Here is a 72089-nt window from a genome sequence, read left to right as displayed (position 1 = left end):
TTAAATAAGGATCAGGATAAACAAATAGGCCGAATAGATGTTTATTCAGGGAGAAATAACTTACAGCCTAGACAGATGAACACCAGCAATTTCCACCGGATGCTCTCCTGTCCGAGTCCCGCCAGCAAGAGAGCTTTTCCCGGCTCTTCCTCCAACCTCCTTCCATAGGTCACTTCCGCCCATGGCTCCACCCCAATGGGCGTGGTCAGTGCCACAGAAAGACTATCTCACTACAATTCCCCTTTTAGTCTAAAGAAAAGATTTAGGCTTAATACAAAACTATATATAAAACAGTGAATAACAAGTGTGCTCTAAGAAAAGGAAAATTGAGAACAAAATGACCTACATATCTAGTCCTAGGGTGAAGGCATAACGGAGTTTACAATAGAGTTGTCCTAAGCTGGAAAATGTAAGTCTAGTACCTAATATATCTAACTAGGAAGAGAGAATAATAGTTGTGATAGTTTAATCTTCAACCTCATCAAGACCTGAGAAGGAAAATAACGATACTAGAGTAGACAGGAAGTGTGGATGGACAACTTCCAAAAGGTGCAGCAAGGACAGAAACAGCAAGTTACCTGGACAGTCACCCTAAGTCTCACAGCAACGTAGGTACACCCAGTTTTGGCTAAGGCCAAGAGAACTTGACAGACCACAACAACAGCAGGGAGGTAGAATGGCTGTCTTACCCTGACTTGGCAAGGTCCTGCAGTCTTCTATATTTGTCTCCTGCGAGCACATACAACTGCATGTCCAAATCAGTGGTCAAGGTGGAGCAGTTCTTTGCCCAACAGGCCATTAGCTGAGGCGAGAATGAACTCCAGCAGGAGCAACAACAGTGTCCAACATATTTTCGGGAAAGTGCACGGTGCTGTCAGGAGCAACAGTGTCTCATGTCAACGGAGTACTAATATTAAAATATTTAAATGCCATGTCCTGCATGTCTATGAAGTGATTGAAGATTAAGCATAGGTACAGGAAACATGAGTGAAGATAATCTGTAATACTCAGGAACTTAGCTAAAAAACTGATTAAAACTTCCCTGAGTAAAGCAGGAACAAATGCTTAAACAATATAATTATATACATATACATATATATATAAATCCCTAAAATAGAGGTAGAGTAGAAATGTCAAGACAAGAGGTAGAACTATAAAGGGCAGCATGATAAATATCCCAAATTGTATCAATATACAAAATGTCTTGGATACAAGAGAAGTATACATACATAGAATATGATAAAAAATAATGTGCATCAAACATCGTAAGCGGAAAGATTTCACACAATATAACAAAATATAAACTTAATTTTACATAGCTTACCACATATAAGAATATATAACAATATAAGCTTCAAATTCACAAGAAAATAGGCTAATCTACCTATATCCCACCTAAACCATACCTTTCCCAACCATTCCCTATTACTGTCTAAAAGATAAACCCAAGTGTAAGTATCACCTTCCATACACAACCCTAAATAACTAAAACCAACTCAAAGACGATGACTATTATCCCAAAATTCCAAGGGTAGGAAAAGGGGGCCTCGTTATCTTAAGGTTACTTCCTGCCGAAATGGGATGATGATTGCTCCAATGGATCCTGTAGGAAGAAAATTTTTAGCAACCAAATTTCTCAACAGAACTGGCTGTGACATATGTAGCTAGTCATTGTGTGGCAGAAAATGCTTGACTGTAGTTCTATTTGAAACTCTGGCCAGGGTGTAATAAAAAGGTGCACCATTACAGCTAGCTAGTCATGAGTTTCTCGAGCGAAACAGTCTCAAACCAGTTTTAGGGTGATGTTTGTAGTTCAGATGCATCAGGTTAAGTCAAGTGGAAACGATGATGTGGGGCCCCATCTTCTTTCTGGAGAGTTCAAAGATTTTGTATCTGTCTTGTATAGTACTTTATAATATTTTTTCCAATCATGAGGTCGTTTATGGTTCCTATCTAATACTGGAGGAATGTTAATCTGTGTATTCCATTGCTGTAATAGATCACGACCCCATAAATTTATCACTACATCAGCCACATATGGTCTCAACCTTCCTCTCTGTCCTTCTGGTCCTATACATTCAATCCATCTCATGCTTTGTTTTACCTGAGACAGGGTTCTAATCCCTAAGAATGGAACATTTACCTCATGCAGGGACTATCTTTGAGGCCAAGACTTATTAGATATGATAGTTACATCTGCCCCTGTGTCCAGTAAATGGTTAAACAGTCTATTATTCATCTTAACTATCAATCTAGGCCTATGACTATTTATAGCGGTTTGCCAAAATATACGTTTTTTATTTCCTTCTGTCATGTTTGATTCAACTTCCGTCACTAGTTTGTCATCCAGAGTGGTATGAGTTTTTATAATAGGCCTGTGGGAGATTATCTTCCACTGTGACTGGGAATGTTTGGACCACGTGTGACATGGGGGCCTTCGAGAGGCCCCCAAGGAGTTTTCTGATGATAAAGGGTTTCCTTGCTTGTCTCTGGTCGATCTACACTCATTTGTCCAGTGTCTGCCTTTGCCACACCTTCTACATAACCCAGGAGGCTGAGGCCTTCTGTTTGATTCATTCCTGGGAGTGTTATTTTTAGGGAAGCTTTGCCTACAATTTCTTTTTAGATGTCCTATCTTACCACAGTTATAACATCTGACATGTTGATATCTCTTCAAACCTTTGGGGATGGCTTCACCTACCCAAGCTTCTAAGTCACCATAGTAAGGAACTCTGTTATCTTGATGTCTTCTCTGACCTTTAGATATGGCTTCTCCTACCCATGCTTCAGTCTTATTGTCATTATACTCAATGTTGCCTGTATATAGGACCCATTCATCCAAGGGTGTGCTGATCACATTTTCAAAGGCCAAAGCACCTGTTTGCATTGAGGATTCGCATTCTCATAAGCTAAAGATTCTATGAGTATTCGCCTAGCATCTATGTCTGCTACCTCTAATTGTACTGCCCTAGATAATCTTTCTAGAAAGATACTAAAACGTTCTCTAGGTCCTTGCTTTATCTTGGTATAGGGTTCTATCCTCTCTCCTAATTCATGAACCTTATCCCAAGCATTCAGAGCTGCTGTACTGCATAGAGACAAGATATGTTCATCATAGGCAGCTTGGGTTTTTGGGTCAGCATAAAGACCCTCACCAAGAATTTTATCAACCTTTCTTTAAGCCCTGAAGTTCAAGAGCTTTGGCTTCCTCTCTCCATAAAGCCCTCAATTCTAATTGAGAGGAGTTTTCAAGGACAGCTGATATTAATTGATCCCAATCCCTTAGGGGTTACCTTGTTATTCCTTGCCCATGACTCTACTAATTGCTTCACATAAGGTGAGTGCATGCCATAAAAGACTACTGCTTCCTTTATGCCTTTTAAATCTTTCATACGTATTGGTTCCCACTGATATGCAACAACACCTTTTGGATATTTTTTCATTGCTGGTTTTTCATTAATAGATACAGGGAAAGCTCCCCTGACCCTTAAATGGTGTGGAAAATTTTAAGTCTTTTTCATGCCCTGTTACCCATAGTTCTTCTTCTGATGTATCAGATTGAAGGTCTTCTAAAGCCTGAAATCTATTCACCATTGTTTCTTTGAGTGTCTGAACTTCTTGAATCAAATAACTTTCTAGAGACTTCATTGCATCAGTCAGTTTCTTACTTTCTCCAACTACAAATGATTCCATGTTTTTAATCTTCTCATCCTTAGATATTATCTGAATGGCATGTAAACTGCCTTCCAGAAACAATGTTCTATCTGCTAACTTGCAATTATCCTCAGACATGGAAGAGATTCTGTCATCTAGTCTTTCCAGTTTTTTAAACTTATTAGTAGCTTCCTCCGACCAGGAACGAGCTGTTTCTGCTAGCGTGTTAATGCATTGCATTGTTTCTGTTCTGGTTATTGAGGTATCTGACATGAAACAAATTCTGTTTTTTACTTGGACATTTTCATGTTCCACAGTTTGTATTCTACCTGTCAGCTCTCCAACGCCATCTTCAATATTCTGAACCTTTCTTTCTATACTTTCTATGCTTTGAATTCTATCATTTTCAATGTTTCGAATCCTTGTTACTAATTCTCCTATGGTTTGTACAAGTTCCTTATTGTTTGCTGTAATCTCAAACCATTTCTTTAAGAATATCATGTTAATGATGAAACCCATTGCTATTACAAAATAAAAGTACATATTGGTCCAGTCATAAGTTTCTTCTGCTAAAATCCCTTCTATATATGAAGTAAAATAATTCCTAAAGTCCTGCATTGTAAAATTATCTGCCATAGTTCTGGAATAATTGATCTCAGATATTGTATCAGCTTAAATTGCAAAGGATGTTACAATTACCTTAGGTGTAATTCTGCTGTCCTGGAACTTTGATGCTTTTAGTTGTAGATCTCAGCTTGTAGTAGTAATGCCTGGAGGTGTACCACCAAATAGAGTCCAGCCACAGAGGACCCGTCTGATCCCGGTTCTGCCCGGAAGTGTACCGCCAAATATCATCCAGCAGCAGACGATCCTTCTGATCCCGGTCCCTGTAGAATAGTTCTTAACAAACTATGGCAAGCAAAATTTTGTTAAAAGGAGACTTGTGGAATTGCTGGGACCGCAGGACTAACAGCGGGAAAATGCACAAGCAGGACCGGTGCTGAGCGGCTCTGCGCGAATGCAAAGTGCAGTGGGGAAATGGGGAAAAAATGAGAAGCACTGAGTGCCTTCTTAGGCCCGCTTTGGTGGCAAATCTCCTTTGCTGTAAGGAAGAGGCAAATGCCCCAAAGCTGTGGTGAGTCCACCTGGTTAGGCAAGGGACTCTGGGGAGCGGCGCCTGCCGCCTGGGTGAAACCCAGGTCCCGTGAAAATCCTAATCCCGCTTCTGACACCAGATATTGTGGTTAAATAAGGATCATGATAAACAAATAGGCCGAATAGATGTTTATTCAGGGAGAAATAACTTACAGCCTAGACAGATGAACACCAGCAATTTCCACGGGATGCTCTCCTGTCCGAGTCCCACCAGCAAGAGAGCTTTTCCCGGCTTTTCCTCCGACCTCCTTCCACAGGTCACTTCCGCCATGGCTCCACAATGGGCGTGGTCAGTGCCACAGAAGGACCATCTCACTACAGACTCTTGTCCTCCTCTTTTCTCTGGACACTTCTTGTATCTTTCTTTGTCTCCATTACTTTCCTTATGTTTGTTTTCCCAAATGGCTACATCTTAAAAACAGGTAACTTCTGCCATTGTCCCGGGTCATGGCCTGGATCTACTATGGTTGTGCAATGGGCACATTGAGCTTATTCTTGCTTCAGCTGCATTTGAAACCACAGAAGTAAAGCACAGATGCTCCATCCCCCTAAAGGAAGAAGAATGCTGGACTCAAAAGGAGGAAGGCATGCAAGGTTGCTGTTCCATACCTGCAGATACAGTGATGATGAAAAGAAGCCATTTAAGGCAACTTCCCCTTTCCTGCACACCTTCTGACTCCTTCTACACTCTGGAAAAGTTGTTTGGGGGCAAAGTGTCCTATGGGGATCAGTGCCGCCCTGCTATCTGTTGAGCCCAGGAGGAGAGTGCACAGGGCTAATTGCTTTAGCAAATCCATCACTTCATTGGTGTTTCTGCACCTAATCTGCCCGCTGTGCTGCTTATGTCTTTTTATAAGTGGAGAAAAATTGTGCTAACACAGGAGAAATAAACACAGGAGTAATTCTTTGATGCGCATACAAAGGGGTTTTAAGTTTGTTGTCCTCCCCTTTGCGGTCCTTCTTTCTGAATGATTCATTTATCATGTGCTCATTGTCCAAATCAATTACAGATGTTTTATTGGTGGGTTAATTTAATTAGCTCTTTGGTCATCCTTCATATTTATTTAATAATAATGGGATGCATTATTGTAAGTCATGAGACTGTTAAATTCTAATCAATGATCTAAAAAAAAATTTAAGGAGGAGCACCCTCTCCTTCCGTGCTCCTTAGAATCTCCTCTGATTTCTATCTGCATATCACCTTCCTTACATCTACCCTTCCAGCTGTTCATCCACCTCTCTACCAGTCAGCCTTCCTGCATACACACCTACATGTCTACCAACCAACAAAGACTTTTCAACTCAGGGCCTTGACCAAATAGATTCCTCTAGTCGCAGCCCTGCAAAGGCCTGTCATGAATTAAGCATTCCATAGCAACCATATCAGTGGTTCTGTAATACTATGTGGGAAAATTTGAAGGACCTGTGCTCACTGACTCCACTCCAGTTTGCAAAGGCTGATGGATTGACTTGAAGAATCATTCCTTATAAGTCATTGAAATGAAGGCCATGATTGCAACTGCTTTCTCTGTCCAGATAGTCAATCCCAAGCACCGAGGACTCCCTCACCCACCAAAACAGCTGTAAGCAGCTGCAGCAGCACCACTGGCTCTCACAAAGTCCTCTGATTCTTGGTTTTGTATTCCTTTCCCAATTACACCTCTAGAATTGGGTAATGTCTAAGGCAAACAGTTACTAGAGAGGATTGTATTAGGGACCCTAGTGAATAATCTTTCAAGGAAGTATATTTTATAGTTAAACTTGACCCACAGAGGCAAGTACTGAGTCATCATCTCTCCTCTGTCAGTATTTCCCTTGTAGCCAGCTCTCCGAGGACTCAGGGCCATGATTTTGAATGCTGCTTTAATACTGTTTCTTCATGGATAGTCAGAACAGGAAGAACTCAGAGCTGTGCTTTATAACCCATGTAACTCATTTCATGTGTTTTTGACAGTTCTAATTATTGCTGACAGCATTACCCAGCCCCATAAAATATGACAATCTGATATCCAAAGGTGTCTATCTTTAGAATACGGTCTTTAATTCAAGTGTCTGAACATAATTTCTTTGGCTAGAATATGTGGAAGTCGATATTCAGCAGCTGATGTTCTAGAGTTACCAGTTGTGTGTCAGGATCTGATCTTTAAGTGTTGAGAATAGTCACACATCGGAAAATTCAAGTCTGTTATCATGAAGCACAACAAGGGGTGAGTCAGGGTGCTGCATGCAGAAAGCAGACTTAAGAATGTCGAGAGACTTTTAAAAGGAGGTGAGTGCGCTCTGAAGTTCTAAGAATGAGCAGCAGTCAAGGGCATGGCAGTACAGGGTGGCAGAGAGAAGAGAGAGGAGAAATGTGGGAAGTGGTATAGGAAAGATGCTATGCTTCTAAGAAGAAAATCAGACTGCCATTTAAAACTGATGGCAAGAGAAGGAAGGAAGTAAGAACTGAGGTAAAGATGGCACAAGACTAAAAAGGGGGTCCTGGAAGGAACATGGTGAGAGGCACAGTGAGGAAATTTCTGGAGGCATGTTTAAGGTTTGGTCTTTCAACAACCCTGTGAAATACTTTCTGGGGAGAGGGCTCAGTTAATAAAGTCTTTGTTTCATGGGTATGAGGATCTGATATCAGATCTTCAGCATCTGCCTAAAGAGGCAGACACAGGAATCTGCCTGTCATCACAGTGGTGGGGAGGTAGAGGCAACAGGGTCCTTGGAGCTTGCTGGCTAGCCAACCTACTCAGATAGGTGAGCTCTAGGTTTAATGAGAAACACTGTCTCAAAAAAAAAAAAATGCAGAGAGTGATTGAAGAAGACACCCTGGATTCTACATGCATATGGACATACATGTGTGCACACATGAACATGTAAACACACTTACACTCACAAAATCCTTTCCTAGTGGGCTAGGTTTTCTCTGGGTACCTATGGAAAGTAGATTGGAATATGCAAAGGAAAAGGGTGAACCTGGAGATAGAGCAGTATTATACTGACACAGCATGAGTAAAAGCAGAGGCAGGGGATGGGAGAACTACAGCACTTGGTGACAGGCTGCAATTGGTAAAGGGAAGAGAGAGCCTAGGGAGAGGAGGAGATGGAGGAAGGAGCTAAGACTGGGAGGAGTCGTCACTAGAAGCATAGACTGCAAGGACTGTCAAAAGTCCCCTGAATCACTCATACATCTTGTACCATAGGCAAAGGAGGCGACAGGAGTCAAGCATGCATCTGAGGATGGTGTGTCTACACATATGTGTAAGTGTATGGAGTCCCCAATAGTTAGGTCCTCGGGAGGGGCCTAATCAAGCTGAGGCAGTACTCTGTAACCCCACAAAAGAGGTGGCTCATGCTGCATGGCATTACCAGCTGGCTACAGTTCTAGCCCAGATCTTCACTCTCAGATCCAGCATGACAAAGCAGCCTATTATGATAGTACTCTAAAGTATATCCCTACTGGCTCATATAAGAGGCTTGGTCAACATCTGGAGGAGTAATTGGATCATGAGGATGATTTTAATGGGTCCACTCATTGATGAGTTTATATTAAATATGATACTTGGAGTTGGAGCTTGGGTAGAATTGTGTCATTTGCCTCCTCCCTCCCCTCTTCCACTTCCTCCTTCCTGACTACCAAAGGGTAGAGAGTTTTAGTCAGAGGCAAAGCCCTGAGTATGTGAAGTCCTGAGTGGGTGTGTTTGTTGGCATGAGTCAGCCATATCAAGGACCAAAACCTCAGACCCCTAGGAAATTCCCCCAACACCCTGGGTGAGGCTGGGGATGGGGGATAGCAAAGCATGACTACTGATAGTCTGCAGAAGACGTCCACTGTAGCTTCCTCCCTGGATATTTGTGACCTAATATCCTACTGAAATCAACTAATCTTGTCCCCCTGATTCAGCTGATTAACACAAACCCTTCTTCTTTGTCCAGTTCTACATGAGAAACAGATCGAGCTTTCAGGGTGCTGTGGGCTCTTCTTCAAGAGACGGGATGGACTCTAGCTTTCCAGTGTCCACATGTTGGTTTTCTTCTTTTTGCCTTCACAGCCACATCAAGTCAATACTTGGAGCCCTGCAAGGATGCAGCAAGCTTTCCTGCCCCTGTTCATCTGCCATGATCCCATTCTGCCTCACCACAGGCCACAGAGCAATGGCCAGCTGGCAGCGGGCTGAGACCTCTAAAATCTTGAACTAAATGAGTTCTTCCTTCAAGTTGTATTTTGTCACAGAAACACGGAGTGTCTGCATGGGACACTGCCTAACCCACAGTCAAAAAGACTGTCAGTCATTGTACAAAACTATTATAAAGATTGTCTGAATTATAGGCACAGAGATTAATTCAACGTTCACTGTGGGTCACTGCATATAGAACAAAATAGCTTTATAAACACTTAAGGTGGTGAGAACCATTCAAAGACAACTTGAGCAAGCACTGGCCTCTCCCATTCTGATTTGGCAAAGCAATAAGCATGGCAGCACTTTGGCACTCTTCTCTAAACGAGACAAATGGAGGCATCAAGGTGGCTCAGTGGGTGCAAGACAGACTACCTGAGTTCGCACTAATAAACGCATAAAGAGGTGAAAAATAAACAGAAATAAAAATAACCCACAGTTACTCTCTGACCTCCACACATGCATGACGGATCATGCACACACACACACACACACACACACACACACACACACACACACACACACACGTATGTATGCATACCACTTAAAAAATTGTAAAGAGAGACAAAGAAAGTTGAAAAGGTCACATGACACTGTTAGACCTGGTGAGTATAATGTGGTGCCAAGCCACAGCCTGCTTAGATATGAGGTCTTCACCTACCACATGGTCAGATATAAAGGCCTTTAAAAGGTCCATTTCTAGGGTCCCATGCTGCTGATCTCTGAGCTGGAGGCCTAAGCCCTGGATGTTCAAGTCTTGCACCTTTTCTGCTTCCAAGGCCCAGGTCTCTAGTTGCCACAAGGGCACAGTGTGAGAGTCAAGATTCAGAGGTGGCTGCCTGGGCGCTGTGACTCTTAAGGTGCATGGTCTTTACCTCGGAATTGGTAGCTGCTGAGAAGGTCTGCCTTCTCTCTTTTGTCTTGGCTGCTGTCTGGCATTAGGGACAAGTGCCTAGTGCTCAGCCTGCTTCTTAATTCTTCCTTGTGGAAAGGACCCACATTATTTTTAACTCAGCTTATCGCCTCATAAAATCACGAGGGAGGCCAGAGGCTGGGCACTTGGACCCCGCCTCCAGTCCCAAGTTGTCATACTTTATTTAATCCCCTTCATCCAGGCTGATTTAGCAGCAATGGCTGCCTCTGTATCCTCAATTTTCATTTCTGTCCCCTGCTGTTCCTCTTGTGAACAGTGATGCATTACAATTTGCAGGTGCCTGGGGCTGCACATCCTTTCAAGTTATAATCAGCTGAAAATAAGAATTTTTTTCCATTGCAGGCTGAAGCCAAGATGACTACCCACCTATTACCAAACCTGTATAATTAAAAATAAACACTACACACACACACACACACACACACACACACACACACACACACACACCAACATCTTGATGCCAGAAAGTTCAGGATTACAATTTCAAAGAAGCACTGACTAGAATGAAAATGGGAGGAGCAATCTGGTTGATGGAGAGGAAGGAGGGGGAAACTAGAAGGTTCCCTCAGAACTACCTTGGTAAGACAGGCGATAATTTACTTGAAAGCCATCCTGTGGAGTGCAATTTAGTTTCCTGGTTAACCTGTTGGGATTGAGTTTGTGTAAATTTGTAAATATTTTGAATAACATCCAATCACAATGACTGTTTCAAAGCTCTTGTCTGAGGGCAGGTGTTATGAAGCTTTTCTCTCCCAATATTGGGATATTACTGTAAAATTCAGCTGTGGGCCTCGCCCTGCTGGACTCCATACACCTGTGTCATCCCCTTCCACTGAGGTGTGGATTTTGCCTCTCATCAGTTGAATATAACCAAAGATGATGCGGAGTCACTTCCATAATTATGTTACCCATAATATTAACTCCTGTCTTGCTGGGAGACTCCCTTCCTGGCTTGAAATGTTTGTACACGCATATTTTATCCAGCAGTATAAAACTAATACAGACATAAAGTGTTTGTTTTAGAGAGGGGTGTGCTCGTGAGAGATTCCTTTCATGAGATTCATATTTACATGGAAGGATGGAGAGCTTCTGAATTATCATATGCTGCGCTCAGCTTGTCTGAGTCCACCTGTGTCATGATTACTGCTGTGTGTTTTTGGCACTCTGGTTAGAAGACTTCCTGAATCTGCTAAGAGCACTGATGTGGGCTGCTGTCAGCTCAGTTCCTTCTGCAAAGCACAGTGTGGAACTTGTGAGTGGCTACTATCCTCCCTTCTGTGCCTTCCACCACACACACACACACACACACACACACACACACACACACACACACACACAAAGAATCTGGGAAACAAGACTTGACCCATCCCAACAGCCCAGGCTGCAGATGGGGAGATGTTTTGAACTCCATTTTTAAACATCCATGCTACCAAGGCCTGAAGACTCTTATATGCAGCAGCCTCAGTATTGTCTATGGAAAGAAATAAAGGCAACATGCACGTATGTGACACTAGACAGAAAAATTAAACACAGTCCTAGAAAGGGTTACCAATACTATGGTGAAGGGCTGGGCTCAGCAGTCCACATTGGAATGAATGGGCTCCAGCCTCATTTCCTAAAGATCAACATAGGGATAGAGAGGAAACCTTAAAAGGAGCATGGGAGAAGAGGCCTGAGAGTAAGATGGCTAATGCAAAGTTAAATGGTGGCCCAGTGTGGTCCCTGAGGGAGGGTACCATAAGACACAGTGAGGACTCAAAAGGTAGGAAAGTGTTTTGAAACCTATCTGCACTAAAATACTCGTAAAGGCTATTTTACCACGCCTCTTTAGCTCAGGCCATCCTGTTTACAATGCAAAGGAAAGTCAGCTATAAACTGGGCAGAGGTTATATAGATATTTCATAAAATGACTTCACTGCAAGATATGATAAGCAGTGTGGTCAGGAACTGAAAGTCCTAACGTTGTAGGGGATACAATCCGTGTATTAGGCACTTGGCCTTAAACCAGTGACAGCACTGGAAGGTGGTGGAACTTTAAGGCACAGAGCCCTAAAGCCACATGAGTGTCAACGGGACATTAGTACCTGGCCTTTCATGCCTGTGTCTCTCTTTACTTCCCATCTGTCATGATATTAGAAAATTACTCTTTCACATACTCTCAACCATGAGGTACTGCCCAACCAACAGAATTGATGGTGGACTGGAACAACCAATATACAAGCCATCCCTCTTTTTATTTTTATTTAATTATTTTTTTGTCAACACCCGATGTATATCTCTTTTTTAAATGATAATATTTTAATTTAAATTTGAAACAAGCTTGTTTTACATGTCAATCCCAATTCCATTACCCTCCCCTCCTTCCCTGCCCCCCCCAACCCCATCCCATCCTCTCTCCATCCCGTGGAGGGTGAGGCCTTCCATGGGGGATCACAAAGTCAGTCGTATCATTTGGAGCAGAGCCTAGGCCCTCCCTCATGTGTTTAGGCTGAGATAGTATTCCTCTATGTGGAATGACCTTCCCTCTTTTTAAACTGATTACTCCAGGTATTTTGTTACAGTAACAGAAACCTGTCAATATAACTGGCAATTTAAGAAGCATAAGAGTTATCATCAGTGATAGGATTGTCTGATAGGAATCTGCTGAAATTCCAAGTAAACAAATACTAAAGTATGATGTTTTATATTTATATAACAGCTGTAATCCTGGAAAATATATTATCTAGTAAAACCCTGGGGAAAATATTTTATGACATGTATGTATGTATGTATGTATGTATGTATGTATGTATGTTCTAGGCCCAAGCAGCTGTAAATGGTTTTTCACTCTTTTCAAAGCCCTAGTAATATCTACAATCTTACAGGGACCAGAACTTATTTTTCAGTGTGAGGAACTTTCTGAACATTTGTCATCTCAAGCCTTTGTTACTGATCACAAGTCAGTAGATCCTTATAGCATCACATCTTGACAGCCCAGAGGTTTTCAACAGGCATTTTAGGGAATGGCACCATTGATACTGAGGAATCCTTAAGGACTATGATCTCAGGAGAGTGAATAGAATCTTCCAGAAGTGTCTTAGGAGAGAAAAGTGGAGTGACAGAGAGGCAAAAAGCTCAGGACTGAGGATGGCAAGCAAGCAGTCACCTTACAGAGCCTGATGGCCAGCACCATAGATTCAAGTGTCAGCCAGGCCTGAGTGCTGTGACTCTGCAAGTGTGAACTGCTCCCTGCTTCTCAATCACTGTGGGAAACACACACTTAGATCTCAGAGCTTCAAGCTCTTAAGCTTCAACTATAGGAAGTGTTTCAGTATGGACATCTCATGGTTACAGCGCGGGAGATCTGTGTTATAGACTCCAGGGTGCTCACAGGGAAGCCTATGGCCAGGTATGTCACCATCCCTTTACCCTTGTGCTCCCAAGTTTTATGGGAGGAGCCTAGAAATGCCATTCTCATTTCAAGCAAGCTCACATAATTCCAAGTCTTAATTCTCACCCAATGAGAAGCACAAGAGAGTAGCATTTTAAACAGCAAGTCTCTTTGGTCGAATTTCAGCAGGGTCACTCCTGAGTAAATTGCCTTCTTTGGCTGTCACCTCCCTCTTCTGTAAGAAGGACAGATAGTAGCCTCCATCCCCTGGCATTAGTTAAAAACTGAAGATAATTCACAAGAACACTCAGTGACCATTTGATTGTCTGGTTCACAGAAATCCATAGACAACGGCCATGCACCTGCACCGCAGTCATCACTTTGGCGTTACCCTCCTTATTTATTAGTTGATACTATGTGATTATTCCTCCTAATAGAGACTCCAAACAGAACAGTAATGAAATGGATCTATTCTCTGCCCGTTTCTTGCTTGGCTCCTTATCAACGGCACACTTGTCGGGTCATTTTAGCTACCGATGTGACTTTCTATCCTCCTCTACTCTGTTCTTTCCACTTGGCAACTTTTAGACAGAACAGATGCTTTGGATGTTGTTCTGGAAGGCACCAAATATCTTCACATTACCTGTTAGAACAGCCTTTGTTCTCAGGTGTGAGCAAATAGTAAAACCTCTGCAAGTACTTTGATACTAATCCTAAAGGTGACAAGTGGCTCTGATATACACTGGTGTCTATAATATGAGAGGCAGTTTCCTCTGCTAGAAAATGGATGGGACCTCAGTGTCCCAGGAAACTGTCATTATGTGGAAGCCTTGATTTGGACTTTGTCTGAATCCCAAAGATTTTGTGCAAATACAGTAAGACAGTGCAATTGTATCAGAATGGCTTTGTTGTCACATTTCCTATTTATTGTTGAAACAGTATTCAAGATGTCATGATAATACACACTCATCTTTATGTTAGGAGTCAATGTATTAGTGATTAAAAAATTTACAACTTTCATAAAATTTGAAAATTAAGTTTTTTTTCCATGCAAGGCAGAGCTTCTCCACAGGACTCAGCTTCCTGGGGAACACAGCTAATAATTTTTAGCCATTATAGAAAGCAAAGTCAGGCTGGCATGAAATGTGCATGTTTCTACATTCTTGTTTCCCTTTGCTCACACAGCATCACTTGGATGAAGTAGTAGCTATTCAGCTGGCCATTCCCTTATGACTGCAATCTGCTTGGAGCTCATTTCTTACAAAATCCAGTATTGACTATATGTAGAAATATCTGCAATGAGATGCTTCATGGCTGACATCTCTCATTCATAATTATTGCAAAGTCAGTCCGCCTAGACTTAGTCAATGGCTAGTCAATATTCCTATTATAAACTGGATCAGGGTAAATAGCTAGGGCCAGGACACAAAACAGAAATATACTCAATGGGGCCCTCAGACTTGGACATCAGAGTTGGACAGAGATTTATGAACGGATGAGCCACAAAGATGGGCAGAGGCCGTTGCTTTCTGAGATCTGTAGTCCATGGGCTGGAACCAAAGCTGTTTTACAATGACTCCGTGGTGGGTCATTTTCATTGTTGACTTGACTGGATTTATAATCACCTAAGAGACAAACCTCTGTGGACATCTGTGAAGGAATTTTTACATGGGATTAACTGAGACTCAACTTATGCCTCCTGTCTCTACAGAGTCCCTGTTAAATATGAAGGAGAGAGGGAGCCCAGCATGAGCACTCATCTTTCTGCTTCCAAACTGAGGACACAATAGGAGCCATTGCCTCCTGATCCCACAGCTAGAATCCTGGAGGTTCCCTCACAACCATGCCTTCTCTACCACAATGGGCTATGCCTTCAGAGTATTGCCCCAAATGGACCCTTCCTTCTTAGCGGCTTTTGCTGAGTATTTTGCCACAGCAATGAGAAAAGTAACTAATCCAGAAGCAGTGCTGGTGAAAAGCCTTGGTGGAGCAGAATCTACAGTGTCCAAGCTTGGCACAATGATGCATTGCACATCTCCTCACAGGAGATTACAGTTTAAATGAGCATGGGCAATGTGGTCACAGTGGTCCATTAGCACCATGAGTACCATCTGACACTAATGTAACAGAGAGGAGTTGTCTGACCAGGATGATGAGGAAGCAGTGCAGGAATGTTAAAGATCAGTTATCAGTGTGGGATTTGCTTGCACCTTTATTCAGCATAAATATACTTTGCCACACCAGTGTGAGCCTTAATTCAGAACTTTCCCATAAACCCTGAAAATCAGCCAATGGTTGTGTATTGTACACAAGCTACTGGGGGAAATTTTCTTACTAAATCAGTATTTAGTAAAGATTCACCCACAGTAAACAACTAAACAAGGACACTGGGAATCTTGGTTTTGTGAGCATCCCTTAGTCTCAGGGTTTTGCAAAAAATGCTTCAGGATGTCATTACTCACAGGCATGGCGAATGTCACTACCTGAGCTTAATTTAGGTAATTTTCCTGCTGCTCTAGTGTACTAGCACAGAAATGAGTATTAATTTACTATGCTAATCCTTAATTAGAAATGAACTTGGTCTGAAATAGCTGATACTAAAAGCTCAGCAACTTCTTATGCAAAATAAAAGGCACCAAATGACCTATGTATACACACACACACACACACACACACACACACACACACACACACACACACACATCCTCTATCTCCCCTTACACACCTTCATCACTCTGTTGGATATCAATTTTGAATATGTTATTATTGGCAAATGTAAATGATACTATAATAGGGCAGCTCATTTGAGAAGCAAACAGACTTAGTGATGAATAGATGGTTGAAGACATCCTTAGAAAATGCCTTTGGGACTTCTCAGGCCCAAGAGCCTTGGAGAGGCTCAAGTGCAATTGCATTTCTGCAATAGTAGAATCGGTGGGCTATTCTAAGATACAGGCTTGTTCTGAAGATGACTCTAAAGGAGTTTTCCATAACTCCTACTGCTACTCAGGAATTGGGGTTTAGACAACTTTGTTTACCCATCCAAGAGGCATTTATTCACTTTAAAAATACTGACTCTCTACTGCAGGAAAGTTTTCTCCTTAGGGTAAGAATACTGTGATGGCAAACAAAGCTCTTCCTGCAAAGGAATTTTGTTCAAGACAGATGCAAGAGCTCATACAAGCAGACCCAGTGGAACAGGCCTATAGTCCTAGCTCCTCCAGAAGCTGAGGTAGGACGCTTAAAATTTACAGGCTCTTATTAGATGTTTTCTCTTATATAGTTGCCTTAGTTATGGTAATAGGACATTGACTGAGACACCACCTCATCCAAAAATCACATATCAAACAGCATCAATGCCAGAACTTCAAGTCTTGATTGATTGCTGTATTTTTGATCCCTGCTTTTAACCAATCGAAGCTGTTACTCTCTATTAGAGGAGAGTTTTGTACACATATTGCCAAGTATTCAGTGTTGCTTACCCTGTAAGAGATATTGCTATTGATGTTGGCTATATGTTCACTATAGCTCTGCCTCCCTCTCTCCTCACTCTCACCCATTGTCCTGGTACCTGCCACTGCTAGTTGCTTATTTAATATCTATTTTTCTTTCCTGCCTTAATACCAGAAGCTCAATGTTGTTTGGGACAACACTACTTAAAGAAAAACAGACATTTGTAACAAGGAGTGTTCATATGACTGAATTGTGAGTGATGGGTTGTAAGAAGAAGCCTTACTTTTCTAATGAGAAATTACAGGTTCTACTGGCCCATCATAAAGTATCCTTTTTATCTGCAGGAGCCATTCCTAAAAGGGAGGAAAGTCTTGCATTGCCTCTCCTGAGACATAAGAAACTACATTACCATTTGGTGCATGAAAGTTTACAATACCGTTGGTAAACACTACAGAGTACCCTGCAGATAATCCGAAGAAGAGTATTCCACTTCTCCATTATCAGCGCCATTTTCAAGCTGCCTTACTTTATGGAATGTTTTACCACCATGTATCAGTAATTCTTACCATGAGTTTATGGAGGAAGCATCACTACCTTACTTAATAGATGAGGAAACCAAGGCCACATGTGGTCTATCAGGTAGAACATCACATGGGTCCAAAGCCCAATCCTGACCAGCTCATGTATCACTTTTATAAAGGCACAGAAAGAGAGTACTGCTAACATTGGAAAGATCACATGATTGATCACATGATTGATGTTTACACACATCACTGTTTAGGCTGATCTTGAGAAACCAAAGGAAGATAAATCCATAGCTCTAATATCTTGAGAATCAATTCAGTGAAACATCATTACTTACATATTCAAGTCCTCCAACTTTCAAGTCCTTTGGAATTTCAAACAACATGACGTCACATCAAACCCATTTCTAAGTGGTACAACTGCTTACGAAAAATGCAAAGTTCCCTTGCCTGTTATCCTCCTATCTAAGAGCAGCATTTTCCATCACCAAACCCTATAAGTTATCAAGTTCTTTTGCTCTGAACTTATTCTAACCATAATGAGGTGGCTATTTGGGTTGTCAAATATACAAGGAGGAAGGTTCCAGAAGGATGCACACATTCAGGGATATGGCTGTGGATGTCAGTTGAGAAAAAGACAACACCATTTAAATCATTCTTAAAATTTTTGTTTCTTCTCTCTGCTTAAACATAATTTTCTCTAGCAGCAAGCTTTAGCCTCCAGGTCTAGACTGATCTTGTCTTTCATGGATTAATACTCTGCCAGCATTCCAGAGGAGAAGAAACTTCTTTCAAGTCTTTTGATATTTAATCAGCTGAACTGATTGTGTTTTACTTTGTTCCAGATCAATGGTTCTCAACTTGTGGGTCTAAAAACTCTTTCACAGGGGTCACCTAAGATGTTCTATAAACACAGATATTTATATTATGATTCATAACAGTAGCAAAATATAACATAGCAATGAATATAATTTTATGGTTAGAGGTCAGTACAACATGAACTGATTCAAGGGTCACAGCAATAGAAAGGTTGAGAAACACTGTTCCAGACTGAATATCTACTTTATACTTCACTATCCACCCACCCCTACACACACGAGCTAGCCTTGGCTATGGTCCACCCAATCTTCAATTCCTGTATGTTAGGTCAGTTGCACAGGCATTTGATAGGAGATGTCCTTCTGTATGCTGTGAATATATGTTTCTCTTATTGATGAATAAATGCTGATTGGCCAGTAGCCAGGCAGGAAGTATAGGTGGGGCTACCAGACTAGGAGAATTCTGGGAAAGGGGAAGGCAAGAAGCAGTTGCCTGGGGGAGATGCCATGGGGCTGCCAAAGGAGTAACATGCTGGAGCATTACAGGTAAGCCACAGTCCTGTGGCAATATATAATTTAATAGAAATAGATTAATAATTAAGAGTTAGCCAATAAGAAGCCTGAGCCATCAGCCAAACAGTTTATAATTAATATAAGCCTCTGTGTGCTTATTTGAGACTAAACAGTTATGGGACTGGGCAGAACAGAAACTGTCTTCAGGCATTCCTTCGCTGGATTAGAACCTGCTTTTCCAAGGTTCTATTGTAGACTGATGACTATAGGCTCTTAGGAGAGTTGTCCTAGTAAAGTAAATGTTTTACTGGATTTGTGCTGGTCTCTTTTTGATCACAGCTGATTCTCCAACTGCACAGGCAGTTCTTATTTCAAAATACTTACTGGCCTAGGTGGGGTCTTTAAAGAAGTCTCAAAGTTGCCTCTAAAATGCCCCAAGCTAGACCTCTATGTTTTACAAGAATGTTATTGTCCTACCATAGAACAGTTCACAGAACTCTTAGCACTCAATGGATTTTCCAGCACAGAGTTCAAAAATTCTTCCACAATCCAAACATTCTTGTTTGTCACTGAAATACTCTGCTCCCACTACCAATTTCTAATGTTGTGATAAAACACTATGACCAAAAATAAGTTGGGGAGAAAGGTCTATTTCATCTTTTGGTTTGTAGACCATCATCTCTCAAAGGTAGGGAAGAAACTGAAGGCAAGGCCCTAGAGGCAGAGATTGCTGCGGCCACCAATCCTATCTCCTCCTTCAAATTTCTTTCTCTCCTTTTCTCAAAAATACTACCTCTAACCACACTATATACGTAATTTTATTGTCCTTTAAAAATTATGTCCAGCCTCTATCTATGTTCATGGGAAACATACAGTATTGATTTTTGTGGTTTTCAAGTTCAGATTTGACCCAGACAGGGCATTAGTCTTCTAAGACCTGTTTCAAGTAATCTATGTGACCATCTCAATGCAGAAGAATCCCACATGAGTAATGAATAACATTTAGACAAATGCTTAAAGAAACTTTTAGCCAACCAGAAAGAAAGACTTTGTCAATCAGAAAAGAGACGTCAACAAAAATCATAGAGAAAAGGTACATTAATGGCAAAACATCGGTGTGGTTTTGAAAGCTAGTGACAGCTACTGTCACTATACCTGTTTGATAGACCCAAGCCAGCGATAGGAAGACTTGAAAAATTAAGAAAAGACATCACGATTAATTAGAAAAGAAAAAACAAATCTATTATAATCCACACACAGTATGGGGCTGGCGAGATCATTCTATAAGTAAACGTACTTGCTGCCAAGCCCTATGATATGAGTTAGATACCTGGCATCCACTTGGTAGAAGAAGATATGTGGCTCTTAGAATTTGTTCTCTGACCTGTACACAAGCACTATGCAACATGCATATCCATGCTTCCTCCCACATACATACACAATAAAAAATGCTTTTCAAAAAGCCAAGAGAATCAATACTCAAAACTAGTGTACAGCAGCTGGTACTTATATAAAAAATGATCTGTGACCTTTCATATTATGCAATTAAAATATGAGTTTGTGAAGTGTTTTTCTGTGTGTGTGTGTGAGAGAGAGAGAGAAAGAGATATAAAACTACATGTGATTATTTGGGGACAGGAACAATTTTTTTCTAGAATATCTATATCATACCCCAAATACAGTAAATTCCTGGTATATTCAAGACAAAAACACATGAAAAGTAAAACTAACTTTTAAAAAATAATACAGGGTGATATGACTCAGGACCAGGTCAAATTTTCTGAAATACAATACAAACTCTAACTCGGTCCTTAATTATAAAAACTAAGCCTGCACAACAGATTACAACTTCCATATCATAAGACACTGCAAAAAAAAAAAAAAAAAAAATGGAAAGTTAGTTCCAGGGCAGCAACTGTCATTAGTAATCTACCAATCTGACAAAGATAGATGAGCAGATGAAGACTCTCTAGAGAACACTGCAGTCAATAGGGAACCAGAGAATGAAAGACAAATCTTCCATTTCACCCATTTCATCACTAATTACCTCTATACAAATACTATATTACTGTTGAAAGCCCTCAAAGATGTGTGTGTATGTAAGTGTGTATATATATATACATACATACATACATACATACATACATACATACATATATATAATTTCACATTCACTTGAATGACAAAAATTGTGTATGAGGGCATCATGTGCTGAGAAGGAGACAGGGCAATATGACCTACACTCAGATGAAGTCACATTCATAGTGACACTTTGGAAGTAGTTAGTGATGTTTGTTAAATCTCACATGTTTTCTATCATGACAACAGTATATCTTATATCTAGGCATGTCTGCCTAATTACACTTCCTTTCATCTTCACAAGAAATAACACACATTACAGTTTTATTTATGAGACCAGAAGTCTATGAAACAACATATTTACCAATACAAAAAACTTCCAATAAAGCACACATGAAACCACATGTTATGAACAAATACTATAAAATACTATTGAGTGGTTAAAAGATACCTATTGCAGCTTCCTGTATCAATATAGATGATTCCTTAAAGCATAAATGTCAGTAGGAATGTATATGAATATGTATAGCACAATTTTGTTTATTTTGATATTCAAAACACATTTTATATATTCATTAATGTTAGATGTAGCAAAATTATAGAAAAAATATATGAGTGAAAAACATCAAATTAACAGCAACTTTTCTGGAAATAGAGAGAGGAATTGGGTTGAGAAATCTAGCCTACTATCTTGGTGTTACTATTACTGTGATGAAACACCATGACCAAAGCAATTTGGGGGGGAAGGGCTTATTCAGCTTAATCTCCCATTATTGCTCATCATCAAAGGAAGTCAGGATAGGCTCTTAGGCAGTGTGGGAACCTGGAGGCAGGAGCTGATGCAGAGACCATGGAGAAGTGTTTTTTCTTATGGAACCCAGAGTCACCAGCCCAGGGATGACTCAAAATGCACTGGGACCTCCCACATTAATCACTAGTTAAGAAAATGCTCTACAAGCTAGGCTACACTCACAATCTTCTGGAGGCATTTGTTTAAACAAGGCTCCCTCCTCTCAGATGACTAGCTTGTGTCAAGTAGACAAAAAACTATCTGGCAAAATTGACTCCTTGTCAGTTCTGTAGGGCACATGAGCCAGTCAAAGATGGCGCCAAGGGGAAGTCAAGAGGGCGAGTTCTGAGTTGTTTACCAAAAAGATGATTGGTTGCCTAGATCAAACCAGATGAGGTCACTGCATGAACAGCTCATGATCACTAGGTAAAGCATAGGATACCTAGGAGTCCCTTGTCCCTCTGCCTGTTTGCTGGAGCCTCTCTGATTACAGCAGTTCTAACCCAGGAGGAGGAACTGTTGGAATGGATCCATACATCTTTGGGAGCAACACTCCAGGCCTACTCTCAGGAAGACCAACTTGTTGATGCCATCATCAAGGGCAGGACCCTGGCATAGTGACACTATGGGTTAGATCCCCATGCCATTGTTTGCCCCTTCTAGGTGGTGGATGTTAAATGGCTTTCTCAGGTTAATGTCCACTTTGTTCTCATGTTAGAAAGATTTATGGGGAGTATTGCTTGCCATTATGGGCTGTACAAATGGGCTCATCTTTTACAGAGACTACCCCTTAAGATGACTTCCTTGTTTTCATCTGAGCCCATCCCTGAAGCCATTTGTATCTTCACTGATGGGAGCTGAGCAGATTCTGCCTTTGTTGCTTTTAAGGGATACACCTTCAGGGACACTCAAACCTCCCAGGGTTCCTGACTAAGGACAATGAATGGGCAGATAGACTGATGATAGCCTACAGGAAGCCACTCAATTGTATGACCCATGTCAATTGGAAAGGAATACATAATAGAATCCCAATGATTCCTATAAAAGAAATAAAAAGATAGTTCATACCTGCAAATCATGTCAACCATATCTAAGAGCTCCCACTCTACAGCCTCCAGGAGTTAACCCCAGAGGCCTACAGCCCAGTACCCTCTGGCAAACTGTTACTCATTTTTCAGCTTTTGGCAAATAGAAGTATGTTTTTGTCTCCATAGACACTTATTCAGGAGCCTGTTAGGCCACTGCACATACAGGAGGAAAAAAACCAAACATGCTCAAGTTCATTCCCTCCAATGTTTCCCAACCCTAGGATTATCTGCACAGGTTAAGACTGGTAATGGCCCTAGCTTTGCCAGTAATTTCATGGCAGAAGTTTTCAATTGATGATATGACAGGAATCCCTTACATATGACAGGAATCCCTTACAACCCTCAGGGCAAGCAATTGTAGAAAGAAACCATCAATGTCTTAAAGAGCAACTTTTAAAACGAAAAGGGAATTTCAACTCCCACTTACAACTAGGAATGGCTTTATTCACTATTAATATTTTGAAGTTTTCAAAGGGAGAAACCAAATCCAAGTTTTGAAAACATTGGGGCCACCTAAACCTCAGACCCCAAGTTAAGGTCAAATGGAAAGACCATCTGACATCCCAAAAGAGGGGGCCAGACCCACAATGGGAAGAGGATTTGGATGTGTTTTTACCATAGGGGAGGAAGTGCCCATCTGGCTTCTGGCTAGAAATCTAAAATTACTGCCTGTTCCCACAATGCAGGAGGATGACCAAAAACAGGTTGTCCAACAAGGAAGCGGCAATGGTACTCAACGTTCATCTTCTGAAATAAGAGGGCCAACACAATGATACCTAACCATGTCCAAGGGTCTCAGACCCTTGAGAAGCTCTTGTGTTCTTTAAAAATTACAGATGATGTCCCACTTCCTGACTGCTCTGACACTCCTGCTGTTGATGCTGACTGCTCCAGTGACCACCCAGCAGAACCCTCAACATCTCCAAAAGATGATGTGGCTGGTGATCAATGGTACCAATGGAGATGTCCTCAACAGCACCATGAATGAGGCATTCTCCCATACCTGACAGCTTACACTCTTCTTCGACCTGTGGCCTGTCCCAAGGATCTTGGGACATGGGAGACTGAACTTATTTTCATCAAGGATGACCTGAATGTGAAGGGTTATGGGGTGCCACCTGCTCCACGTATCAGACCCCCAATCCCTGGGCTGCTCATATGTCCTCAATAGAGCAGTCTTAAGGGGTACTGACTTTTATATATGCCCAGGGAACAAACAGCAATGGACATATCCAAATGTGGTGGGGTGGACACATTCTACTGTGCACAATGGAGGTGTGAGAAAATGGGGACGGATTCCTGGATAAGGCAATCTCTACCCTGTTGGGTTCTTTAGAGTAATAGTCTTAATTTGTGTCTTTGAGCCTTGCCTTTTTAATAGGCTGGTCAGATTAATCAGAACAAAGACTCAAGAAACCCAACTGATGACCCCTAGCATATATTGTGATAGGCCCAGCCCTGAGGATATCTCCCTTTTGAGTGAAACTTGACAAAAGATGTTATTAGAAGCTGCAGAGGTGCCAAGACACCCGGGCTTCAAAATGAGGTGAGACATAGTCTAAAACAAAAAGGAAGAATCTGTAGGGCACACAAGCCAGTCAAAGATGGCGCTGAGGGGAAGTCAAGAGGGCAAGTCCTGAGTTGTTTACAGAAAAAGAGGATTGTTGCCTATATCAAACCAAATGTGGTCACTGCATGAACAGCTCATCATCACTAGGTAAAGCATAGGATGCCTAGGCATGTGATAGGCTGACCTTTAAAACCATTGGCTGACTGTTTTCCTGCTCTGTGTTTTTTCCCTTTAGAAGATGCTTGCTATGGGACAATAAACGAGTTCCTGCTTGACTAGACTCACTGCTGCTTCTGATTGTCTCCAAGCGTCTGAGAGGCTGGGGAACAGGTGAGCAGTATATTTACCTTTCCTCAGACCCAACTCAACTTTCTGTGGCTGGGCTAAGACTCCCACAAGCTTGACATACAAACATATCACCATTAAGTCACAACCTTGCCTTTTGTCACTCCTCACATTAAAAACATAAACAAGACTGCCGCCAACTAACAATTTGAACATCCGTGGAAAGGCTACCATAAATGCCCTTCCCGAATAGTGAGATCAACAACTAACTTATCCATGGAGCCCTCACCTAATACCTGTTGGAAACAGGAGCAAACACCCATACATAAACACTGAGTCAAACTAGAACCCAGACGCAGATGGAGAGGACAAGACCAGGCAGCAGAAACACATAGAGACAGCTTACCCGAACAAGGAGGAGCTAACGGCCACTAGACTGATAGCTGGGAATCCAGCATGGGACTGACTCAGGCCCCCCTGAATATGGGTCTCAGCCAGAAGGACTGAGAAGTCTAAGGGACCTCAGACAGTGGAGCCAGGATGTATCCTTGGTACACAAAAGGACTTTGCGAACACATCCCCCATGGAGGGATAACTGCCTTAACCTAGAGACAGGAAAGAAGCCCTAGTCCCTACTTCACATGACCTGTCAGATCTACATGACCCCAACTGGATGGCATTCCCACACATATGGAATTGGAGTGGGGGGATGGGAGGGGAGGGTGGTTAGGGTGCATGTGAGAAGGCAGAGAGGATAAAAGGGAGGGAGAGAGGTGGGAGGGAGGGAGAAGGAACTGGAATCGACATGTAAAATAATAAATTAAAAAAAATGCTTTGACTCAAAAATTTAAGTTGAAGGACAAGTTACTGGGGAAAAGGATTTCTATTTTTGTTTCCACAGAAAATAAAAAGCTGTGGATTCCTTCCAGACTAATGTGGTTTAATCAAGCCAGACGGTCTGAAACAGAGTACCAGGTGATCCTACATTCAAAACAGCTGGACAAAGCAGCCTTACAGACTACAGCCAGGATTTTTGCATCTTCTTAGAATCCCCCATGACAGCGCCCCTTACCAGTAGGAAGTAGTTTGGAAAGAACGACGCCCAAATTCCCAAATATTGTCTATAAATGTTTGTTTTCATTTAAATGGACTTGGTTATATTAAATAAATAAATAAATAAATAAATAAATAACTTTAAAATTCCCACAATCTTTACAAACACAAACATCTTAAAAGTTCAGTCTCTTTAAAATACCCAGTCGCTTTAGGAACTCCAAAATCTCCAACACCTTTTTATTTATCCTAGTGGCATTGGGAGCTGCAGTGTGTCACTCAGGATACCCTTTTGTCAAATTAATCCCAACTGCAAATGTTCATTGCAATGAGTCATTGGTCTGGTTCAAGGCCTCTGGCCTGAGGGTCCTCAGCAGCTGCTCAGTCCCATACATCATCATGGCCCTGGTGGCAGCACAGGACACAAAGATCAGCATGGCCTTTGGATACCAACATGGTATCAGGTGGCTGACCAGACCTCAGGCATCTGCACGACCCTTGTTGGTAACAAGGGTCACAGGCATCAACTCAGACCCTGGCTGCTGCATGGCTACAAAGCTAGACATGACCTAAGACAGCAACATCACCATGGCCCCAGGTGGCAGCACAAGCCACTCACATCTGTAGGGCTCCAGATGCAGTATGACGATCAGACACTAACAAGGTCTCAGTTGGTGACCCATAACCCAGTCCTCTACATGGCCTTCAATGGTTACTGAAGCCATGGACATCAATATAGATCCTGGCTGCTGCAGGGCCACAGACCCAAACATGGCCCTTGGCAGCAACTGGAGGAGTAAAATATGTTTTATTTTGTTATTTAATCTTTTGGGACTTCTTTGGGAGAGGTTGATGTTTCAGGGGTGAGGGTTAAATAGAGTGAGACTAGGAGGTGAACAGATTGGGGTGCATGATATGAAATTCCCAAAGAATCAATGAAGAATTATGTTACAAAAAATTAAGACAAATAGACCTGTTGGTGCTTTCCATAAGGAAAAAGAGTGTTCATTAATGGACAATTTGAAGTCAACATATTTTTTAAGTAGTGATGATGCTGAAGTTGACATGTCAAAGTATGTATCTAAATTGCAGTTGTGAGTAAAAAAAAAGCAATATACAGGGTTTTCTGATTTGTCAAGGTTGTACCAGTAAAAATGTTGCATCTTGCTTAAAAAAGAAATCCAAAATCTGTTCTATATGTTTGAAATGTCTCAGCTGTGGGCTCCTATAAAAATCAAAATAAAGTTACAAATCTCCTTACTTCAAGAGGGAAGAACCAGGGCATAATCACAATCATATCAAAGCAATAAAACTGCCAACAGTGTAAATAACATAATGTCCAATGTCTGGGGTCCAATTCCCAACAGTGTAAATAACACGATGTCCAATATCTAGGATCCACTTTCCATTGAATTAGTCAATGTTCCTTCTGTTTCTATTTTGTGGGATAATTTTAGGAGTATTGGCATTCACTCTTCTTAGAAAGTGTGGTAGAATTCTGTGCTAAAACTATTTGGTCCTAGAAATTATTGGTTGGGAACCTTTTAATGACTGCTTCAATTTCACTAGGGATTATATGTCTGTTTAAATTGACTAACTGATCTTTATTTAACTGTGGTAAGTTGTCTGTATGGAGAAAATTATCTATTTATTTTAGGTTTTCTAATTTGGTAGAATTCAAGTTTTTTAAAGTAAGTCTTATGATTCTGTTATGTCCCTCTTTTCATTTCTAATTTTGTTGATTTGGATATTGACTCTTTGCCTTTTAGTTAATTTGAATAAAGCTTTATCAATCTTATTTTCTCAAAGAACCAAATTTTCATTTCATTTATTCTTTATATTTTCTCTTTTTGTTTCTATTTGATTGATTTCAGTCCTGTGTTTGATTATTTCTTGCTATATACTCCTTGTGTATGTTGTATATTAATTCTCATTAAATTTATAAAAGTCTTTTATAGTGAGATATCCACCCTGCTTACAGCTGTTGCACTGACCACACCCATTGGGGCGTGGGGAGGGATGTGGGCATGACCTATGGAGACTAGGTCTGGGGTCCCACACTACATACAGCTCATTCTCTTACTTCCTGGTCAGAGACCAAGAGCATCCGCAAGCATCCTTGGAGCAGGAACCCATGGCAGTCGTCTGTTTCTGGTATAAGTGATTTCTACCTGAATAAACATCATCAGCTTATATTGTGACCTGAAATCTTATTCCCCACACAATAGTCTTCAGTTTCGTTCTTGACCATTATTTATTCAGTTCTGTTTCCATGAGCTTGTAAGATTCCTGTTGTTTCTCTTGTTGTTGATATCAAGCTTTAATTGTGGTGATAAGATGTAGGTTGTTAATTTAATTTTCTTGTATCTGCTGAGACTTGTTTTGTGTCCATGTATGTGGTGGTTTGGAGAAAGTTCCATGAGGTACTTTTGGGTGAAATACATGAGGTATGTTTGAGTGAAATGTTCTATAAATATCTGTTACGACAATTTGTTTTATTACTTCAGTAAGCTCTAAGATTTATCTGTTTAATTTTTGTCTGTATAACCTGTCGATTGTGAGAGTGGGGTATTGAAGTCTTTCACTACCAGTATGTGATAGTCAATGAGTGATTTAAGCTGTAGTAGTTTCTTTTATTAACTTGTGTGCCTTTTTGTTTGCTGCATAGATGTTAAGAATTTCAATGTGCTCTTGGTGGATTTTTAATTTGATGAACAGGTAGTGTCCTTCTCTGTCATCTTCAGATTAGTTTTGCTTTAAAGTCTATTTTGTAAAAGAACTATAGCAGCTTGTCCCTTAAGTCCACTTGCTTAGAAATCCCCTTTTCAATCCTTTACCCTGAGGTGCTGTCTAGACTTGAGGTTGAGGTGTGTTTCTTAGATGCAGCAGAAAGATGGATCCTGTTTTCACATCCATTCTCTTAGCCTATGTCTCTTTATTGAGACAATTGATGTTGAGAGATGCCAATGACCAATGCTTATTGATTCCTGTGTGTGTGTGTGTGTGTGTGTGTGAGAGAGAGAGAGAGAGAGAGAGAGAGCATGTGCCACCTGCTCATGTTTCTGTTTCCCTTCTTTTGACTTTGCTAGTCTAAGATTATTTATTTCTTGTGTTTTCATGGTTATAGTTAACTTCTTTAGGTTGGAGGTTGTTTTAGTTTTATTTCTTCTTTATGTTTAGGTTTTTTTGATTATTATGTGCCAAGGAGAATTTCTTTTCTGGTATAGTCTATTTGGTGTTCTGTAAGCTCCCTGAACTTCGATAGATATCTCCTTCTTTATAGTAGGAAAAATTTCTCCTATGATTTTCTTTAAAACATTGTCTGTGCCTTTGATCTGTGTTTCTTTTTCTTCCCTTATTCCTGTTATTCTTAGATTGTCTTTTCATAGTGTCCCAGATTTCCTGGATGTTTTGTACCAGGGGATTTTTAGACTTCACTTTTTTTTTTTTTTTGACCAGTGTTTTCATTTCTGCCATCATGTCTTCAATGCCTGAAATGCTTTCTTCCCTTTCTTGTGTTCTGTTGGTGACTCTTGCCTCTATGGTTCCTGTTTGAGTTCCTAAACTTTTCATTTCCAGATTTCCCTCAGTTTAGATCTTCTTTGTTGATTCTATTTCCATTTTCAGGTCTTGAACAATTTTATTCATTTCCTTCCACTTTTGTCTTTATATTTGTTTACTCTTTAATGACATCTATCAAATGTATTAAGGCTGTTTCATAGTCTTTTTCTTGCATTTCAAATATGTTGGAACACTCTTGGGCTGCTCTTGAGGGTCCCTGGGCTCTAGTGAAGATGTATTGTCCTGACTGTTTCTGATGCTGTGTTTGTGCTGGCATTTGGGTATCTGGGAGGGGAAGATTGTAATTCTAGGTGCTGATGTCTGATCTTATCTCGATGGGTGGGTGTTTTGTCCTTTAGTTTCTGTTTGGTCTCTGGTTCTTAGGAGAGTGTGGTGGCTGTGTGTTGCCTGTAGGAAAACCTTCCTGGGCATTGATGGGTATTAGTATTGGAGGTTCCAGTTCCAGGTAAAATATTTTTTTCTGGGTATTGGGATCTGAGGCTTGGGAATGGGGAAAGGCTGGGAGAGTCCAGAGGTGGCTCACAGAAGGGAAGAAAGTACTGTGTTCCACCAGAGTCTGCTTAGTCCACTGGGAGTGGGAGCAGAGGGTAAGTATACATCACCACAGAAGGCTTGCTAAAGAGCTGGGGATGAGCTTTTCATGCTACCCTGGGACTGCTCCATACAGTGTTGTTCTTGATTCCCACCACAAGTGAAAGGGAAACTTATATAATGTCTGGAGCCCTTGCTGTCCTGCAGATGAAGGAGGAGGATGTCCTCAAACTCCTTGCTGCAGGAACCCACTTAGGTGCCACCATTATTGACTTTCAAATGGAGCAGTACATCTACAAAAGGAAAAGTGATGGTATCTACATCATAAATCTAATGAGGACATGGGAGAATCAGTTGCTGGCTGCCCCGGCAATCGTTGCCATTGAGAACCCAGCTGATGTCAGCAGCGTTATCTCCTCCAGGAACAATAAACAGCAAGTGAGCCATGCTGAAATTTGCTGCTGCCACCAGAGCCACTCCAATTGCTGGCCATTTTACTCCTGGGACCTTCACCAACCAGATCCAAGTAGCCTTCTGGGAGCCATGGCTTCTAGTGGTGACTGATGACAGAGCTGACCACCAGCCCCTCGCAGAGGGGTCTTACATCATCCTGCTAACCATTGCTCTGTGTAACACAGACTCTCCTCTGTGCTTACGTGGACATTGCCATCCCATTGAACAAGGGAGCTCACTCCGAGGGTCTGATGTGGTGGATGCTGGCCTGGGATGTACCCCTCATGCATGGAACTATCTCCAGTTAGTACCCATGGGAGGTCATGACTGACCTTTACTTCTACAGAGACCCAGAGGAGATTGAAATGGAGGAACAAGCTGCTGCTGAGAAGGCTATCACCAAGGAGGAATTTCAGGAATGGACTCCACCAGCGCCTAAATTCACTGATGCTCAGCCAGACTGGTCTGAGGGTGTGCAGGTGCCTTCCGTACCCATCCCACAGTTTCCTACTGAAGACCGGAATGTCCAGCCAACCACTGAGGACTGGTCATCAGCTCTCATAGCATAGGCCACTGAGTGGGTTGGAGCCACCACTGAGTGATCCTGAGCTGCTCTGCAGACATCCAAGCAAAGGGGAAAAGGGCAGAAGGAAAATAAAGCTCCTACAAGCTGTTGAAAGAAAGAAAGAAAGGAAGGAAGGAAGGAAGGAAGGAAGAAAGAAAGAAAGAAAGAGAGAGAGAGGGGGGAGAGAGGGAGGAAGGGAGGGAGGGAGGAAGGAAGGAAGGAAGGAAGGAAGACAAACCTGGGGATGAGACTGGGAGATTAATTTGTCAGAGCACAGGGGGAGATGAAGTTCTGCACTTAGACTAGTGGCTTCCCTGACACAGCTGGGCCGATCTCTCCAGGGACTCCAACCCTGCCACACAGCACCAAACCTCAGCTGCTCTCTGTGACCCCATCACACCTTCAAAACCAGCACCACCTCGGTGTCTTTTATACTACCAAATTCAGCTGCCAGCACAAGGTACAACCTTGTCCATGTATGGACAGCAGCTTCTGTGTGCTGACTCTCAGGAAACACTTCCCAGAAGATTTCACTTCAATGATGCTGGTTGCTTTGTAATCACCACCAATTTCTCAGCTCCAGCTGACTAGCATCAGTATCTCAGCAAAGCAAAGTTTTCACCTTAGTAATTCTGGTATCCTGTTAATCAGCCCCAGCTATCTTAATTCCCAGAATTAAGGACCACACAACCTTAATTCAAAATAACAAATGGTCCTGATAGAGTCTTTAATCTTCCTTTTGAAACTTTATTCACCAGGCCTCCATCGTCTGCATTGCCCTCAACATTCTTATCTTCCAAGCTCCCATAGAAAAGCTCACCAAACTTTGAACACAAAATAGCTTTTCTAGCCCAAAGTTCCAAAGTCCTTCCACAACCCTCACAAAAACAAAATGGTCAAGTCTGTCACAGCTATACCTCATGATCCTGGTACCAATTTGTCTTAGAGTTACTATTGCTATGATGGGACACCATGATGAAAGCAATTTGGAAAGGAGAGGATTTATTTGGCTTAAGCTTTCATATCACAGTTCATCATAAAAAGAAGTCAGGACAGGGTAGAAATCTGGAGGCAGGAGCTGATGCAGAGGCCATGGAGGAGTGCCGCTTACTGACTTGCTCCTCATGGTTTATTCAGCCTGCTTTCTTATAGAACCAGGACCACTGGCTCAGGGATGGTACCACTCAGAATGGGCTGGGCCCTCCTGCATTAATCACTAGTTGGGAAAATGCTCTACAAGCTTGTCTACAGCCCAGTGGTACGGAGGCATATTCTTAAATGAGGTCCCCTCCTCAAGTTCACACAAAACTATTCAGCACAACTACCTATAACATTTTCTCAAAATACCCTGTACAGAGTTCATGAAATAATATCTGCAAAGTCATGTTAAACACAAGTGGGCACATGAGGGTTCACCACAGAATTCTCCATGTGCCTGTCTTCAATGTAATATTTAATAGTCTAAAAGAATCTACCATTCTAAAACAATGAGCATGCAATAGCAAAGACAGTAATGGAAATATAGTTCTTAAATGTTACATGGAATTCAAACCACTGAGAAAGTGGCAAACCTCCCTAGAAAAGTTGCCTTCTTTCCTTCCAAAGGAAAATCATATTTTATCTATACTCACCCCATTCATCTTCCAAATAATACACCTCTCCATGTTCATCATCATCAACCATGTCGGCCCATCGAGATTCCAGAATGAATACTACTTCAAAGCACCCTCAACCATTTCCCCAAACATTGTCTATCACTGCTGGCCAGCCTCTGCCCGCCTGCTGCATTAAATAAATCCGTCTTTTTGATGTGTGGCTTGTCGACCTTGAAGTTCCTAGCCATCAGCATTTACACAGCTTTTTCTTTGGTCCCAGGCTCTAGCCTAGCTGCTGTATTTCATGTCACTTATTTTTCTTCTTTATTACTTATCAAAATCATTTACTTATCAGTTGGGATTGGCTTGGATTCACAGTTGGCACTTTATTGTGTATTCATATTGGATTGGCTGTAGTTATTCAGGACTTCTTTGAACCTTGGGACATTTCCTCATTTCACTTATTTCTGCATAGCTGTGCATGATTCATCCCAGCCCATACTTCTAATAACTCCAGTTTCATCCATGATTCCTTGAACTCCTCCTTATCTTTGGGCCTGGTGCCATCTGCTTATCTTGCTATTACCACAGATAATATCACTTAGTTTTAAAATTATATTTATTTTATTTGTGATTTTTTTTTGTTTCTATGTATATGACCAAGTCTCTGCAGAGACTAGAAGAGGGCATTGGATCACCTGGAGTCTTAGATGGTTGTGAGCTATCATGTGGGTGCTGGGAACCAAACTCAGGTGCTCTGAAAAAGCAACAAGAGTTCTTAACAACAGAATCATTTCTCTAGGCCCCATACACAACATCCTAATCAACCTCACCAGATTTGATGTCCACTCAGCCAGAGTGGGTGGCTGTGTCATTCATTACACATGAACTATCAAACATAAACGCTAGCATATAGGAGATACTCAATAAATATTTCATGAACAAATGAAGGAGACTCAAGCCAGATAATGGTATGCCCGGTAAATTATTCATCTTCTGATGAGTGGTACAGTTTGTCTTCATAAAGTTCAGGGTCACAAGCAGCAGGGTCACAAGATTGTAAGGATCAATCTTCCAAGTAGTTTTCACAGTTTTGTACCTTCACTTTCCAAGTTTTCTAGGCTATTCCTCAGATAATAAGTTCCATACGTTCTAAGTACAGACTTTACATGAGTTTAAATGCTCTTTCAAATAGGATGTCTGTAAATTCAAAATATTTGCAGTTATAATGCTTTCTTTTCACCCATGGAAAACACTACAGGAAAGTTTTACTTTTTAATTCCCAGCTGACAATGAAGGGGAGGCAATACAGACCAGGCAAGACTGGGTGGCCGCCCCCACAGCCAGCCCTAGCTAACACACACAGATGCCAGCCCTGGCTAACACACACTGATTGGGAGCTTGATGTTGGTGATGATCATGACTTCGTTTCTAGTTCCACCAGCTTTTACAGGATGTTCTGACAAATCTGAGACAATATGCCAACGTGATCACAAAAGAAGGGGACTTGATCAGACCTGGTTGACAACTCTTTTCCTACTGACTTAATTCTAAGGTTTGCTTCTATACCAGAAGTTGGGAGCAATACATTCTCTAAATTATCACAAGATTAAATGTTACCAATGTTACCAACAGAGCAAGCAGAACTAGCTAAAGCAAGAGAAAAAAAAAAAAAAAACAACAACAACCAATGAAAAAAAGCAGTTATGATCTAGTGTAACTGTACCAGTTTTTAACTCTATGCAAAATATATCTTTAAACATTTAAGTGGTTGCCTATATATATATATATATATATATATATATATATATATATATATGTGGTAGTGCAAGCCTTTAGTCCCAGCACTAGAGAGGCAGAGGTAGGTGGATTTCTGTGAGTTCAAGGCCAGCCAGGAGTACAGAGTGAGTTCCAGGAAAGGCTCCAAAACTACACAGAGAAAACCTGTCTTGAAAAACCAAAAAAAAAAAAAAAAAAAAAAAGAAAAGAAAAGAAACCAAAACAAATAACATACATAAACACATATATGTATATATTTGCCTTACTTATTATGTATGATGACACATTTAAATATATGTATCATAGCCTACAGAAATACATGTGTGTTACATCAATCCTTGTCCCACTGTAAAATTATTTTCCAGTGTAGAATTTGTGTAAACATTTCTACAATAGGTACTTTAAAAATTGCTGTGGAACATCTTAGTTAGTTCTATTGTTGTGAAGAGACGCCATGACCATGGCAGCTCTTACAAAGGAAAGCATTTAATGGGGTAGCCTAGAGTTTCAGAGGTTTAGTCCATTATCATCATGGTGGGATATGGTCATATACAGGTAGACATGGTGCTGGAGTTGAGAGTCCAACATTTTTATTGACAAGCCATAGGAAATGAAGTGAGACAAGGCCTGAGCATATATGAGACCTCAAAGCCTGCCTCCACAGTGATATACTTCCTTCAACAATGCCATATATATTCCAACAAAGCCACAACACCCTTTGGGGGCCATTTTCTTTCAAACCACAAGCATTTAAAGAAACATATTTAGCTTGAGAAAAGAAAAACCTTCAATGAGTTCATGTTTTAATTTCATACAATGTTTAAAAATTTGTAAGGAAACCAAAGAGCATTTCTCTTAAACCAGCATTTGGGATGTTTTCAAAATGCCCATTGGTGCTTGCCAAGCCATATGTCTCAATATCCTTACTCTTGATTTAAGCAATTAATCCTTTCCATCTTTCTTCTGAAGAGTTTTAAATTGTACTCATAAGCAGGGCTTATTACTATGGGTTTCAAGCAAATAAATTAATTCATATATTAAAATTGTCTTCTGCAAGCCCAGCTGCTCATACATGTGGTTAATGGCAGAGGGATGTGTGCTGAATTGGGCTGTGCTTTCCAAGTTAGACTTAGCAAAGTGTACCAGGAACATGTTCTCAGCAATATTTCCTTCTCGGGATCAGTGCCTTCATCTCAGAAAAACATATTACTCATAGAATGGCTCCATCTGGCTGTATCTCTGACTTTTACTGATGAGGGCTAATGTAATTTGTAGAGTTAAATATCGAAAAATGGTAAACCACATCCAATGTTTCCCCCACCTAATGTTCGAAAGATTATGCCCTTCTTTTTTACCATAAAAAAAATCCAACAAGCCCATATGTCTCCTTTGGAATTCATGTTTAAATTTGTGACATTAAGGATCATTCCCAAGGGTGTTTTTCACATGATGCCTAAAAAATAATTTACACACCTGTTTTCTCACAAGGTCTTGTATATGTGTTAGGGAGGGGGTGATTTTGAAGCCATGGCTTTTTTGAAAACCAGAAAGAAGGAAAATTAATTGTGCACTGATGAAGAAGTTCTTTCTGGTTGGGACTACCAGCTCACAAATAATGGAGGAGACTTATTATTAATTATGAATGCTCAGCCTTAGCTTAGGCTTGTCCCTAACTAGTTCTTATAACTTCACCCATATTTTAAACTCTATGTTCAGGCAAATAATTCATTACCTCATCTTCATATTGTTCATCCTGCTTCCTCCACGTGTGGCTAGAAACTCCACCTTTCTTCTTCCCAGAGTTCTCTCTGCCTGGAAGTCTTACCTATACCTCCTGCCTATCTATTGACCATTCAGCTTCTTATTACACCAAACACAGGAATACATCTTCACATAGTATATGAATATCCCACAATACACTGGAATAAGGGACCACATTCTGAATAGACAGCTCCTTTCATACTTTCATTTCCCTAGGCCCATGCACTGAGTTACTTTAAAATTCATATAACTTCTTCCTACCTTAGTTTGCGAAAGTAACAACAGCTGTTTCAGTCCAAGGTTACTACAACAATTCAGTAAGAAGACTTTATAAACTTTAGCGAAGTACCTGGAATAGCACATGCTGCTTCTGTTGCTGTCATTATTATTCATTTTGTGTTATAGTTAATAATAAAGTTTTATGTTTTACCACATTGTCTGAGTATGCTGAAGTAATAGAGCTTGCTTTGGAGATAAATCAACCAAATGTCACCTTATAGGAGACATTAGGTTCTAGTTTTCTCTAACCTGAGTACACTTTGAAAACTTTGATGTTTTGCAAGAAAACGAAATCAAAAATAAAATCTCACATTGTTTAGTCACAGGAAAAGAACAAAAGGAAAGAAAACTAAAAAGAGGCTCACAATGGCTGTGATGTAGCTAGCTCAACTACCATGCAGATGTCTCTGATACCATGGGAACAGAGTCAGTCTGGTGGAAGCAGAAAAGAGGTTTTGAAAGAATGCTGGGGAGAATGGTGAAGAATGATGAGGGAGGCATAGCAAAGGAGGCGCTTAACAGAGAGGACCTGGCCAGAGAGAGTCCAGGCCCCTGGGGCTCTGGCAAGAGCACACTGCCCTGAACCCTGAGCCAGTTCCTGTTCACCATCTCACTTCCTCTGTGGCCTGGAGAATGTTCTGCCTCTGCAGTGTTTCAAATGTTACTAGCAAAAACCCTGTGCACATAATTCTTTGGGCTTTCTGGAAATTGCTATTGTATGTCACACCCTCCTCCTCTGGGATATCAGAAACACAAAGTACCCAGTTCTTTCAGTACTTGCCAATTGCATGTCTGAGGAGCTATGATAACTTAAAATTTCCAACGTACCTGAACATCCTTCCCTGAAAAAGAAACTAGAAACACCTGTAAAGATTTGCCTCGAAATAGAGTTTCGTTTGAAGAGGGGCTTAAGATGAATAAGCAGTGGCATTGATAATCGCATGAGGTACAGGAAAAGAGGTTTGCAGTCTATTGGACATTTTACTTTTCTCCTTTTATTTTTACCCCATGTGAGACCAAATACATGCTTGATGCAGTCAGTAAGCTTCTTCACTTCTCTGTAGAGGAGAATGACACACACCACCTCCATCATATGCTGAGCTATATTGTTCTGGAAACTTCCACTGTCTTTCTTTATTGAAAATCATCAGTGGCTTTCACAGACAGAGAGGAAAGACAGAGTGATACACCATGATACATTTTGACAGTGTTTCTCAAAGTGGCTGTCCCTCTTATGGTCTGTTCTTTGATTTTTTTTTTCCTAACAAGTGTCAAAGAAAAAGCTTGTATGTCCTTGCCACTGATGCTTCTCAAACACAAAGGACAACAGATGCCTAAAATTAAAATCTTCTTTCTAACCTGGTGATTTTTCATTTCATTATGAAGTTTGCCAATACTCATTTAGACTTAGGTTTATGTTTCCATGCCACTGAGAAAATACTTGGGTTGAAAACTGCATTGGCTATATTTTAGTCTTGACTTTTGTGTGCAATTCTCAGCAACCTTAGAAGCTTATTAGCAGGTATTAGAGATGTTAAAATGAGCATCAGAAGGTACAGGGCATTTTCATTTCAATTCACTACATGTACCTAGAATTTGTCATGATGGCTGCCTTAACAGTGTGTCATCAGGACCCATTGTTATATAAGAAGTCTTATTTTGGATGTAGGAAGATGGAGTTACATTGGCAACTAGTTTTCAATTAAACTGGCCACTTTCCCTGTAGTAGAAAATAATCTGTTGTGCTAAGTAATTTGGAATGGCATTTTCTTTAATAGGCAATTAAGATGTATGGCTAATGAGACTCCTGAGACTTTAAGCTAAAGCGAAAGCTATCATTTAAATGGCTTCCTCAGCTCAGGCTTTTGCCAGTGGTGGGGAATGATTCAGAACCTCTTTCTCCAGGAAGGTAGAAGTTTGAGGATATGACTACCTTCTGAAATAGTTGGCTTGGGTCCTATTTGAGGCAGAACTGCCCTCAAGCCATGGTTGGAGCTCCCATCTCTCTAGCTTGCAACACAAATGCAAATCAAAACAAAGTGAAAGGCAGGGGGAGGAGGGGAAGCAGAGTTGCCTCCATGGTGGCTCTGCTGTAGCTGCTATGTGCGTATATTGTCCAGATGGGCTGATGTAGTACCTCAGTTTCCTTGCTTACAGCCTCATGATAACTTGCCTGACATCTCAAAGCATCTTCAAATATTTTTCAACCTTTGGCATCCTTTCCTGCCTTGGGCTTCGTGAATAAAACATTTACCCAGTCAGCAGCTTTGGAAGAAAGGAAAAGCCAAGGTCCATCTATCAGTGTCGGAACTGAATCACCCAGTGGCTACAGGTCCTCTACTCACCCCGTGTCTTTATAGCTAAGTTGGTATGCAATCAGGTGGTACCAGCTCCTGCCTTCTTGGTGAGTATTCATTCTCTAGTCTGGTAACATGACTAGAACAGTGAGTTCATGGCAGACAACACCACCCCCCTTTTCTGTATTTTGGCAGTCTGTTCTAGTTTGCTGGAATTGCCAAAACAAAGTCTCACAAATTGGGTGGTTGAAACAAATATTTATAGTCTCAGAGTTTTAAAAACTGAAAACCCAAGTCACAAGCTACAAGCTCTTGAAGCTTCAAGGCTAAAGTGTTAGTAGAGTTGGTTCCTTTGGGGGTGTGTGAGGGAGAACTTGGCCCTGGCCTTTTGCTTCATTTCTGGTTATTTTACTAGCAAGCATTGGCAGTTTTGACATGTAGATGTATCACCCTGATCGTCACTCTCATGTAGCATCTTCCTGTAAATTCCATCTCTGAAGATGATGCCAGCCACACTTAGAGAAGCATCTATTTCAGTAAGAGCTCAGTTCAACTAATTAGACCTTCACTGGCCTAATTTCCAAATAAGGTCACACTCCGAACACCTACTAGCTAGGACTTTAGTGTTCCAATTTTTAAAGAATACAATTCAAATTATAAATTTTTAAACTTTCTCCCCACATTAGTTTCTTTTTCTTGTTTACATGAAGATCAACAACATCTATTCACAACATATGAACAAGGATTGGTGAGTTCTTAAATGAGCAAGGAGAGTCTGGACTCACATTTAATCATTAGCTTACCCTAAGAACCAATTAAATATTGTGTCATTTAGTTACAAATCAGATAACTAAAGCAAGTTGGGTGCAAAGTATAACATCAAAGCTGCTATTCCATGCTAAATAATTTTAAAAGACTACATATTAAGACTGTGAGGGAAGAAAACTGAACAAAAAGCTAATTTTGTGACATTATACAACTTTATTTTTGAGTACATAGAAAATACAACATCTTTTCCAAATTCCTAAAAAAAGAATGACTTGAGGCTATAACAGGTTTGTGGGTTCTAGTGGTGAAAGAGAAACAATCTTCTTGTGTAAAGTCCTAGGTGCCATACTGTGACATTAATGGAGCTATCAATAGTCTCAAGTTGTTTGACTCACTAGTAAACAACAATAGATAATGGTTTTAGCATGTATAAAGTGAGTCTTCATCTAATACATCAGTAAGAATACTGTCTTGATCCTAAAGTATGCAGTTGAGCTATACAAGGACAGTCTTGCTCAGGATGGTATAGCTTTGTAACACCTGGAAGAACGCAGGCAGTCCCTCTGTAACATCAATCCTATCATTTTTGTCGGTTTTTCACATAGCTACAAAGTAAATGTATGTGGGTGGGAGAGTAATATTATCATATTCTTTCCCGGCTTCCAACTCCTCCCAGATCCTCTCTGCTCTCTACCCAAACAAATTCGCATTCTCTATTTCAAAAATGAACGAAACAACAACAAATGGAGTCTGTTTTGTGTTACACATCTACTTCTAGGTATGCAGCCTATCATGAATGTGGTTATATAACTAGGCTCACACCATTTAAGAAAACTGATTTTCTTTTTGCCAGGGGCTATCATTTGTGAAAAGCTTCCTGGGTGGGGTGGGACTTGGTGCTCACTCCCCTCCCTTCGTGCCTGGATTTTTTTGGTTGCCACAATCTGTGGGTTCATATGTACAACTGTCCTATTTTGTCTGGAAAATGCCATTTCCTTAAAAACATCCACCTCCCCTGGCTTTCAGAATCTATCTTCCTCTTCTGCATAGATCTCTGAACTTGGAGGAGAGGGGTTTATAAAGACATCTCATTTGGGGCTGAGCATCCCAAAGTCTCCTACTCTTTGGTCCTGGGTCTCTGCATTATTTTCCATCTAATTTTTTCCTTCCCTGCTGAGGGCAGCTCAGATAGTCTTCATACACAGCCCAGGCCCACCTGCCTAGGTCATGGTCCCTGTATAGCAGGCTGGGCCCTCCCACACCAAGCAACAGTCAAGGAATTTCCCTCCTGGACACGCATGCAGGCCAATCTAATGGAGGCAGTTCTTCAACTGAGGCGTTCTCTTCCCAAGTTACTCTTAAGCTGACAATAAGGACTAATCAGTACCCACACTAGTCTACACACACACACACACACACACACACACACACACACACACACACACACACAAAGGGAGACTCAGAGCACCAGGATTTTATCATACAAAAGAAACAGATTGTTTGTGGAAAGCCTCTTTTTTCCATAATTTATTTAGCATCCCAATAAAGATCTTCATGAAATGGAGTCCATTCCCAACATATTTTCTTTCTGTGTTCATCCACTATGGAGTCCATTGAAGTAGAACCACAAAATGATTACTAATTCTGTCCCAAAGACCCAACAGGCAACATTACCTCATACAAACCACTAGAGCATCTTCAGACAGATCCCAAGGTCACCTCAAGCGCTTCCAGGGTAAGCACAAGAAAGCCACTTCTGTGATGAGCTTCATGACATTGTTCAAAGAAGCAGCCCTTAAATAACACTTCCTTCCATTATCACAGAAGACCACTTCGGAGAAGTCTTTGATTAAGCACCGCTGAAATGAATAAATGATGTAGACAATAAAGTGTGCCCGATGCAAAAGATGTGTCTTAGTGCTGTATGGTGCACCTGACACTGGAGTCCATCAGTTACTTACAAGTGACCTTTCACATTTCCCTTTGTGGGCATTTTAGTTAGATTTGAATTTTACATTTGATTAATTAAAGAAAACTAAAACATTTTCAGAGTATTTGAAACTATTTTCACACTGGCTGAAACTTCGCACTCTGTAACTTTTCTTGCAATTGGAGGTCTTTGTTCAAAGGACCTTGCTGTCCACAGTACCTTTGACATTGTGACTTCATTCACACTCTGTGCCTGTTTTAATGTATCATCAACTTCACCAACACACAATTTCCTTAAGAAGCAATAGTCATAATTCCAGTTATCACAGTGTTCTAACTAAAGCCATAACACACGCGCGCGCGCGCACACACACTCACACACACACACACACACCAAGCCTGTTTTTCCATTGATTTCTGGTGTTCTTACAGATTGACAGAGCAGGGTTTTTTTGTTGAATCTCTGGCTACACATTACTGCCCTTTCTCCAAAGCTAGGGCACAGTTTCTAGAGCTCAGAGTTCTCAACTCAGACCATTAGCCAATGCCAGAGTGAACTGCAGCCTGCTGAATGACAAACAAAGCATTCTATCATAGTGATTATAGAAGAGTGTTTGAGGAATAGTGAACTTTTTCAGGTTCAGAATCCTAATACCTTGAACCAAGGTGCTTCAACCAGCAAGCTGGGAGCTCAAGGCTATACTGGCAAAGAGGAAATGCTTCACACAGATGCCTGTGTTCCTAGCCAAGGTTTCAGTACTATGTGGACCAGGAAAGAATTTTGCAGACAAAGATAATAAGAAACAGAAGAGAGCAGCCTCTACAGCTCACTGCTAGCCACAGTCTGTAAATGTGAGACTGGTTCCTGAGGTATCAGTACTCTAAAAGCCCAAAGGGCACTTTTGGGTTTCTTACAGCTTCAGTCTGAAGCTACTGAGGCAAGGCCAATCATTACTGTGGGGGAAATGTTATAATGCAAACAGGAAGAGTTCTCAAACTTGAAGGTATGCATGTATCCTGGTGAGGGCTGCCTATGGTGACTGAAGAAGACTTCCCATCTCACGGTCACTGTTACTCCCCACCCCTGATTACCTTGAATGAGAAAGAAAAGTTAAGCTCTTTTCTACTCCAGGGGCTGTGTTCATGCAGTTTCCCATCCCCAATGACTTGCTTTCTGGCTTTCAGAGACCTGGTTCCTCCTCAACCATTAGCTCCTGACCAATTGTGGAAGCAGCCGATCTCTTCGATCCTCCGTCCCAGTAATCCTTCTCATATCCTTTAGTGATGTTTTCATATCCTCTGTTTTCCTTACTCATGACCCACATCTACACAGAACTGAGTGTCCATGGGAGTAGTAGGGAAAGCACCTTAGTGTCATGAGTTAAATGCCTTGTACAACCAAAAGTTTGTTGAATTGATATATTCCAGAATAGAATTGTCTGACAGAACTTTCTGGAATGACTACTTTTTTGGAGCTTCTAATCACAAGCAGGTACTGAATACTTGAAATGTTAGTAGTATGAGTAGTATGTAGTAACCATAGGTTAAAGCTGCCATTGAATTGAAATCAATATAGTCACACTGTAGGTAGTGGCTGCCATATCAGAGAGCACAAAGTTTTTTGTTTTGTTTTTTTTTTTTCTTTCTTATTTTATATATCTATCCCAGTTCCCTCTCCCTCCCATCTTCCCTTGCTCCCCCCCACCTGACTCTCCCTCCCATCCCATTCCCTACCCACTCCACAGGGAGGATGAGGCCTTCCAGGAGGGATCATCAAAATCTGTCAAGTCATTTGGGATAGGGCCTTGGCCCTCCCTCCTGTCTCTGGATTAAGGGAGTATCCCTCCATGGGGGAATGTGCTCCCAAAGTCCTTTTGTGCACCAGAGATCCTGATTCCTCTGTCTGAGGTCCCTAAGACTGCCCAGGCCTTTTAACTGAGAACCATGCTCATGGGGTCTGAGTCTGTCCTGTGCTGGTTTCCCAGATATCAGTCTGGGGTCCATGAGCTCTGCCTTGTTCAGGTCAGCCATCTCTGTGGGTTTCTGTAGCCTGGTCTTCACCCCTTGAGAGCATAGTTTTATTACATGCTTCTTGTCCTCAGAAAGAACATAACTGTTCCCCCAAACCTAACTTGACTTGAAGAGGAAACTATCCTAATGGAAGACCCGCGGAGGGCGTGCACGCCCCGACTCAGGAAAGGTGCCCCCCAAAATCATTCACGAGAAGCGGTCTTGATGCAAAAGCATGAGGTCTTTTATATTCTGCAGCCACACTCCACTTGGAAGTTGGAGACTGGGAACCCTGGGTACAGGGTTCAGACAGCTTTTATAGGGTTACAACAAAGCCGCGCATCATAAACCAATCATCTCATAGCATCCAGTGTGGACCAATTAATTTGAACTATCCAAGCCGCACTTTGACCAGGAAGTCTGCTTTCGCTAGGGCTTCTGGGTAGTCTGGCAGGGCTTATTTCCTGTTCTCATTCACTCACAGGTGCTGTCTGTAGAGCACCCTGTTGTAAACAGTCAAGAATGACCTTTTGCCTACTCACTGCTTAGGGGGCAGAGTCTAGGGAGAGTTAGGATAAATTTTTCCAACCTTACACTAACTTGGAGGTTGGTAACTTTGTGAGCTACTGGCCTATGCCTATGCAGCCTGGCGATTTCTTATATTTTTGGTTATGAGCCTAGTCTTTAAAGGCTGAGCTATCTCTCCAGCCTATGGTGATTTCTATTATCAATCTTAACAATCTTTTTCTTGGATATAGATTATGGTATATAAAGCTAGGTAATTTGACCCATATTTCTAATAAAATGTGTTAATATGTTTTTGCTTAATTTCATTGGTGATTTCTGCAAACATACAGAACTCAAGTTTCTTCAACACAGACATTAAGTGAAGCTATTTTTGAGGTGCTTGTGTAATGAAAATTTGCAAATACCACACTATGTGTCTTCTCCTTGGCTCAGTATGCTGTGGTCTTAAAGGGCACAGGGTGTGTACACTACTTTTATGCTATTATTTATCTTCATGGGCCTGGCACAGGCTTGGGGAGGGGAGAGAAAACCTAGGAGTGTAAATATGCAAATCTGCACACACATGTGCACATGCTCATGAACGCAAGTACACACATAATACACATACCAACTGAAAATAGGCAACTGATTGAGCCCAGCACTCCTTTTTAAAGCAATACCACAATGGCAACGCTGTTGCAAAGGTGGGAACTTCTTACTTGCCAAGCAAAAATGTGCTCTGCATAAAGTTTGATCTGAATTTAGTCACACTTCATATTTGTAGTTCTGACTCTAAAGAACCTGGACTCCGCATCTCCACTTATTTTTTGGCAGGGGGCAAAGAATCACACTATTTATGTTCTCCTCTTTAGACTGCTATCTTGTCAATGGATCCACACAATTTGTTCTTATTTGGAAGTAATAGTCCAGTAAGTAATTTTTGTGGGAATTCCTAAGCACTCTTCCCTTTTCCTTCTTTTGTTCTGTCTTTACTCTCCCTCTCACCCTTTTCATTACACGATCTGACTCTTTGATATAATGGATCACAGTGAGAATTTCCTCATTTTGATCTAGTTAGAAAATAGTCCCATTGCATCAGTGTTGACAGCAGATAGAGCAGATGCAGCTGGACTGCCCCAGGCCAGAAATCCTTTGTCTAAAACAAACAGAAACTGCCTCTCCCAGCTTTGCCACTGAAGCCTGTCTTCTGTTTCTCATTTGGAAAGCTAAACCCAGACACCTGCATCAGGGGGCTGATTTCTACAAGTCACAGTAAAAGGCAAAATTGAGCAAGATCCTCTGGCTGCAGGGTTGATTTCCCTGTACCTAATTTGTTAGGGATGACATTTCTGTTAACGTCTTTGTATTAAAACTGCATGATAGTTTAATTTTACCAGGATATCACACCATGGCACCCAATAAAAGATACTGTAGAATTTTCCTCACGTGCATGTGTGTCAGAGAGAGAGGGAAAACTAACTTTTTGTTTTGTTTTGTTTTTGCTCTCCATTTTCTAATTTATCACTCATCCCATTAATGTGGAACATCATTTTGGTTTTAATGTGTTAATATGAATTCTTTTGTTCTATGGCTCAGACACCATTATATATCAACCAACTCAGGCCTCCATTGTGCCCCGTGAAGCGTGTCTGAGAAAACAAACATTTTCTTTTCTACTAAGTGGCACACTTGCACAAGGCACAAGGCAAGGTACCATTCCATCTCTTTAACAGTCATGTCTGACCATGGGAACAGCAAAACCAGGAAGAGTTCCAAAAGTGACCAGGGGATAGACAGTTCAGCAGTTAAGATTTGTTAGTGAACTTACACTGGCTGTTCTTGAAGAGGACCCAGGTTCAGTTTCCAGCAACCATGTCCAGGTCACAACTATTTGTAACCAGTTCCAGGGGAATCTAGTTCTCATTTCTGCCTCCTTGGGCATTGTAGGCACTAATACACATAAAAATAAAAACTTAAAGCTATGGCCTGAAAGCACTGAAGATCACACAAAGACATCCTTTGTATATTTCTATGACTGCTTATAAAAACAGGAAGAAAGAAATCTTGTCACCTTCCAGCTATACAGTTCTCTAAAACACAGAAGACAGACTATGACTTTAGAGATGGTTTGAATTATAGATAATTCAGCACTTTCCAATTATGCAAGAACTCTCCCAGGCCAGAGATATCACCTCCTAAACTTGGGATTTTTTTTAAAAAATTTAATTTGCATATAAAGTAATGCATTCACAATTACATTTATCATTACACTTTGTTCTTATTCCCTTAACACTGCCTTCCCTTTCCCCTCTAGCTCCCCCTCAAATAGTCCAATTTTCCATTCTTCTGCTCTCATATCTCATATCCATTATTAATAAATCATTTGGAAGCTTCTGGTTAATAAGGAAGGAGTAATTCTTTGCATAGCAGAATGTACTTCTCTCTATTCCCAGTTCTCTGACCCAGCAAAAATTACTGTCAACTATCTGTCCAGCTGAGGGATATTGATTCTCATGTTGCCCTGGCAACACATGAGTTGTCAGGTCTATGTGACTCTTACACACAGTGCCTAATCTGTTCCTCCTGGCTTTTGGATTTTGACACTTTCTAAGCCTTAATTAGTTTATTTGATGGGACTTGCACATTTTATTTTTATACTAAGTAGCTATTGAAAACACAGCCAACCAGAGAACAGATCACAGAGCCTGAAATCGGTTTGCTGTCAGGCCAAGCAGAGATGACAATGAGCAAGAAAGAAGGGAGAAGTGCAGACTCTCTTCCTGCTCTTCAGTTACTGGGGAAAATCAAAACAGTTTTGCCATCTGTCATGAAGCATGGTGTGAAAATTATGAAACTGTTCGTTTTGACGGTTAATGCACACTCTGGCACTGTGATTAGATTACAATAGCATTACCTCACCACCACAGGTTCAGATCAATGCTCATTAATGCTGCATTTATGGGAGAGTACAAGTTCATCCTAACTCACTTTCCAGTGTGGGTGTCTTCCGAGCAGTCCAGTCAGAGATATCACTAAGTGTGCAGGACATTGTTTCAGCTGAGGGTGTGGTAGAGTGGTAACATGCGGAGGGAGAAGCAATTTCATGAAGCAATGCCATGCCTCTAGAACAGCAGTCTTCAGAAAGGGGTTCACAGAGCTTCACCGTAGAGTAGGGTGCAAAGAGCATCTCAGGGAAACCAATACATAAAAAAAAACTACTGTCATGACAAGCCTAAAAATGATTGTCTGTTTAACTCTGTTGGCCCATACAGTGATGATGATCAAAGCACATGCACCTGTAAATATGTCATACTGAAATCAGCTATTTTCAATCAATTTATGTTACGTTTTAAGGACTGAAGTAAAAGAAAAAGAAGTCAATCACACCCATGCCCATCACATGTGCACACACAGAGAGTTATACAGAAACATGCATATGCACATAGGACAACTTTCACTTATGAATATCTTTGTTGAGTATTTGGCATGATTTAACTTTTAATTTGCTACTTGAAAGTACAAACCTTTTTAATCCTCTATGTAACAAAATGGACCAGCCACAGAGAAAAATTAGCAACACTGGTTGACAATCATCAAATGTGATTTTAAAGCAAAATTTAGAGTTTTGGGGAAAATTAACATATAAGGGTCACATTAATGACAGTATTTTTGATGTTGGTTATTTAAATGTGTCAACATTTGGAAGACCTCCAAGAATTCCTGAATAATCCATGGAGGATGCAGTACAGGTAAATGTTACATATATATTATGCTTCAAATGCAGGATAGTATAAAACCTTGCCCAGTGGAAAAAATACATTCAAAATACAAGAAAGAACAACAGACTTTCACATAACGGTTTATAAAATATTAATCCCCATGGCTTCTGATTACAAATACTATAGACAGTCTTAGACAAGCTACCACTAGCCTTGTTTTAGTGTAGTATCAGAGGGACCCGCCACAACTCTCTGAAAGCGGGCACTGAAATACTCATGTCTTAACAACTACACAGTAAGTAAAGTAAGGAAGGGCACAAATGCCCCAAACAAAGTAAACATGGGACACCAACTGAATGCCAAGTAGGTAAGAGAATCTAACAGTCTTCAGTTGTACTAAGCACAAAGAAAAGTTATACAAAACTGTAAGGCAGTTCCACTTTCAAACTTTACTTTGGGTTTGGAATAGTCATTTGTTGTTCATAAAAGTTTTAGTTATAATGTAATGAATTATTTTAAAAAGCAAATATATTCAAAATTTTCTTAAAATTTTTAATATGGCTTATATGCAAACAAAGGACTTGAGACCAGCAAGTTTGTGGATGATTGGTTATTCCATACATGAGACCAAAGAGGGCATTGCCCAAAGCATTGAAGCCACATAGTCTCAAAGATAATATTCACAAAGAAAAACAAGTTCCTGAAAAGAAGAAATTGATTAGCTAGAGGATTAAGTCAACTTATAGACACAGTAATGTCCTTCTAAGTAAGATTCTGGTAGTTCAAGAAAAAAGACAAAGAACATCCATTTCATGGATGTCATGAAACAAAAAAGTCTGCCCAACAAAGAAAATGGTCAGCTGAGTGAAGGGGACACCCACAGAATGGGAGAAAACTGTCACCAGCTATACACCTGACAGAGAGTTAATATCAAGGGCATACAAACAACTAAAACAGGCCTCAGTGCCAGCCAGGCAGAGGTTGTCTTCCTATGGTCATTGGGCATAAATGCCCATAGAAGTATCCCAAATGATACAGAATATTGCCATTGCTCTCCATTTCCAAACATAACTTGTAACAGCCGATTTTACTGGGAACCTAAACTAGAACAGTCATTCTAGAAATCAATCTAGTGATTTCTACAACGAAAAAAGAAGAAAAGAGAGAAGAAAAAAGAAAGGAAGGAAGGAAGAAAGAAAGAAAGGAAGAAAAAAGGAAACTTCTAGAAGTAGATCCACATGGAACTAAGTGTACCACTCTTGACAGTACAGCTCAGACTGGGCTCCTGAGGCTTCTGCCTTAGATGAGGAGCTGTTGACAATTGATAACTGGTGGGAGAGAGAAAATTCCTTCTTATCAGGAGTCTGGTTACTGTAAGAGTCCATACTCGAGTGGGCGACTCCACATCTATGTGTATATGGGCATCGATAATTCAACTCTGTAGATTCAAAACACAAAAAGTAAAATTTAAAAAGTTAAAGGGGACAAAGGTTGGGAGGGAGATATGATGAGGGGAGGGTCCTTTGGGAAGAACAGACTAAAGGAAAAATTATTTCATCAAGAGGCTGAAATTCTTTCCCCAAGTATAGGCCATACAGTTGGAGAGCAAAAAATACATGGATATGGCTTAGCCCGAGGACCATTGTCCTCTTTTCTCGTAAGACATATTTCTTTCCCTTTTTTCATCTTGTAAAAATTGTTTCTACTTAGCCTTTCAGAGTACAGTATCTTGACAAAGAGCATTTCACTTCATGTTAACACCTACGCAACAAAGATGATTTGTAATTTGGTAATTCACAACATCAAATACAATGTATGGACCCCAAAAGCAAAGGTGAATGGGTAATAAATGATTCCAACTTTGAATGGAGGCTACTTCCTATGCAACACTAGATGGTAAGAGTAGAACTCTTCTGCTGATATGCCTTACTTTACTTGAGTGACAGTCACTAATTCCAATATGACTAACACATACCTATTGATAGCCTCAGACACTGAGCTTCTGGCAGACAGATTGCAATCTTTGTTCAATGTTACAATTCCAGAGTACCAGATTAAACCCCAGCTATACTAGTATCAGAGGAATGTTAAAAGGCAATACATCTTTTAATAATGTGAGACTATGTTTCAGACTTCACATAAAATATTTTCCCATAAACAGAACATTTATCTTCTAGGCAAAACAAATCAGTCAAAGAACTCTGCTCTGGTATGTTTCTTGGAACAAATCTAACAATACTGTCATCAGTTTAGACTGCCCCACAGGCTGTTACACAACTGGGAGAAGCCATCTTGACAATCTCATTCACCATCATTTTTTCCTGCCACAGAATGAGGAGATTAAATAAAAAACAATTACTAAAATCTGGCCAGGGCCTCTTCTATATTTCCTTATGCCATGTTTTTCTTCTCCTTTGAAATTCGTGGTAGCCTCAGGGAAAGGACATAAAGGATAAGATCATATAGCTTTCTCAATGAGATTGCCCTCTCTTCCTCACCCTCCCAAGCAGAAAACTAGCTTTCACTTGTCTTGCTCTTTATCAACTTTTTTTTAGAAACAAATGTGGTGACTTTATGATGGCTTTGGCGGAGTTCAATTTTTGTAGGTCATGAATCAACTTTATTGTACAAAATTAAGGTCTTTACATTCCTAAATTTATTAAGGCTAAAAATAACATCGGTAGCAAATATCTCTAATGAACCTTATTTTACATCCTTCACAGAAAATGCTAAATGTTTAGTTTCACTTTCTCCACTACTGAAAAAATTCAGCAAAGCAATCTGGCAAAAAATATTTGTATCTCAGTAATACAATTGCCTAGTGTGCTATGGCCCTAATATTGCCCTCTGGCACTTCAATTATAGCAGCATTTAATAAAATAGAATAATAAAAATAACAGCATAAATCACATCAAATGAGAATACCCCAGGATTATGCTTTACTTTGACCTGCATAGCTTGAGAGGGTATGTTCCTAAGTCCCTGAGGAGTCTTGATCATTTTGTATTTCTAAGCAACCTGAAATATTTGTGGGTGTTTTACATATGTACATGCATGTGTGTAGCTCACATGTGTCTGAAGGCCAGATGTTGTTACCTGGCACCTTCCTCTATTGTTCTCCATCTTGTGCTTTAACAGTCTGTTGCTGAACCTGGAGTTCACCAATTCAGAGAGACTAGGTGGCAGTGAGGTACAGGGATGCTCTTGTGTAACCACACTAGTGCTGGGTTACATGGCTGGATAACATGGCTGCTGGGAATCCTAACTCAGTTCTTTATTGCTTTCTGATTGAGTCTTCTCTGCTGCCCCCTACCTACTATTCTGAAGTTCAAGTATTGAGTATGCTAGATATTAAACATACTTCCTCAAAGCTAGAAAGCATCACTTTGCCAGTAGTCTTCCCTGCAAAGGAAAAAAATGCACTGTGGAGAATGGTATGGAGGATCTGGGCTGCTTCCTTGTCTGAGCCAATGCTGAGGCATTTATTTATAGTGGCAATCGATCCCCCACTGTCTTGGTTTTCTCATTTCATTTGTCACCAAGAAAACCATACATCCTAGGTGCTGTATCAGAATCTGTTTTGCAGACTATATTTGCATTTGCTTAAAAGAAAATAGAACTGTTCTGTTTTACCTCTTTTGAGGTATGTGTGAATGACATCAATTCTTCAAAGAAAAACCGAGTCTGTCCCCATCTTCATGGCCACAATGGGGAATCTGATGACAAACAATTAAAATTTACAATTAGTTTTGATATTGTGGATTTAAAAATTTAGCTCAATATCCATGTTGTGTGTTAAATATTGTCAAAATACTGTCAAATACATCCTTACTATCAGTTAAGTGGCCCAGAATGTTGTTTTGACAATTAATGATAAATGACAATAGTATATATGCTAATTGCTACTTTCTTCTCCTTAATGGATTATTTTTTCTAAAACTTTACTGTTAAGCAACTATGAAGAAAATTAAAAACACATTTATCTAGCAGATAGACAATGCGTTCCTCAGAGTCTTCAATAAGAACCAAAAGGGAAAAAAATGTGCTTAATTTATATTTCTTAATATTTCTTCTTAATTTTATTCCTCTTCAAATTGCCATAATCTTGTAAAATTATTATTCACTGAAGACAAAAATCCCTCCTGGCTCTCTGCTTTTCTTCCTTCTCACTTTAGATTAAAAATATTCAAAGAAGTTTATTAGCAGGAAGAAAATGCAATTGCGCCTCTTGGCTTGTCAGGGACAGTGGTCTGGCGCCCACCACAGGTTATTGCCTCTCACTTGCACTGAATGCATTCTTAATAAAGCTGAGAGAATCTGTTTTGGAAAAGAGGTTACCCTCAAGGAGAAGATGGGGGCTTTTCTCCTGCACTTGGGTTAGTACAGAGCTTAGCAGTGAGTACATAGTGTTCCTTTTTGCTTGACAGCTACCTATCCTTGTACTTAAAATGCATTTTTCTCACTCTGGCCAAGTATGTGTTATGCTTACAATTCAATTTGTACAACTCAGGGCATGGCTTGTGTTTGCTCTCTAACACTCTCCTTCCCACTGTCTGCTCCCAGGACTTGCTATTATTCTGGAGAGAAATTCCACACCTTGGATGGACATGGACTGGAGGCTGGGCTTGGAAGGCCTGCTTGTCTCCAGTACCTTGTCACAACTGACATGGGGAGCCCTGGGGGTTTAATGACTTTATGTAAATGTCTCAGAAATCTTGTTCTTGACCTACGCTGGGTCACTGCTCCATCTCTGATTACTGCTGTTTTAATCTATGGAAATGGGAGCCATCATAAAAGCTCTTACAGAATTCTGAGGAATAGGCCAGAACCCTGGGACCTACACAGCATAGTGCCCGATGAACATCAAGTGCTTGGTACATGTACCCTATAGCTACTAATACATAATCATTGTCACATCTTCCATGCAACAGGTAACAACATGAATGTGTGATATGAACTTTATCCAATGCCTTAACAATCTATAAGTTTGCCACTGCTACTAACTCCATCTTGTAAATAGATTCAAAGGAAGGGAGGTTGAAGGAGTTGGACAGAATCAGTCAGTTCACACACAGAAGAGACAAGGTCAAACTGCAGAAGCCAGACTCATCACGATGAGGCTGTGTTATCTCCATTACTACCAGATAGTACATAACAAGTCTGTATGAGTCATCTCTCTTAATTACAATGCTTTATTTACAGTAGCAATGGAAATTGACACAACAAAACCTGTTCATATTCCTGTCTTTCCTGTGCAACATCTGAAAGCATGGTATCATTGTTGTTGATCATACCTGCTAAAGGATGAGAGAAAGATGAGAGAAAGTGGTCCACATTATTTGGCAGCATGTTTCCCTTTATTTCAATATGTGTTAGTTATATAGAGTTCAAATAACAGAGAAGTATGCAGAGGAAAATAATGGTTCAGATCTACCCATCACTCCCCTTTAATACCAATCCCCTGGGGAAACATGAACCACATGTTTGGAAAAAAGCTTCAGATTCCTCTGCTCTTTACAGGCAACTATTTCTGTCATGCCCAAGTATAGGCAGATATGCAAATTCTTAGGTGTGCATGAAGATGTATAAAAGCCTGACTTTCATTTGAACAAGCCATACAAAAGCAGCATAAGAGAGAATAAACTGAGGCAAATGTATGGATCTCTCATCAGGATCTGGAACAAGCCAAAGAACACCAAGTTGAGAGGAGTCAAAGGTTAAATGCACACTTTTTTACCATGTGAAATGCAAACATCTCTTGGTAAACAGTTTTGTATATGTTGTTCATACTGTGGCCATTTTAGTGTGGGTACTTACATGACCATGCCTCCTCACAAGAATTAGGTCAAGAGTACCCAGCTTTGGACATTTGTGTTACATGATAAATAGAAATTGAACAAATTTACTACACCATTCAATACTTCGTAGTATGCATATTTATTTCATATTCTTTCCACTGCTTTCATCTCTATTAGTCCTTATCCAAAATATCTTTCCTTGTATGTCCTTTCTTCACATATCCCCTCTTACATCTAATACTTATTTGTTCTTCAAATAATTGAACATTTTCTACCACCCTTGTGAAGACTTTGATTATTCTTGCTACTAATCCCAGACCTTTAGAAGCAGAATTGATGAAGATGTGATGGGACTCCCACAGGCAAAGCTTTCATTAGGGTACCTCCTCAAGCAAGATGCAGCTGAGACCAAGATCAAGCTGGGGGCTCTCTCAACAAAAGAAAAGTGGTGCTAATACAGAGAGCATTCCATCATGAGAATGCGGGAGAAATTTCATGTTCAAACATTAACATATTAGACTATCATCAGACAGTCATTGTTCATGGTTTGAAATTTCAAGTAAGATGTCAAAATGATCCCCCTACAGCCTACAAGTTCTAAGCAAGAAGAAAGAGAACACATGAAAGATTTACTAACGTGGGGCCTCCCAATGGACCTGCAGAGGTCATTAAACCCCCGGAAATGGTAAACAAAATCCAAAATCAAGAAAATGTCCCCATGTACATATAGTGGGTAGGAATAGGTGCATGACTTTCATTAGGTTCCTGCCTCCAAAGGCTGAACAAACATAGTATAGATAGATCACAGGAACATGAAAAGTGTTCAGGAAGGGGCAGGGACTCATGTGTAGCATGGCGAGGAGTGGTCCTTGCCTAGATGGAATGGTTTGTACAAGCATGAGTTTCTACTCCACTTTCAGCAGCTACTCAGGTGTTCAACATTACCAATCTTCCTTTTGATATTTTCAATGTCCATACATCCTTTTCTTCCCACCTGGGTTTGCAGTGCAGAGCAGTGTAATGTTCAAACTAACAAGAAAATACCTCAGGCCAGGACAGCTGACATACAAATGAGCTTGCACATCAATTGCTCTCAACCCTCAGTATGCAATCCCACACTCACTTAAACACACAAAAACAGCACTTTGAATCCCTGTTTCTGTTGATATGTGCTGCTGTGTAACTTGTGTAAATGAACCTTATCATAAAACATGTCATGCATAGCCTTTCAAAAGACATTAGAAAGAATGACTCCTGAGTAATATACCCGACCCCCCAAGAAGCCCAATATGTGGAGCTCATTATTTTTGAAAGTTGGCAGGCCATAAAATAAAAACATTCATTTTTGCTGACTTCCATTAGAAGTGATTTCCCACCAAATATAGAGTTGAATAACAGACAATGCTTTCAATATTTACAAACCCATATTGGGATGAGGTTGAACCCTGAGGTATTTAGATAGATGTCAATTCAAATTTGGATTCAATTACTACTTTGTAAACTTAGAAGCAGACTCAGGATTTCCTGGAACTCACAACTGGGTTTTAATCTTGAGCCTGCCACTTATAGGTACGTGATGATGGACAAATCAGCTGATCCGATTTTTCTCATTTGTAAAATAAGTAGTTTGGATCTTCTCTCAGCTCATTCCCTTCTAGCTACATTTGACAATTCAAGTGGCATTTGTAAGTCACTGACAGGATGAAGATTTCTGATAGGAAGTAAGGAAAGAGATATGTCTATATTTAAGAAATGAACTCCTGAAAACTCATGCTGGATTATGATTCTGTAAGAGGCTCTTACTGTCTTATTAGAGACATGTAGACATGTTATCCTAGACAATGTAGAAGGAAGTTTCTGTCCCACCTGGTCCCGTGGCCATTTAGTCCCAAATAAACACACAGAGGCTTATCCTATTGCTCAGGCTCATTACTAAATAGCTCTTACAATTTAAATTAATCCATAATTCCTATCTATATTTAGCCACGTGGCTTGGTATCTTTTCTCAGTGAGGAATTCTCATCTTGCTTCCTCTGTATCTGCTGTGGCTCACTCTTTGCTTTCCTCTTCCCAGAATTCTCCTAGTCTGGTAGTCCTGCATATACTTTCTGCCTGGCTACTGGCCAATCAGCATTTAATTAAACCAATATGAGTGACAAATCTTTACAGTGAGCAAGAAAAAAATCCCACACCAAGACAATTTGAAGCCAATATAATTTGAAGCTGTATGTTTTCCTGGCTTAAGGATACACAGAGCTATATAAATGAACACCTAAGTAAAATAGAATCAACAGTTAAAATTTATCAGTGTTTTCTTCATTGCCAAGAACCAGAAATCTCTTTAATAGTTCCTATTTGTTTTGAGGGTTTATTTATTTATTTATTTGTTTTTTGAGACAGGGTTTCTCTGTATTGCTTTGGATCCTGTCCTGGAACTAGCTCTGTAGACCAGGCTGGCCTCAAACTCACAGAAATCCTCCTGTGCCTCTTAAGTTCTGGAATAGTTCCCCTTTGTGTTGGGTGAGGTAGCACAGACTTTTAATCTCAGCACTCAGGAGGCAGAAGCAAATGGATATCAGTAATTTTTAGGCTAGCCTGGTCTCCATAGTAAGTTCTAGGCCAACAAGGGTACATATGGAGAGCTTGTTCAAATAATACAATTTCTTATCCGTCCTTTATTATATGAAAATCTGGAACAGTGGTTCTCAATTATCCTAACGATGAGACACATTAATACAGTTCCTCATGTTATCTTGACTCCTAGACATAAAATTATTCCATTGCTACTTATAACTGTACTTTTATACTTTTGTTACTCTTACTGTTATGAATTGTAATATCTGATGTATAGGATATCTGATATTCAACTTCTGTGAAAAGGTTCTTCTGCCCCCAAAGGAGTCATAATCCATAGGATGAGAACCACTGATGTAGGATTTAGGATTTAGACAAAAGATCAAAAGACAAAGAGATCCCAATAAAATTGATCTTGAAGCTTATTGTAATATTTTTGACACTCACCAATGTCTGGAATACACATATTACTGGTCTTTCATGGTGTTAGTGCTTCCAAGAAAACAAAAGGCATTACAAATGCTATTGACTTGAGAAACATTTCTTCCAGATGAAATTTCAAACCTCATTCAGGGAATGCTCCTTTCTCCCTAGTGGAACACTTGCAATGGTATCATCTACATATTGGTTTCTTTCCAAGGATTCAGAGTCATCACAGGAAGAAAAAATAGATCAGAACCTAGGCCAAAGGTTTTCTCTATCAGCAACTCAGTTCCATCCAGAACCACCCTACATGTGTTGGTGCCAGAGATCAGCTTCCTTTCTTAGAAAGATGGCCACTTTCCTATATACAAACATATGTAGCATCAGATAATCTTTCTGTATCTTTTGGTCATTATGAACTGGCTTGGAATCTCAATTTTCCGTTATGACACATCCAGTCAGTTACTCCATGACATGCAGCCAAAAATCTCTTCTTGAAGAACACAAACTTTAAGGGAAGTAGATGGATGCTGATCCACCACACTGCCTTATTCACAGTGCCTCAACATCTTGTCTTTAATCAAATCTGAGAAGGCACTATGAGCTAGTTGGCTCTATGAGTGATGGTGATACATGGAAGGTAAAATATTACACCTAACACCCCAACTGAAAATAAATGGAGGGGAAAAATAACAGTGTCTTTTTTCCAGTCTCATTTTTGGTGAAAGTTGTGGTTCATTATAATCAAGAGTAGAGACTGACAGTATTGAGTCTTGCTTCTGATATTTGTTAATTTACTTAATATACCCAAGTGCTTGTGTCTATAAATCAAGAATAGTAGTTGATCTTAATTATTTCTTCAAAGACTCCATCTCCAAATACAGTCACAATTGTGGTATCAATGTATGAATAGGAGAAACAGTCTAGTTCACACAGATGCTCAGCATGGGGTTTGGCACAGCAGTTACACCGAGTGAGTATTCACTGCTTTATAGAACTAGGTATTCAGAATTATTTCCCTGCAAACTCAAGGACAGTGGGAGGAGGGTATGAGAGAAATGGCTCAGGAGTTTAGAGCACTTGTTGCTCTTAGAGGGGACCTGGGTTTTGACTTCCAGCACCTATGTGGGTTTCATAACCATCCATAACTCCAATTCCAGGGGATATGATGGCTGTGGGCACTAGACTTACACACATACATATTCACAGCCAAACACACTCATACATGTAAAATTAAACATAAATTTAAAAATCACAAGTAAGTAACTTCAATGTCCTTTTCAAAAGAGCTTGCCTTTCCACACCATTGCTCTCATGATACAAAAAGTTTAGTCTGTGTGGACTGGAGTCCCTACTAACATGTATGCATCCCTTTCTGATGTTGGTCACAAATTACAGTGCCTGAAGTTTCAGCCCCTTGCCTTTATTTTTAGTTCAGTAACTCATGTGCCTAAGCATTGAACTGCTGCTGGTTGTAATACCAACACAGCTGTTCTACTTCATAAAGCAGGTCCCAGTCTCCAAATGGGAGCCGTTATGGCATTTCTCTATGCTTTAATGAACAGGATTGGAAAGCAGTGCTAGTTCCAAAATGAACTTCCAAAATATCCACTGTGACTGTTCTCTTGGCACAAGAAGAAGAGCTGTCACTTTAGAAAATTGTGTCCATTTGGTGGAATCTTTGTTGTGGGACTTTCATTGTCATTTTCTTCATGGGAATCTCAAAAGGGATAAGCTTGAAGGAGTGGAAGCTGTTTTGACATTCTTAAGTGATGCAAAAATATTCCACCTGTTGCAAAGAACTAATTTGCAAAGCAAATACTCCATAAAAATCTTCATTTTATATGCTAACTCACCTTTTTAAAAATAAATGTCTACAGGGAACTTGGGGGGATTTAGCTGTACAATAACAACACTCAAGACAGATAATGTCTTGTTCAGGTGCTACATGGGTTAACATAGGATATGAGAATTGTCATAAGCATAGATAAATAAGGACAAACAGTATAGTGATTCCAAATGAACTTTTACACAATTAATTGTCATTGCACATTTTATGCAGTTATAAAAGAGTAGTGAGAATCTAACTTAAAAGCAATTGAAATTTATCTACTCTCAGTTCTGGAGGCTATGAAGTCCAACATAGAAAGGCTGACATTTTCTGAGAAATGCCTCAAGATGTGTCTTCCCATGGCAAGAAGCAGAAGGCAAGCCACAACAGAGCATATGATCATGAGCAATAAGGAGACAAATCTGTTCCTTTCTGAGGATTCTCCTGCAAATTGACCTCCTACTCTAGGAACAGGAACAGGCATCTACCCTCAAGATCAAGTCTTTTGATCCCAGTTGTTTCTTACTAGGTATCACCTCTTAATATTCCTATAGTGGTAAATGAAGTCCCCAACACTTTATGTTTTGGGAAAGAGGTCACTCTGAAATAAAACCACTGAGCAGGTGATTGTTTATACTTCAGCCATTGTAATACAGATTATCACACTTCCAAGATTAAAAACAGAAAGTTCCCTGCACATTCTTTATGAATGGGCATGTATGATAAATTTATAGAAATAGCTCTATTATATGTGCATGGCAAGTGAATTCAGATGTAACTGTCAACCTGTAAGATAAGGTTATGGTGTCATGAGAAAGTAGTCTTGCTAAATTAAAGTATGTTTGAGTAAGATGCACTCTCATTTCTGATCAAAGGTAAGGGGGAAATTCATTATGGTGGTTTCCATCTCAATAAATCATGCTCATGTGTGTAAATGCACACACTTCCTTGTTTTTTATCCCCCACTTTTCATTTGAGTTGATAACTACCTTAGTCCAAGATATTATCATTGCTTATTTTTGTTCTTATACAAAATTCTTTATAAAAGGAGAACCATTCACAGCTACTTATTTTACTCTCTTGCAATAATATTTATGATATCTATTCTTGATTGTCAGCTTGACTACATCTGAAACTAACTAAAACCCAAGTGGCTAGGTACACCTGGGAGGGATTTTTTAAATTAAATCACTTGAAGTGGGAAGAACGACTTTTAATCTGTATCTTCTGAGTTAGGGAGATACACCTTTAATTCAGAGCTCTTGAGGTGTGAAGATCCACATATAATCTGGGTCATACCTTCTGCTGGAATCCCACACAAGAGGCCCGGGAAAAGGAAGCTTTCTTTCTTCCCCTGCTTGCTCTGGTTCTCACTGGCAAGTCCATTCCTTCACTGGCATTACAGCCTATTTCCTCAGGATTCCAGTGTGTCCTGAAGACCAGCTTTATGGACTGAATGACTACTATATTCTTGAACCCTCTGTTGATAGGCAGCCATTGTTGAATTAGCTGACCATTCTCTCTATAATAAATCCCTACCCCGGCTACATGTAGACTCATCCTATGAGTTCTGCTCCTAAGAGAACCTTGGTTGTTATAAATTTTGGTACTAGAAGAACAACGCAAGAATAAGGATGAATTTTTAAATATCTGGAATTGGTTTTCTAAATTGTCAACACCTACAGTTATCGAAGCCTCTCCTAGGAGCTTGGAGAGTGCTGAAAACCCATGGTGTAAACTATTTTATACACCTAAGGAGAGTGTGAAATCATTTGATTACTCTGACTCACCAATTGTGAGAGACAGGGAATTTGGTGACTCTATACAAAGGTTTTGTCTATTTGTGAAAAATAAGGAAAACCATGATGCTGGTTGGTTACTCTTAGCAAACCTGGATAAACTGGCAATGGATAGGAATGAGCTCTGTGACAAAAATCAACCCATTTCTAGCATCTCCACAGTGAAGAACAACAATAAACTCAATGATAATTTGACCAACTCAAGATGTATACAGACAGTCTAAAAGTTTCTAAGTGTACCCTAGAACAGAATCTTCTTTCCAGAAGCCAGTTAGAAAGATCTACAGATCTCAGGTTGTGGAAAATCAAAATGAGGCCCTCATTATATTACAGCAAAATTCCAATACCCAGCCATGTAGGGTATTGGCCTCTAAAGTAAGGGCATTAATCGGAAAGGAATGGGATCCTGTATCTGGGAATGGAGATGAGTGGGAGGGCCCTATTGAAGCCGAGAACTTTCAACCCTCAGATTCTCAAGAGATTATCTCATCTGAGGTAGGATTCTCTTCTTGATTAACAGAAAATATGCTCCTATCTGCAGAACCTGAAATATTGCTTTTTCTGCCTTTGACTGAGGAAATTAATCCCTTCATTGTCTGTTCAACCATCTTCTCTAAAGAAGTTAAGTAAGATAATACTTATCACTCAGAACTGCCAATAGTTGCCTCTAGATATATAATCAGACTTGGGGCAAAGCAGGCTCATAGAGGGGAGGTAGAACAGGTTGTCCATGAAGAGTGTTGTACTACTGGAGTGCTTAATGAGTTTGCTAATTCATTCAGTGAAAAGTCTGGGGAGTGTGTGACTTAAAGGGTGTGGGATAACGGTGGAAGGAACATAAAACCAGAGTAAGCTGGATTGATTGATATGGGCCTCTGAGTGAAGATCCTGGACTTTTATATGGAAGCTCAAACAGTTAAAAATAGGTGTCGAAAAGTTGTTTGAATAGTTGGCTGAACCATTTGTCAAAAGATGGCCCACAGAAAAGAAGTTGGAGATGCCCTGGATTTAGGTTTATGAAAGGATTTTAAGGCTCAGGAAAATTGCAATTCAGGTATGCTATGTAAAAGCTAATCCTCCACTATGTGACTGCCTGGATGACATGCCCTTCACTAATCCTATAAGATGCAAAATGGTGAGAGGACATCAGCATACTTGAAGAGTTTTATTGTTGCTCTTTCTCTTGTTCCAGACCTTAGGGTTAGGTGGCCGCAATCAATAGTAAATGGCTAAATGATTATAGTTATTGTCATGAGCAGCACAGACAAGGTAAATTTCATATGACTTAACTCATAATGGTCAGCACAGGCAAAGTAAATTTTATGGTAGCATGACCTGTATGGCCCGTTGGTACTGGATAATCAGTCATGGTGTTTCTAGGCATGAAAGAGACAAAAAACATACTACATTTTTGTTTGATCTATATATGTGGAAACATGGAATAAATGAAAGAAAGGCTATATTGGATTGTGACAAAAAGGAATCTTGGCCTATGATTTGAGATAGTTTACAAACCCAGAACCCTTTGAATGAATGTATGGCCGCCTTCCCCTGATGAAGGACTTCATTGTAATATCTAAGAGTTTCACTGTTAGCTTTTCTCCAGAATCCATCCCCAGAGGGACTTAAGGCCTTTTCCAAGGGTAACTGTACACTGTTAAAGGAAAGGAAACAATGGGGCATTTTAGGGTCTATTGGACAGTGGTTCTGAATTGACACTGAAAACATTGTGTCCTTTCAGTTAAAGTAGGAGTTTTATGGAAGTCAGGTGATTAATAAAATTTTTGGCTGAAGTCTGACTCACAGTAGGTCCAGTAGGTCCCAAAACTAATCCTGTGGTAATTTCCCATATATATGTTTCTCACATTCCCTCCCTGGTCTGTGGGGTGAGGAGAGATTATATTTGGAAAGGCTTGTTGGAACGTCAGGGAAAATGGTGCATCAAAGACAGTACCATATTCCTGGAGGGGACTGCAGAAATTAGTGCCACCATCAAGGGGTGGTGGTTCCTACCACATCTCTCTTTACCTCTCCTGCCTGGCTAGTGCAGAAGACAGATGGATCTTGCAGAATGACAACTGACTATCAAAAACTCAGCCAAATAGTGACTTTCTACTGCAGCTGACTGAAGATATGACACACCAATTCAACTATGGGAGCATGAAGGAAGTGCAGGGAGGAAAACTGTGACAGTGGCAGGGACTTTCCAGGCATATGAGTTAGTAGACTTTCAATTGCTAGTCACATCCCTTCCCCAGGCTGACCCAAGCCCCCCCCCACCACTCTGCTGTCAAGACATCCAGAGCCTTTCTATTTGTAACTCTGGCAACGGTGGCCATTTGTCATTGGAGGGCACCCAGGCTATCTGTGGTGTCAGCTATGGCTTGACCTAGTTTGTCATTGAAGTCCCCATCTAGGTGGCAAGTCTGTAGCAATATTGCTCCTGCTGTTTCCCCAGCCCCCAGTGAATGGGTGAGTAATCTTAATAATACAGGACCTCCCACAGCACTAAGAAGGGTAGATAACCATGGGAACCATGAAAATAGGGATATATACCAATTTCCAAATTGCACAAAAACAACATGGTTTTCTAAGAGCTATGCATAGTTCCCTCAGTTGCATGGAGAAGAAGAGGTCAAGTCCCCTTTTGTTCTGCAGTATGAACTATGCCAGGGAGTTCAAGAACCAGTCATTTATTTCAGGAACCCTTTTGGAATGTTCCTTTGAATACAGTTGGATTACAATCCTGAATGGTTTGTATAGAAATAATAATTTTTCAATCCATGTAATACTTATTTGGTTATGCATAAGCAGGCCAGATACCTTATCATATTGTAGACCTATTTTAGCTAGTGAGTCTACCAGTTGACAAATTTGGGCCCACTTTCTGATACACCAATGGCAATTATAGATAGCCATTTTGTCTGCCATGCCAGGAAATTTCCTTTTGACTTGGCATTTCAGCCTGTTAAAGGTGTAGGGGGACAAGGTATAAATACCTTCTTCTGTAACAACTTCCTGCTGAAACTGGGGCATCAGTTGTTAGGGCCCAGGAAGGCTGAAAGGTCAGACAAACACTGGGCAACAAGACATTTATCAGAAGCACCTGGTTATCTGGGCCCAGCTGTAGAGACAATGAGCAATCACATAGGCTGGGTTGGTCCACATCAGCTTTCAGTAAGCCCAGGGCTTGTAGTCATTTGGAGCCTGTTGTAGTCAGTAGCTGATGCTTGGATGTGTCTATTAGCCAAAAGATATAGGCTAGGTACAGAAGTTAAAATTTAGGAACTTAAAGGAAAAATCTCACATTTGGAATGTTCAGGTTCATGGTCTTGGTACATGAGGGAGAGGAGTCCCCTCATCTGACACTACGTCAGATGTGATACCCTTACTTGAGCAGATAAATGCATCTGTTGGTCCATAGCATGCAGCTATTTATCTAGCAAATCCCCCCTTTTTTTCAGTACCTGTTCATAATGAGCACCAGAAGCAATTTGCTTTCAGCTGGCAAAGCCAGCGGTATACTTTTACAATCTTACCTCAAGGATATATTAACTTTCCAACCCTGTGTCATATTATTTAGTTAGAAGGAATTTCAAATCTTGATCATCTGTCTCTTCCACTGATGTACTACATTGATAATATTATGCTGATTGGATCAAGTGAGCATGAGCAGGAGGTAGCAACCTCTTTGCAATTGTTGCTAACACAGATGCACACCAGAGAAATGTGTGGAAGTTTGAATGAGAATGTCCCCTGCCTAGGCTCATATATTTGAATGCTTGGTCACTAGAGAATGGAACTGTTTGAAAGGCTTAGAAGGTGTGTGTTGCACATGTCCTAATTGGTCTTAATAATAAAATCCCAGATTCAGATATAAGGGCAAATGCTGAAAGATCAGAGAGAAAAATGGAGCAAGCCACAGCCACACCTTACCTCACCAACTTTTCAGCCAGAAGGGAGATTCCTTCTCCTCCCACCTTATATTCTTCTCTCCCACCCCCCAGCCTTACCACTTCCTATCTGTCAGTACAGAATTCCAGACCTCTATGGTTACCTAGTGGCTAGCTCTACCCCCTGATCTCCAGACACGTTCATTTGTTAGAGCACAAACAAAATATCACCACAGGTGTGGCCTTCTTATATTATATGTGATCTTTACTTGTTTATTCTCTCTCTCTCTCTTTCGGCCTTCTTATATTATATGTGATCTTTACTTGTTTATTCTCTCTCTCTCTCTTTCTCTCTCTCTCTCTCTCTCCCTTCCTCTCTCTGCCTGTGAATTGGGATGTACCTCTCCATTACTGTCCCAGCACCATGTATACCACCATAATGATAATGTATTGACATGCATGATAAAAAATGTACAGTTTGAAGAGAAAAGGAACATCAGCAAATATTTTGTTAGAGCCAAGTCCTATGTTAAAGTAGCTACAAATGTTGAATAAAAGTGTGATAATGAATAGAAGAAAGGGAGTGGTGACCTCAAGGCAAGGCCCCACCCAACTAAACTTCTAACTTGTTAAAAGGTGTTAAAGAAAAGCTTAGAGCCAATCATTGTGAAGCACTCCTTCGATCCCATCAGTCAGGAGGCAGAGACAGGTGGATGTCCGAGTTCAAGGACAGCCTGGTCTCTAGATTGAGTTCTGGGACAGCACTCAAGGGATCTATCAACAGCAGAAAGCTGGTGCAATTGTAATCTACTAGGGTGGGCAACTTGATCCCTATCAGCAGCTTCAGCTACACTGTTCTGGACGAAGTAAGTTTCCTTTTGGGATGGTAATGTATATCCTAAGCCACTGTATTTTGCAAGTGTTTAATTTGCTTTTTGTTGTTGTTGTTTTTTGTTTGTTTGTTTGTTGGTTGGTTGGTTTTTTCAGGGGATTACAGTTAAGAGATTGCTGAGTCTCAGAAGAGACTTGGAACTTTAGACAGTGTTGAGACTAGGATAAACTATGGAGATCTTTGATGATAGACTAAATGCATTTTGCATTGTGATACTATTAAAAGCTTATGGGGTCCAGGGAGTGGAATGTGGTTTTTTAAATGATAATCATCCATATAGGCTAATATATTTGAATGTTAGTCACCAGAGAGTGGGATTATTTGAAAGGATTAGGAGATGTGAGATGTGACATTTTTGGAGAAAATGTAGCTTTGGGGCTAGGCTTTAATGTTGCAAAAGCCTATGCTATTGTGCTCTCTCTGTCTCTGTCTCTGTGTCTGTCTTTCTCTCTCTCTCTCTCTCTCACACACACACACCTGTGAATCAGGATGTATCTCTCAGCTACTGCCATACCTCTTCTAGGCCCCCTGCCATTGTAATGGACTTCCCTCTGAAACTGTAAGCAAGCTTCCAATTAAGTTCTTTGTCTCATAAGAGTTGACTTGATCATTGCATCTCTTCACAGTAATAGACCAGTAACTGAGACAGATGGAAAATAAATCCAGCAGAAGTAGACACAAATATGTCTACCTTTAGGCCATTGCCATACTGTTGCTACTGGGGACTGAACCTAGGACCTTGTATACAAGAAGCAGGTACTCTACTAAGCTATTTGTCCAGCCCACACTACTTTGATTACTATAGCTTTGTAGTAATTTCTGAAAACAGAAGTGACAATCCTCCAACTTTATATTGCTTGTCACCACTGAATTGGTTACTATGGATATCTTGGAATATTGGATAAATATTTAATCTATTGATGATTATTTGGGTACTATTGCCATATTAACACCATAGTCTTTCAATTTTTGAACATGGCTTTCTTCTCATTTATTATCATTTTCAAAAATGTCTTACAGTTTTTGTGTCTAATCCAATCTGGACACTCAAACATGAGAGGGAGATTTAAAATTGTTGATAAAACCATTTGCCTAAAACTTGCAAACTTAATAAAGTCTTCTCAACTAGAGCAATATCCCCATGCTCCTATTCAACCCACACCCTGCCTACTTCTCTAATGCTGTCTTACATGGCCATCAGCTGGTGTTACCAATCTCCACCAGCCACATCTGTGTTCAGATCTTAGAACATTCCTGGATTTTCCTTAATTAACTTTTTTTTTGCATAGTGGTTCCTCTACCTGTAAAATCCCCTTATCTTTTAGCTCCTTTTTCTTTCTCATCATTTGGTTTATGGATGAATTAAAAATTATTAAAAAAAATCTGCAGTTGGTTAGCCTGCCCATTTTGTCATTGCTCTGTTTACACTTAGCTGGGTACATAGTTTTGTTTTATTTGCATCTTTGATTGTTTTTTTTAGTACTTGGGCCTGAACAGTGTTTTCCTCAGTGTTTGACCACTTCCACCAAGGATTACCCACCCATGTGCTTGCATCATAGTTGACCTGCAGTGTGCAGTGCTAGGCTTGCTATTCTGCTACAGCCTACAGGTATGGAACTCTTTTCAGAGAGGTCTGAAACAGGGATATTCCACGGTGATGGTGGGTGAGTGAAGAACATATCAACCACACTAGACGTAGGAGTACTCCACAGTGATGGCATACAGGTTAAAGCCATATCAACCCTATAAGAAACAGGACTATTTCACAGTGATGGCATACAGGTTAATGACATATCAAACCTATGAGAAACAGAAATATATAATTCACAGGTTGAGGGCATACCAAACCTGTCTGAACCATATCCATTTGGGCCTAAAAAATTCAATGATTTATACAAAAGATCTTGACCGAAGGATGTACACTCTAAATTGTCCATCTTAACTCTCTCTATAGTTCTAGGACATGTACTTATTAAGACTAATAAAGAAGCAATAGCTATTCAAGATGTATTTATTCTATGTTTATAGTTCCTTCCTAGCAGAGGACCTCTCGAGATCCTATAATTCTTTCAGCCCAGTGGTTCTAGACCTTCCTAATGATGGGACCCTTTAATAAATTTCCTCATGTTTTGGTGAAAACCCAACCATAAAATTATTTTCATTGCTATTTCATAACTATGAATGTACTACTGTTATAAATAGTGATGTAATTATCTAATATACAGAATGGTTTCAGGTGATCCCTGTGAAAGAATCACTCAACTGCCAAGAGTCATTCAACCTGTCATGACCCACAGGTTTCAGTCACACTCACAAGAGCTCCTGGAAACTGCTTCCACTGAGAAAGTTGCCCACCCAGAGTCATGGATGCAATGGAACTGGCTACCAAGGACACTGTGCAGCTGCTTCATGGAGAACAAGGGGCCAACTGCAAAGACTGTGTAGCCTTCAGTAAACTAGAAATAACGTATTTGAGCCCCACTTGTCCCATTTGTGAAATGAGGCCCACATGAGCACAGACAATATATATTGAGAGATCCTAATTTTACTTTTGACTATTGCATGCCTTTCGATTAGTTTGAGCTCTCTCTCACTCTCTCTCCCTTTCTCATGTATACTTTGATGTCCTTATTAGTAAGATGCACACAAAAATAGCCAACTGCAAGTATTAAAGTGAAAGACAATTCCCAAGTCATGTAACGCAAAAGCCTAGAACACAAGAGAGGGGAACTGAGAAGACGGCGTTGTCACCACTACTACCATTTCCTGACGCCTTCTCCATGCAGAGGAAACGGGTTCTCAGATAACTCTACCAAGCAAGATTTGGAGAGCAAAGCCACAGGGTGAAACACAGCTAAGTACTGTGTATATGCAAAGACCTCACAGACAAATGCTTCCAGAAGCCCTTGACAACAGAGGTTTCCAGACAACTCCTTGCATCTCCTGCCACTCAAACAGTGAGCAAAGGCCAGTAGGCAAAACTGAAATTCTGTTTAATGGAGAGTGGGGGGCCTGGTGGATGCTTAGAGTTGGAGAACCCACATCCATCACACACACATTACATTCCATTTTATTCCATTAATTCGCACACTTCAATGAACTTGGGCTTTTAGACACCAGCATTCTACTTAATGCAGGAAGTGAGGGGGCTAAGATGCCTTTTTTTCTAAACTTTTCTAAAAGCTTCATCAGAATACCTTATAGCTCCCAAGGACAGACATTTCTGTTGTTGAATTTCTCTAATTCATACACAACTCAAGCCATTTTGAGAAAGCCTATTCTAGCCCCTGCTTCCATTCCTAATTAAGTCACGAGGGCTAGCACTTCTGGCAATCTGTTTATCTGGTGATAATCAGGTGCAACTTGTCACCAAGACAAATAGTGCTTGTTGTGTGCTCCCCACTGTTTTAAAGGGTTGTGGATGGAGCAGTAAGAAATAAAGGTGGCATATATCTACCCCCAGGAAACCATTTGGGACTGCATAGCTAGTGTGGAAATCTGTAGAAACAGACATGGTCATAATCCAATCTTGCGAGCTCAAAGATTTCCAAGAAGCAACAGGAAAGTGGAAAGTGGAAAGGCTTTGCTGGGTAAATCAGCAGAAGCATGTGAAGACCGGAGATGAAAGTGAGGTAGTTCCCCAGGCAAAGGAGAGTTCCCTGGAAACCCATGTGGGAATGGCCAGAGTCTTTCAAGCTCTGGAAATCTCAGTGAGAGGATGGAGCAGAAGTCAAGGATTCCCAGGAAGATTTGGAGGGTGGTTTTAGAGACTTTGCCTCTGTCCTACGAGTCACCCAGCTCCTCAACTGTACCACCTCTGAGTGCCAGCTAGCTTCCAGCGACCAGGTGGACTTCAGCATCTCAGCTCCCTTGTTAGATGCATGCTGGTGGGCACACACTTCTCCAGCCTGTGTCCCATGCTAGGATCTGCTGCTTCAATCCTTACGGAATACCACAGAACTAAGAAGTACTTGTTGAAATATCATGGTAACAGGAATGGAAAGAAATGTTTCAGATCCAGAACCTGAATGGCCAGGCTCCTGGGATATACTGTGAATGATGAGGAAGAAACTCAATGGGACCTTGGTCTCCATTAGTGTCAAAGTAGACTGGCAGAAGAAAGATAGGTATATTTTTATTAAATGAGTGACTTTTCTTTCTTTCTTTTTTTCTTTCTTTCTTCCTTCCTCCCTTCCTTCCTTCCTTTTTTTTTTTTTTTTTTTTTTTTTAAGAAATGAGGCTACCTCACACCAGATTCTGTGTAGCCTGATTACAGCACAATTTAGAGTTTTCCCAAAACATTCTTAAAAGATAATTAACCTAATCTGACATATTGAAAAGTCATTTGAAATCTCTATTTGGTGAATTAAATAATGTATTCACCAGCATGTGTGTATTAGTGATAACTCAGTTTATCAAGGGCCACGGGATGCCAAACTTTAGGCAAATGCTTTTATATGAACCTAGGGGCTGGTAATTATCTCTTACCCACCTTGCACCTGTAATAAGTCTATTTGTGATGTGACCCAGTTCTTAAAGTCACACCAGCTTGTTTCCAGGGTCCCTCACCTGAGGATTTAATATACATAACATAAAAAAGTTTGGAGTGGAGAGGGATTCCACCTTAATAATAACTGTCATTAAGATATAATTAAAATTATGCTGTTTCAAAAGCTTCATTGTTTAAGTTTTATCCCCTGAAAAGGCCATTTAGTCTTTTCATTGCCATTTCAGTCATTTCAAAACTAATTCCACACTAAAAACAAGTCATTGGGGACCACCTAGATGCAAAAAAATTGTAATTTTTTTGGTTCCCTTAATTAATTTTGACAGTAGGTTTCATAACAAAGATTCCAAGTCAGTCTTGTATTTTCCAAGAAAAGCCCTGCGCATATACTCCCTCTGTGCAAAGCTGTCTGCAGATTCCCAACTAGCCTCAGCAACTACCTTGATTACTAACAACAAGACAAAGACAAACTCCTGGTGACTAATGAAGTCCCACTCAATAGACCTGGACTTGGGTGAATGAGGCCTGAGATCTTATCACTGTTCATTAGCACTACTTCTATCAAGAGCTGGATGCTAAATGTAAGCTGTGTAAATACAGAGCCACCAACTGGATCTGGCAGAAAAGGAATTTCACCGGCAGTAGCCAAGATCCAGGGAAAAGTCAAGTCAGGGCCCTCATACATTTCAGACATTAGAAGTTGTTCTCACCCAGGGCACAATAATGGGAATTCAGTTTCTACAAAAGTAGTTCACCTCCAACTGCTAGATTTTTTTTTTTTCCTCACAGAGCCTAGGAGATTCTATCATGCCTTAGTCTCGTTAAGATGTTTGGCGACTTCCTATTTTCCTGCAGCTGAGCAACATTGACTCTTTATGAACTGACAATTTGGATGATCCTATCAAAGCTGGCCCTCTTGCAGGGAAAGTACAGAAGCTGTTTCTACTGACAAGTATCTTCTCACCTCAGACTCTCATCTGTGGAGACACTGGACCTTTTATTCTTTGCATAAGTGGTGGTAGCATACCTGAACTTTGCTCATTGTTATTTAGTCTCATTCTGGGACCAGCACAAGAGACATTTAGACTCTTGAGCTTGGTTTCAGCCTTTCTCAAATTCTAGCATATTATGGGGACTTAATTTGATTCTAAATGACTAGATCAGGACCCAGGGCATCTATATTACTATCTACACAGTGATCAGATGTCACCAGCTTGCAGCCCCATGCATGGGCTGATTCACAATGGGAAGGGGCACCACATTTCCTAGATATTGTTCAGATAAGCACAATACCTTGTTCCCTCTTGCCCCTGTGGAGATCCTTAGTTCTAATTGACAGTTTCTCCTCAGAATCACTCTCTCATTCCAATGGTGCTCCCCAGTACCCATAAAAGCCAACACTACAACCTAAAATAATCCCATCTGGAAATACAGCCATAAAGGGAGACTTACTTCACTCTACCTACTTGTCATTTCAATCACCAAAGACACACAAATTAGTGAGAAACAATGAAGGACCAAATGTCCCATGTTCCTATGTTTATCTGAAGGTGTTGATTACCATAACATAGATTTTTCTTATAAAGTAATTTATTTTAAATAAAAAAAGGTCAGGAAGCTATTTCATTTATCACTATTACAAAGGAATCTAAGCCACTGATGGAGAAATTAATTCCAAGTCAGAAGCTGTAATAACACTCCCGGTAATTGTGACAAAAAATTTAAATTAACATTTCTGTCACTGAGAGAAGTTTGATTAATTTTACAATTGGAGATGCTATCTCCAGAATATTGGGGGTATCAGAGGACAGAGCAGCTTCCAAGTTAAGATGGGGATCCATGTCTCTGAGACTAAAAATGCATCCACAAGACACCTTCACACTTTATTAACAGCTCAATCAGAGCCCTGCTGGAAAGAATTAGCCAGAGTACATAGGGCTTGCTGGTAAACCTAGTCAAGAAAGAAGTCAAGAACATCTCTGTGGCTGCTTGTTTTCTGTTTTACTAAGTATCTGGGGATAGCTTCCCACTGTGGCCACTATAATTTTCATGGGTAATAGGTAGGGGTGGGTTGGGGATAAAATACTGAAAAAGTTGCAGTCTGATTTCGTCCACTCCTGTTTCTTTACAGGTTTTATGCTGGGGGATGGGAAGGACATGAATGATAATGTAATACCTGGGCAGTGGGAATTGAAGGAAGGAAGAGTTACATCAATAGCACAGTGAAACTAGCTTAAATGATCTTCTAGAAATGGATTTATCAATTATCTATGCAGTACACTGCTTCAAATAAACACAATTAAAATTTAGCTTGGTGCTTATTTTGTTGAGGGCTTTTGATCTGAATAAATTCATTCAATCCTTATAATTGCTTTGCCAAATCAGACTCTATAACTACCCTCATTTTATGGATGGATGCCCTATTGGGTCATAGGGAAGGTAACAAACTTCAGGATTTTATAACTGTCTGGACAGTAAGGAATAGAGCCAGGGAAATTAGGCGTCAGCAAACTAGATTCCACCCCACAGGTATAATGCAAATGGCTACCAATTTGGTAGAGAATCTATAGGAACATAGTCATGCTTCTTTATATACTTTTCTAGTGTGCTTTCTGCTGTTGTGATAAACTCTGTCAACACACCACTTGGGAAGGAGAAAGTTAATTTCATCTTATACTTCCAGACCCATTTTTGAAAGAAGTCAGGCAGGAACCATTGAGGAGCACTTCTTACTGGCTTGCTCCTAGGCTCACCTTTCTTATATCTCAGGCCTACCTGCTTAGGGATGGTACTGATCTCAGTGAGCTGGGCTATCCTAAAACATCAATTAACAGTCAAGAAAATGGCCCACAAACATGGCCATAGACCAAGCTGATGGAGGCAATTCTCTAACTAAAGTCAACTCTGTTGTGACTTGTCAGGTTGATAGCCCAGATCAGCCATCACACATCGTATGGCTATTTCTTTATGCTAGTGTTAGAGTTGGGAAGTTTGGCATAAAGCCAAAATTGTTTACTAACTGCCATATATAGAGCTAGTCTGAAAACATTAGCTCATAACTATAATGCTGCGCAAAACTGATGATGTTTAACTCTCAGTCTCCAGAAAAGAATGAACATATTGGATGCTTTGGAACACTAACCCA

The 72089-nt window shown here is 40.4% G+C and overlaps 1 pseudogene; it reads left to right on the top strand.

Moving 5' to 3' along the window:
- Window positions 1–29745: 29745 nt before the first annotated feature.
- On the top strand, window positions 29746–30620 carry LOC127238213 (40S ribosomal protein SA-like; annotated as a pseudogene).
- The last annotated feature ends 41469 nt before the right edge of the window (window positions 30621–72089 follow it).

The sequence above is a fragment of the Phodopus roborovskii genome, unplaced genomic scaffold (genome assembly GCF_943737965.1).
Source record: "Phodopus roborovskii unplaced genomic scaffold, PHOROB, whole genome shotgun sequence".
In the NCBI taxonomy this organism is placed as follows: Eukaryota; Metazoa; Chordata; class Mammalia; order Rodentia; family Cricetidae; genus Phodopus; species Phodopus roborovskii.
Note: the sequence above shows the minus strand (reverse complement) of the source record. Positions and strands in the feature narration are given on the sequence as shown.